This window comes from Chlorocebus sabaeus, chromosome 1, assembly GCF_047675955.1.
Source record: "Chlorocebus sabaeus isolate Y175 chromosome 1, mChlSab1.0.hap1, whole genome shotgun sequence".
Classification (NCBI taxonomy): Eukaryota; Metazoa; Chordata; class Mammalia; order Primates; family Cercopithecidae; genus Chlorocebus; species Chlorocebus sabaeus.
The window spans coordinates 118,558,394-118,630,482 of NC_132904.1; the positions used below are offsets into that span (position 1 = coordinate 118,558,394).

The 72,089-nt window shown below is 39.3% G+C and overlaps 1 long non-coding RNA gene across 1 annotated transcript; it reads left to right on the forward strand.

Annotated features, from left to right (window-relative positions):
- The first annotated feature begins 17,506 nt into the window (after positions 1–17,506).
- On the forward strand, positions 17,507–40,992 carry LOC140711508 (uncharacterized). Its single transcript, XR_012092777.1, has 3 exons — positions 17,507–18,007; positions 26,636–26,753; positions 40,641–40,992. It is a non-coding gene; the product is annotated as an uncharacterized lncRNA (long non-coding RNA).
- Positions 40,993–72,089: the final 31,097 nt, after the last annotated feature.

The following is a 72,089-nucleotide window of genomic DNA, read 5'->3' on the forward strand; positions in this document are numbered from 1 at the left end:
ATGAGCAATAAGACATCATCTGAAGGCATAAAACTCACTGGTAATAGCAAGTATACCAAAAAAAAACCCACAGAATATTATAACACTGTAACTGTGGTGTGTAAACTATTCTTATCTTAAGTAGAAAGACTAATCAATAAACCAATCAAAAATAATAATTACAGATCATCATGGCAGATGGGAGGCAGGATTAGATTGCAACCCCGACTTGGATGGACAGAGCAGAGTGCAGAGGCTCATGTGATGAATTTTAGCTCTAGAACAGCTGCAAGAACAAACCAGGAATCCCGAGAGAACCTACAGACCCTCTGAAGGAAGCAGACTGCTCCTGCAGGACCTGGGAGACACCTCAAATACTATGAGTGCCCAAACTGTGGAACTGGGAAACGGAGACCCTCCACTCCTGAACACACACCACCACTGAGGAAAATGAAGGTCTAGTTTGCAGAAGATGTTTCTGACCTTACCTGGGGCTGAGTCAATTTAGAGAGCCAAGCAAAATATAGGGGTAGAGGAAGCAGCAAGAAAGGCCCTGGGAGCTCACTGGGTCCCCAAGCAGGCCATTCCTGCCTGGCACTACAGGGACCCTTTGGGACAGTGGCCAGAGGCATGGGGGAAACCGCCACAGGAGGAACACAGTCTCCATCAAAATACCACCTTCATTCTTCACAGAATTAGAAAAAAAAATTATAAAATTCATAAGGAACCCAAAAAAAGCCCACATAGTCAAAGCAAGACTAAGCACAAAGAACAAATCTGGAGGCATCACACTACCTGATTTCAAACCATACTATAAGGCCATAGTCACCAATACAGCATGATACTGGTATAAAAATAGGCACATAGACTAATGGAACAGAATACAGAATCTGGAAATAAACCCAAATACTTACAGCCAACTGATCTTTGACAAAGCAAGCAAAAACATAAAGTGGGGAAAGGACATCCTTTTCAACAAATAGTACTAGGATAATTGGGTAGCCACATGTAGGAGAATGAAACTGTATTTTCATATCTCACCTTTTGCAAAAATCAACCCAAGATGGATTATGAGCTTAAATCTAAGACTTGAAACTATAAAAATTCTAGAAGATAATATTGGAAAAACCCTTCTAGACATTGGCTTAGGCAAGGATTTCATGACCAAGAACCCAAAAGAAAATGCAATAAAAACAAAGATAAATAATTGGGACTTAGTTAAACTAAAGAGCTTTTGCACAGCTAAAGGAACAGTCAGCAGAGTAAACTGACAACCCACAGAGTGGGAGAAAATGTTCACAATCTATACATCTGACGAAGGACTAATATCCAGAATCTACAATGAACTCAAAAAAAACAGTAAAAAAACAAAAAAACAAAAAAATCCCTTCAAAAAGTGGGCTAAGGACATGAATGTCTAGATAATTATCAAAAGAAAATATACAAATAGCCAAAAAATATATGAAAAATTATCAGCATCACTAATGATCAGGGAAATGCAAATCAAAACCACAATGTGATACCACCTTACTCCTGCAAGAATGGCCATAATCAAAACATCAAAAAACATTGGATGTTGACATGGATGCAGTGATCAGGCAACACTTCTACACTGCTGGCGGGAATGTAAACTAGTACAGCCACTATGGAAAACAGTGTGGAGATTCCTCAAAGAACTAAAAGTAGAACTACCATTTGATCCAGCAATCCCACTACCAGGTATCTACCCAGAGGAAAAGAAGTTATTATACAAAAAAGAACTTGTACACACGTGTTTATAGCAGCACAACTCATAATTGCAAAATCATGGAACCAACCCAAATGCCCATAAATCAATGGGTTAAGAAACCATAGTATATACATACATACAACATAATACTATTCCACCATAAAAAAGAATGAATTAACGGCATTTGTAGTTACCTGGATGAGAGTGGAGACTATTACTGTAAATGAAATAACTCAAGAATGGAAAACCAAACATCGTATGTTCTCACTGACATGTGGGAGCTAAGCTACAAGGACACAAAGACATGAGAATGACTCAATGAACTCTGGGGACTTGGGGGTAAGTGTGGTTAAAAGGTGAGGAATAAAAGACTACAAATAGGGTGCAGTGTTTACTGCTCAGGTGATGGATGCACCACAATCTCACAAATCACCACTAAAGAACTTACTCATGTAACCAAACACCACCTGTACCCCAATAACCTATGGAAAATATAAATGAAATAAATAAATAAAATAAAAAATAAAGATATATGAAAGCAACATCAAAGATTATCAAATAATAGTAACTACAACAACTTTTCAAAACATAGACAGTACGATAAGGTATAAATGAAAACAACAAAAAATTTAAAAGTTGGGGGAACAAAGTTAAGGCATAGAGTTTTTATTAACTTCCTTTTTGCTTATTTGTTTATGGAGAAAGTGTTAAGTTGTTATCAGCTTAAAATAATGAGTCATAATATAGTATTTACAAGCCTCATGGTAATCTCAAACCAAAACAATATAACAGATACACAAAAAAATTAAAAAGCAAGAAACTAAATCATATCACCAGAGAAAATTACTTTCAGTAAAAGAAAAAAAAGAAGTAAGAGAAGTCTACAAAACGACCAGAAAACAAATAACAAAATGGAAAAAGTAAGTCTTTACTTATGAATAATAATATTGAATGTAAACGGACCAAATTTTCCAATCAAGTCATAGAACAGCTGAATGGATTTAAAAACAAGACCCAATGATCGGTTGCCTATAAGAAACACACTTCACCTATAAAAACACTCATATGCTAAAAATAAATCAGTAAAGAAAAGGACATTTCATGCCAATGGAAGCCAATAAAGAGGAAGAGTAGTGACACTGACCTCAGACAAAATAGATTTTAAGACAAAAACTGGCCGGGCGCGGTGGCTCAAGCCTGTAATCCCAGCACTTTGGAAGGCCGAGACGGGCGGATCACGAGGTCAGCAGACCGAGACCATCCTGGCTAACATGGTGAAACCCCGTCTCTACTAAAAAAATACAAAAAAACTAGCCGGGCGCCGTGGCGGGCGCCTATAGTCCCAGCTACTCGGGAGGCTGAGGCAAGAGAATGGCGTAAACCCGGGAGGCGGAGCTTGCAGTGAGCTGAGATCCGGCCACTGCACTCCAGCCTGGGCGACAGAGCAAGACTCTGTCTCAAAAAAAAAAAAAAAAAGACAAAAACTAAAAAACACAAAGAAGGTCACTGTATAATGATAAAGGGGTCAATTCAGCAAGAGTTTATAACAATTATAAATACATATGCACCCAACACTGGAGCACCCAGATATATAAAACAAATATCATTAGACCTAAAGAAAAAGAGAGTGCAATACAATAATAGCTAGAGACTTCAACACTCCACTTTCAGCATTGGACAGCTCTTCCAGACAGAAAACTCAACAAAGAAACACTGGATTTAATCTACACTATAGACCAAATAGATCTATTAATAATATATATTTACAGAAAATTTCATCCAGTGACTGCTGAATACACATTCTTCTGCTCAGCACATGTATCATTCTCAAGGATAGATTATATGTGAGGTCATGAAACAAGTCTTAAAACATTTTTTAAAAATGGAAATAATATCAAGCATCTTTTCTGACCACAATGGAGTAAAACTAGAAATCAATAACAAGAGGAATTTTGTTGACTAAATAAATACATGGAAATTAAATAATATGCTCTTGAATGACCAGTGGGTCAACGAAGAAATTAAAAAAGGAAATTGAAAAATATTTTGAAACAGATGATAAATGAAACGAAACATATTAAAACCTATGGGATACAGCAAAAATGGAAACAAGACAGAAGTTTATAGTTATAAGTGCCTACATCAAAAAAGGAGCAAAACTAATGCTGCATCATAAAGAACTAAAAAAAAAAATAAAACCAAACCCAAAACTAGTAGAAGAAAATAAAAAACAAAGATCAGAACAGAAACAAATACAACTGAAATAAAGAAAACAATAAAAAAGATTAGTGAAGCAAAAAGTTGCTGTTTTGAAAAGTTATACAAAATTGACAAATAGCCAGACTAAGAAAAAAATAGAGAAAACCCAAATAAATAAAATTAGAAATAAAAAAGAGACATTACAACTGATACCACAGAAATTCAAAGAATCATTAGTGGCTACTATGAGCAACTATAAACCAATACATTGGAAAATCTGGAAGAAAAGGATGAATTCCTACACATATACAATCTAACAGGATTAACTATAAAAATAATCCAAACCTGAACAGACCAATAACAAGTAATGAGGTCAAAGTTGTAACAAAAAGTCTCGCAGTAAAGAGTAGCCTGGGACCCAATGCCTTCACTGCTTCACTGCCAAACATTTAAAGAAGCACTAATACCAACTCTACTCAAACTGCTCTGAAAAAGAAAGGAGGGAATACTTCCAAACTCATTCTATGAGGTCAGTATTAACCCTGATACCAAAACCAGACAAAGACACATCAAATAAAGAAAACTACAGGCCAATACTTCTGATAAATATTGATGCAAAAATCCTCAACAAAATACTAGCAAATTGAATTCAATAACACATTACAAAGACCATTCATCATGACCAAGTGAGATGTATCCCAGGGATGCAAGGATGGCTCAACATATTCAAGTTAATCAATTTGATATGTCATATTAACTGAATGAAGAACAAAAATCATGAGATCATTTCAATTGATGCTGAAAAAACATTTGATGAAATTCAACATCCCTTCATGATAAAAAGCCCTCAAAAAACTGGGTATAGAAGGAACACATTTCAACATAACAAAAGCCACATGAAACAGACCCACAGCTAATATTATACTGAATGGGGAAAAACTGAAAGCCTTTCCTCTAAGATCAGAAACATGACAAGGATGCCCACTTTCACCACTGTTTATTCAACATAGTACTGGAAGGCCTAGCTGGAGCAATCAAACAAGAGAAAGAAATAAAGGGCATCCAAATTGGAAAGGAAGAAATTAAATTATTCTTGTTTGTGGAGGACATGCTCTTACATTTGTAAAAACCTAAAGACTCCACCAAAAAACTATTTGAACTAATAAAAAAATTAGTAAAGTTGCAGGATACCAAGTCAACATACAAAAATGAATAGCATTTGTGTACACAAACAGTGAACAATCTGAATAACAAATTTAAAAAGTAATCCCATTCATAGTTGCCACAAGTAAAATTAAATATCTATGAATTAACTTAACCAAACAAGTGAAAAATCTCTACAATCAAAACTATTAAACACTGATAAAAGAAATGGAAGAGGGCACCAAAACATGGAAAGATATTCTATGTTCATGGATTGGAAGAATCAATATTATTAAAATACTCATACTGCCCAAAAAAATCTACAGATTCAATAAAATCCCTATCAAAATACCAATGACACTCTTCACAGAAATAGAAAAAACAATCCTAAAATTTCTATGGAACTACAAAAGACCCAGAATAGCCAAAGATATCCTAAGCCAAAAAAAATTAAAAAAAAAAAAAAAAGAAGCAAGGAGGAATCACTTTACTTGAGTTCAAATTCTACTACAGAGCTATAGTAATTAAAACAGCATTGTACTGGCATAAAAACAAACACATAGACCAACGAAACAGAATAGACAACCCAGAAACAAATCCACACACCTACAGTGAACTCATTTACAAAAAAGGTGCCAAGAGCATACACTGAAGGAAGGACAGTCTCTTCAATAAATAATGCTGGGAAAACTGGATATCTACATGTGAAAGAATGAAACCAGATCCTTATCTCTCACTATATACAAAATGCAAATCAAAATGGATTTAAGACCTAAATCTAAGATCTTAAACTATGAAACTACTGAAAGAAAATATTGAGGAATCTCTCCAGGACATTGGACTGAGCAAAGATTTCTTGAGTAACACCCACCAGCATAGGCAACCAAATCAAAAATGGACAAATGGGATCAAGTTAAAAACCTTCTTCACAGCAAAGGAAACAATCAGCAAAGTGAAGAGACAACCCACAGAATGGGAGAAAATAGTTGCAAACTACCCGTCTGACAAGGGATTAATAACCAGAATACCTAAGGAGCTGAAACAACTCTATTTTTTAAAAATCTAATAATCCAGTTTTTAAATGGGCAAGAGATTTATTTATTTATTTATTTATTTTTGTGACAAGGTCTCCCTCTGACACCCAGGCCGGAGTGCTATGGTGCAATCATGACTCAGTGCAACCTTCACCTCCTGGGCTCAGCTGGTTCTCCCACATCAGCCTCCCCAGTAACTGGAACTTCAGGAGCTACACACTCAGCTAATTTTTGTATGTTTTGTAGAGACGAGTTTCTGCCATGTTGCCCAGACTGATCTCAAACTACTGGGCTCAACTGATCCACCTGCCTCAGCCCCACAAAGTGCTGGTATTACAAGCATGAGCCACCATGCCCAGCCTGGGCAAGAGGTTTGAAAAAACATTTCTCCAAAGAAGACATACAAATGACAAATAGGCATATGAAAAGGTGCTCAACATCACTGATGACCAGAGAAATGTAAATCAAAACTACAGTGAGATATCATCTCACCCCAATGAAAATGGTTTTTATGCAAAAGACAGGTTAATAACAAATGCTGGCAAGGATGTAGAGAGAAGGGAACCCCGTGTACACTGTCACTGGGAAAGTAAACTACTACAACCATATGGAGAACAGTTTGGAGCTTCCTCAAAAACCTAAAAAACTAAAAATAGAGTTACCATATTATCCAGCAATCCCACTGCTGGGTATATACCCAAAAGAAAAGAAATCAGTATATCAAAGAGATCTCTGCACTCCTATGTTTATTGCAGAAGCACTGTTCCCAAGAGCCAAGATTTGGAAGCAACTTAAGCGTTCATTAACAGATGAGTGGATTTTTTAAAAGCATGGTACTTATACACAATGGAGTAGTATTCAGCCATGAAAAGAATGAGATTCTATCATTTGCCACAACACAGATGGAAATGGAGGTCATTATGTTAAGTGAAATAAACCAGGCACAGAAAGACAAATATGGCATGTTCTCCCTTATTTCTGGTATCTAAAAATTAAAACAATTAAACTCACGGAGATAGAGAGTAGAAGGATGGTCACCAGAGGCTTGGAAGGGGAGTAGGGGTTTGGGGGGCAGGGGTAGTGGAGATGGTTAATGGGTACAAAAAACATAGAAAGTGGTCGGGTGCGGTGTCTCACAACTGTAATTCCAGAACGTTGGGAGGCCGAGGCAGGTGTATCCCCTGAGGTCAGAAGTTTGAGACCGGCCTGGCCAACAAGGCAAAACCACATCTTCACTAAAAATACAAAAATTAGCCTGGCGTGGTGGTGGGTGCCTGTAATCCCAACTACTTGGGAGGCTGAGGCAGGAGAATTACTTGAACCTGGGAGGCGGAGGTTGCAGTGAGCTGGGATCATGCCACCGCACTCCAGCTGGGCAACAGAGCAAGACTCCATCTCGGGGAAAAAAAAAAAAACCATAGAAAGAATGAATAAGACCAAGTATTTGCTAGCACAACAGGGTGACTATAGTCAATAACAATTTGATTGTACATTTAAAAATAACTAAAAGAGCATAATTGGATTGTTTCTAACATAAAGAATAAATGCTTGAGGGGATGGATACCCCATTTTCCATTATGTGATTATTATGCCTGTATATAATGGATGCTTGTATCAAAAAAAATCTCTTGCACCCCATAAATATATACACCTACTATATACCCACAAAAGTTTAAAATTTGAAAGACCTTTGAGCTATTCTTGACTCTTCTTCCTCTCATACCTCATGTTAAAAATATTATTAATTTATGTCAGTCACCTTCAAAATACATTTAGAGTTTGAACTGTTCTCAGCATCCCCATTTCTCTGGTTCGAGTTAACATAATTTCTGATTTGGATTGTAAAACTAGCCTCCTAAATGATCCTCCTGTTTCTGCCTTTGACACCCGGCAGTCATTTCTCAACATAACCACCAGAATGACGCTATTAAAATCTTAGAATGTATTTCTCGGTCAGGTGTGGTGGCTCACGGCTGTAATTCCAGCACTTGGGGAGGCCTAGTGGGGGTGGATTACCTGAAGTCAGGAGTTCGAGACCAGCCTGACCAACATGGTGAAACCCTAAAATACAAAAAATACAAAAAATTAGCCAGGCATGGCAGACACCTGTAACTCCAGCTACTCGGGAGTCTGAGGCAGGAGAATCGCTTGAACCAGGGAGGCAGAGGTTGCAGTGAGCTGAGATTGCGCCACTGCACTCCAGCCTGGGCAACAAGAGCAAAACTCCGTATCAAAAAAAAAAGAAAAAAAGAATGTATTTCTCCTCTGCTCAGTACACTGTAATTCAATCTGCTCCACAGAAAAGCCAAAGTCCTTACTGTGACCTACAAGGCCCCAGGTTCTCCCCTCTCTTTACCTTTCTTATCTCACTTCCTCCTAGTCCCCACCCCTCAGTCTTTGCATTTCTCTCGTCCTGACCTCCTTACTGTCTCCCAAAGACCCCACATCTTCACCTGGCTCAGGCCTCTGCACTTGCTGTCTCCTCTGCTCAAAGCATCCTTATCCCTGATGGCCATATGATGAGTTCCCTTACTTTCTTCATATCGTTATTCTGAAATCACCTTCTCAGGGAGGCTTTCCAGGTCATTCTACCAAAAATAGTAGTTCCCCTCCCAGCATTTCATATCTCTCATGCCTGCTTGATTCCTTCTCCTTACCACCTACATGTAACATTCTGTATATTTTAATCATCAATCTTATTTATTTTCTGTCTCTCTAACTAGAATATGAACTCCCTAAGTGTGGACTTTTGTCTGTTTGTTCATTGATATATTCCAAGCAACTAGAAAAGCACGTAATGGATAGTAGGTGTCCAATAAATACACACTTGGTGAAGGAATTCCTCTACAATCTTCTCTCCCTAGAATATTATTCCTCCTGTTCTCCATCTGCAAAATATGTTCACCCATTCAGATGCAAATAAATATTACTTTCTCTCTGTAGCTTCTTGTTTTTCTTTATTTTCTCTGCTTTCTCTTCTTTCTCTCTGTACTTACTTCTTCTATAGAGTTTGTTGCTTCCCACTCTATGCTCCAAGATCACATTACATTTAACCTCTGCTGTTGCTTATAATATTGCTTTGTGACTTACGGTATCGAATTTTCCATAAGATGATGAGTTACTGCAATGCAAAATCATCATATTATTATTTTTTATCATCCCTGGTGCCTGGCCCATCATAAAATTCAATAAAAGTGTTGAATGAATCACCAAACACATCCCGTCTTCTTTCAGCTCCCTCCTTCCCCTTTTCATCACCCCTTACCACTACCCAAAAATGACAGCTAACTCTTCCACTCCAAAATTATCCATGAGCCTCCTGCTGACCAGATTTTATTGGCAGTGTCTGTTTCCTGGTCCCAGATTCTGCCTCCATACTCCCCTCCTCCTGGTCAGACAATTATTCCCTCAGGCATTTGCTAAGAAAGATAATATAGCCAATTAATTTGTGCCAAGATTCCAGTAAAAGTTAATGGATTGATGATTGAATATTAAATTTTAAGTTACTACATATTTTTCAATTCAGGCAACTAAGTAACATCATGCTGTGGGAAGAAAATTTAGGGGTAGGAAATCCAAGCAGAAAGTACTGTTTAGTGGTTGCCTAATTGCTGTGATATAGAAGGTTTTGACCTCAGGGTGAATTAATTTATCAGATTACTTCCTGAGACTAGAAAGAGGATTTCTTAAGAAGAGAATCAAGGAGAAGGGCATGGACATACTGGATGCCTGAGAAAAGGTAGCTCCACTAAAGGTATGAAATGGGCGTCAGGGTGACACCATCACCAAAGACAGTTTTGGGGAAAGACTTGGTTCCCTTCCAGCCACTCCATATTGCCCTTCACAAGGATCAGCCCTAGGTAAAAGCATAATCCATGATCCCGGTAATCCAATACAGAAAAGTCTAAGTGAATAGAAGAGGCCACACAATATGAATCATGTGAAAATGCTTTGGAGACTAGAATACACCATTCTTCAACATTCACTGAGCCCAGAGAAGTAAAAGCAAGTCCAAGCACATATTGCATATTGAACAGTAGCTCTGTGAAAGAATTAAGTACCAGGACTACAAAGATGAGGAAAACAAATCTCTAATCTGGAAGGAACTTAAAATCTAATAAGGGAAAAATCAATGCCAACAAGTAGGACAAGTACTAGATAATAGAATTATGAACACATCACAGTATAGAGGCAGCATCCAGCTCTGGTTAGGTAGTGCTGGCTAAATGGGACGGTGTCATACTGTAGTATTTGAGGTGGGTCTTAAAGGATGAATAGTTTTCTGGACGAATGGGAATTGGCAGAAAGAAGGGCATATAAAAAGGATAGGGTCACAAAGCAGCCTGAGTTGGGGAAAACTATTAGTAACGGGATATGGCTAAATCATAGGGTTGGAGAGGATGTGTGATGATAGATGAGATTCACAGATAGTAAGAGATCAGGTTATGAAGGATCTCAAATGCCATGCTAGAAAGTTTAGATTTTGTCTTTTTAGGCAATGATAAGCCATTTTAGAATTTTAAGCAAGGGACTAACATGTTCAGAATTTTATTTTTGAAAGAGGATTCTAGATGTAATACAGAGAATGGATTGGAAGATGAGGAAGACTGAACTCAGAAGGACCAATTTGTTGACAGGTATGTTATGCAAATAAAGGTGAAAGTCTAAGTTAGGCAACAGTAGTAAAGATGGATAGAAATAAACAGATACAAGATATGTATAGGAAATAGAAAAAGCCTTCATGACCAACTGGCTATGATGGGGAGGAGTCATGGATGGCATAGTCAACTGTTTTGATGCTCTAGTGGATTTGCTGATATGGATAATACAGAATTCTTTTTACTGACCAAGTTATTGTGGGACTGTTATAAATCTGTGCTGGGTTTTATTAAGTTTGATGTTGCATGAGACCAAGGGAGAAGTTTCAAGGCAAATGGAATACGGACAGTCAAGCAGGAGGCAGATCTATTTGGAAGGTGTGACCTTCAGAACCACATTAGCGTATAAAGTTATGTGGAAACCATGGGTAGAGATAAATTGTCCTAAGAGAGTATGTTAAGAGACAACCAGATACGCTATGCCCAAATGTGAAGACGGGTTGAAAAAGGAAACCTACACAAGAGACCAAGAGTATTGGGAGACAGAAAAGGAGAATAGAGTGACCATAAAGATAAAGGAAGAGAGTTGCAATGAAGGAATGTCAAACACATAAAGAGACTAAGAAGATTTTCAAAGCCTGAACATGTTCATTGAATTTAACAATATAGAGATCACTGTGACCTTGCTAAGAATACATTTAATGAAGTGATAGGGCTAAGTGAGTCAAGTGAGGCACCCAAGGAGGAAAATTTAAGGTGGCATTCACTCTCAAAGTTGTGCAAAGTGGGGGTCAGCACCTGAGAGTGAAGGCAGCCTTAAATCTGGCACCCAAGGTGCCTCACTGGCCTCACCCTAGTCCCATGCAGGCTGACGAGTAAATGAGAGGGGAAGAAATAAAGTTAACAAGTGTACTTTGACTGCACTGACTCAGGCCTTTCACTCCTTTTTCCTGTAAATCAGCCTGAAAGAGTAGGCTTAAGCTACCATATTTTGTCTTTTTTTTTTTTTTAATTATTATACTTTAAGTTCTAGGATACATGTGCACAACATGCAGGTTTGTTAGATAGGTATTCATGTGGCATGTTGGTTTGCTGCACCCATCAACTCGTCATTTACATTAGGTATTTCTCCTAGTGCTATCCCTTCCTCAGCCCCTCACCACCCGACAGGCCCTGATGTATGATGATCCCTGCCCTGTGTCCATGTGTTCTCATTGTTCAGCTCCCACCTACAAGTGAGAACATGCAGTGTTTGGTTTTCTGTCCTTGTGATAGTTTGCTGAGAATGATGGTTTCCAGCTTCATCCATGTCCCTGCAAAGGACATGAGCTCATCCTTTTTTATGGCTGCACAGTATTCCATGGTGTCTATGTGCCACATTTTCTTAATCCAGTCTATCATCGATGGATATTTGGGTTAGTTCCAAGTCTTTGCTATTGTGAACAGTGCCACAATATATGTGTGCATATGTCTTTATACTAACAAAATTTATAATCCTTTGGGTATATACCCAGTAATGAGATTGCTGGGTCAAATCGTATTTCTAGTTCTAGATCCTTGAGGAATCACCACACTGTCTTTCACAATAGTTGAACTAATTTACATTCCCACCAACAGTGTAAAAGCATTCCTATCTCACCACATCCTCTCCAGCATCTGTTATTTCCTGACTTTTTAATGATCGTCATTCTAACTGGGCATGAGATGGTATCTCATTGTGGTTTTGATTTGCATTTCTCTGATGACCAGTGATGATGAGCATTGTTTCATATGTCTGTTGGCTACATAAATGTCTTCTTTTGAGAAGTGTCTGTTCATATCCTTTGCCCACTTTTTGATGGGGTTGTTTTTTTCTTGTAATTTGTTTAAGTTCTTTGTAGATTCCGGAAATTAGCCCTTTGTCAGATGGGTAGATTGCAAAGATTTTCTCCCATTCTATAGGTTGCCTGTTCACTCTGATGATAGTTTCTTCTGCTGTGCAGAAGCTCTCAAGTTCAATTAGATCTCATTTTTCTATTTTGGCTTTTGTTGCCATTGTTTTTGGTGTTTTAGTCATGAAGTCTTTGTCCATACCTATGTCATGAATGGTATTCCCTAGGTTTTCTTCTAGGGTTTTTATGGTGTTAGGTCTTACATTCAAGTCTTTAATCCATCTTGAGTTAATTTTTGTATACAGTATAAGGAAGGTATCTAGTTTCAGCTTTCTGCATATGGCTAGCCAGTTTTCCCAGCACCATTTATTAAATAGGGAATTATTTCCCCATTGCTGGTTTTTGTCAGATTTGTCAAAGATCAGATGGTTGCAGATGTGTGGTGTTATTTCTGAGGCCTCTGTTCTGTTCCATTGGTCTATATATCTGTTTTGGTATCAGTACCACGCTGTTCTGGTTACTGTAGCCTTGCAGTATAGTTTGAAGTCAGGTAGCGTGATGCCTCCAACTTTGTTCCTTTTGCTTAGGATTATCTTGGCTATGCAGGGTCTTTTTTGGTTCCATATGAATTTTAAGCCACCATATTTTGTCTTATATGTATGTTAACTTAGGCCACATTTGACTGACCCAGGTATGTACATGTGACCCAAGGACAGTTCATTTTAAACTCTCAGTATGCAGGCAATCCTATTTTCTCTCCTGAGATTTTGAGCAAGAGAATACCATAAGAAATAATACTTGGCAGTAGAAAAAAACTGAAGAAAACTTATCTTTTAAAGGCTGGAATAGCCATAATGGGCCACACATATGCCAAAGTTATGCAAAGACTGAGCTCTGAAATAGCGAATCCTTTGCTAGAAAGAAGATGGAATCCAGGCCAGGCATGGTAGCTCACTCCTGTAATCCCAGCACTTTGGGAGACTGAGGCAGGCAGATCACTTGAGGTCAAGAGTTCGAGACCAGCCTGGCCAACATGATAAAACTTCATCTCTACAAAAAATACAAAAATTAGCCTCACATGGTGGTGGGGACTTATAATCCCAGCTACTTTAAAGGCTGAGGCAAGAGAATCGCTTGAACCCAGGAGGTAGAAGTTGCAGTGAGCCGAGATCGTACCATTGCACTCCAGCCTGGGTGATGGAGTGAGACTCCACCTCAAAAAAGGAAAAAAAAAAAAAAAAAAAAAAAAAAAGGAATCCAGTAGGAGAGAGAAGTGAGGCAGTACAAGAGGCATAAGGAATCACCAGTTTCTACAACCCTGTCAGCTCCAGAGAGCTTTTTGTGTCCTCTTGAAATGCTTTCACATTAAGCTTTTTTTCACTCAAGTTACTTTGAGTTGAATGTTTCTTCCTTGCCACTGGAAGAGCCTAAGTAAAGTTATTTTTAAAGGAAACTAGTTAGAGCAACAAGCAAAAATAGACAAGTGGGATTCCATAAAACTAAAAAGCTTATGCATAGCATAGAAAATGATCAACCACATGAAAAGGCAACCTATGGAATGAGAGAAAATATTGATGAATCCTACATTTGATAAGGGGTCAGTGTCCAAAATATATAAGAAACTCAATTCAATAACAAAAAAACACACAACTTGATTTTAAAATGGACAAAAGACCTGAAATGGCATTTCTCTGAAGAAGACATACAAATAGCCAAGAATATGAAAAAATACTCAACATCAACAACCATTAGGGAAATGTAAATCAAAACCACAGTGGGATATCACCACACATCGGTTAGGGTGGCTATTATCAAAAAGACAAGACATAACAAGCGTTGGTGAGGATGTGGAGAAAAGGAAACCCTTAGGCACTCTTGGTGGGAATGTAAACTAGCACAGACATTATGGAAAACATATGGAAGAAGCAAAGTCAGCAAGTGTGTGTTTAATTTCTCAAAGAATTACAAATACAGTTACTATATGATCTCGCAATTCTAATTCTGAGTACACATTCGAAGAAAATAAAATCAGTTTGTTGAAGAGATATCTCAGCCTTATGTTCATTGGAGCAATACTTACAATAGCCAAGATGAGGATGCAACCTGTGTCCATCAACAGATAAATAGATAAAGAAAATGTGGTATATACACACACTGTATGCTATTCAGCTTTTAAAAGAGAAGGAAATGTTGTCACTTGTGAACCTGGAGGACACTCTGCTAAGTGAAATAAGCCAGGCCCACAAAGACAAATACTCCATGATCTCACTTACAAATGGAATCTAAAAAAGTTGAACTAACAGAAGCAAAGAGTAGAATAGTGATTGTGGAGATGCTATCAAAGAATACAAAATTTCAGTCAGACAGGAGGAATAAGCTCAGGAGATCCACTGTACTCTGTGATGACTAGAGTTAATAACAATGTATTGTATACTTGAAAATTGCTAAGATGGTAGAGTTTACATGATCTCACCACAAAAAAATAAGATAAGTATATCAGGTAATGTGTATGTCAATTAGCTTGATGTTGCCATTTCAAATTGTAGATGTATATCAAAGCTTCATGCTGTATACCATAAATATATGCAATTTTGTCAATTGAAATAATAATAATAATTTCTAAAATAAAACACACTTTTTAAAAAGGGAGCTTACCTGTGAAATAGAAGAAAAAGCTCAGATATTAGAACAAGACCCATTTGAGCTATATATAATGGAATGAAAGGAGAAAATGTTAATGAGCTACTTTGACTAACTCGACCAGCTTATTTGTCTTATTGATTTGTTTCTAAAGAGCTCTGGACTTGCAAGACAAGAGGTGTAATGCTTGCCTAACAGTTGTTTGTTCAGTAAGTCTTAGTTTTCTTCCCTAAAATGTGGAAATGTAAACATTTATCTACTTATAGGATGGATGGTTATATTGAAAAACAAGTTATCACACTGAAAAGTGAAAATGTGAGATGTTAATAATTGTGAGTCATTTCAGTTATAAGAGTAATGATTTATATTTACTGAACAGTGCTGCGCCCACCCCATCTCACCCACCTGCCTCTCCCACTTCTTTCTCTCTCTTTCATGAGTGCTTGAAGCTCTTTGCTTACTCTGCCATTGCTATCTTTCACTTTGGTTGAGTTTTACTAATGTCGATAACTGAATAATGAACAAACTTCACCTGGAAAAGCTCTAACATGTTTGTTCACCTTCAAAAAGTATTCCAGCTATAACAGAGCACTTTAGAAACAGAAAATGTTCTGTGGTAGTGGCCATAGTAGTGACAATAGTAAGTGCTGGTGGTGTAGTAATAGTTGATTACACTATAGGAAATTATATTTATTAATCTGAAATTGAGTTTAGCTTTTATATCTTTGTACCTTACAGAGAGTCCTATGTTGACCCTTTGGCCATATATTTTAGGCAAGAATTTTTTCATATCATTATACCAAATTTAGTATAATTTGAGATCATCAAAAAAATCTAATTCATTAGCAGACAGATGAGAATAACACTGTTATAACACAGTCTCAAGAACGCATAGACCCCAATTCCATGTCCATGGAGGCCAAGAGCTAATTCAGAGGAGATTTAGGATGCTGTGAAAACTTTTATAGCAGTAGCAGCATTTTGGGATGCTATTAGAACATGGGTACATTTTGTTACTTCATGTGGAAACATATTGCTTTATTCAAAGATCAAGAGCAATTTTTGGAGCCATCCTCTTGGTCAACACAGGAAGTCAGTTGGCTGGTTCAGAAAAGATTACTAGGTGATGCAATCTGTGAGGCTAGTCCCATTCAAACCAGGGAACAGTAATAGGAGTAACAGCAGAACGGCTAAGAAGACAGCCACCATGGGCCCCTCACTGACTGGGCAGGTAGGTTCTCTATGCATTCTCAGGTCTCCTGACTGCCCGGGGACGGGGAGAGGAAAGCGCTAACATACAGTCCGCAATCCAATGCTCTAGAAGTGCCTCAGCAGTGCCCAGGACTCTATTCTGTGTCGCTCTTAGAGAAATCTTCACCCTTGGGCTGCTGAGCAACTCACGCTGGCTGAGGCTGAGGTGGAGAACAGAAGGGTAAGAGTGCGCCTTTCAGCTCTGAATTTACCTGTCAAGCAAGGTGAACATCTCTAAAGAAGGCAGAGGAAGTGAGAGGTTCATAGGGGTTATTATACTATTCTCCCTACTTTGGTGAATGAAATTTTTCATGAGAAATGCTAAAATAGAAAAGGCAACTTCTTCACTATAAAAACTAAGGGTTTTGGAGAAAGACTTCTCTAAATTTTTTCCATCATTTTCCTGGACAATGCTTTTTGTTTCACAGTTGGAAATAGGATTGGACATACAAATACAAATTAGAATTGGGCAGCAAATAAAATTCACTTTCAGATGGAAACTACTGAAAGTAGATCCTTTCCCAAGAGGGAGTAGCAGGGAACCAAGCACCTAAAAGGAGAGAGCGAAGCACCGAGGAAGGGACATGGGAGAGTAGAAACTGGGATCCTCAGAGACACATTTTATTGACCTCTCACTGTGGCCATCTCTCTGCCTCAAAGGTGTTCATTGGAGGGGTCAACCTTGTGCTTCCTAAGGTCCCCTCTTCTATGAGCTCCCCATCCTACCCCAACACTGACACAATTACCCTGGGCTTCACAGACAAAGTCCCTCTCTGGCTTTTGACCCCTGCCCCCTTAATAATATTAGACTATAAAGTTGCTTAGCATGAGGAGTTGCCATGACGACAGCACCCATATCCCTGTACAAGTGCCAGCACTGAGACCCGGGGGCTCGGGCACATGGCAAAAGGACAGCTTGAGAGAAACAATGGAGGGAGCCGACTGCAGATTCTTTTCATGCCTAATTACCCATGAGCACATGGCACAATGGCTTATTTAATTCTGCCTTGGCTCAGAGTAGAGACAGGTTCTCATTCCAGTTGGAAAGGATTCCAGCTCTGGCCCATTGCAGGGAGGGGCAAAAGGAAAGGGAAAGTAAGTTATTGAAATGCATAGACTTTGTCTTCTTAATTATTTTGCATTTGGCCATCATTCCTTGTCTCAGAAGCTAATTATTCCAAGTCACGAGAATTGTTCCACCTCGGAGTTAGCTGCGAGAGAAATGCTGACAACCGGTGCTGAGAACAACTGTTTCCCATGCCTAGCTAGGCAATAGAAGATCATTCCTTCTCAGAACTAACTCAGCCAGTCAGAGGGTGGAATGATTTATTAAATCCTCAGGATGTGTAAGGTAATCTACCTGTCTTTCTTCTTTCTTTCTTAGAATAGAATTCAGGCCTCACTCCCCTGGAATTTTGCAGACTGTGGAGAAACAGTCTTGCCAGAACCACGCTGTAAGGTGATCCCAGGCAAAAGAGACAGAATGGACATACGGGCAAAGAAGATTCTCTGCTCTGTGCAGACTCAAGGCCATGTGACTTTCTCCACACAGTGAGCCCACAGGTAACTAAAAGTGCTTCTGAGTCCTCAAAGATGGTGGGAGAGCAAAGGAGACCATTGCCTCATAAGCATTAGGAGGGTGAGTGCTTTCAGAGATGTAATGCCGTTTTTGTGAGTTCTCTGTCATGGCAGCCAAATAGATGTGGTAAGAAATACGTGGAGAATATTATAACTTTTTATTGATTGCCAAAATTGCATCCAAGTCAACCCAGATAACATTGCTTTAATTATCTGTCTGGATTCCTACTTCAGGTCCCGACCCCTTCTACTTTCTTCCCAATGTGATATGCTATTTATCACCTGACTCAAATAATGACAGGTAGGAGGTCAAAGGCTTTCCAACTTTCTTTCCTGACTCAGCAAAACCCAGTGGGTCCACCTGTATACCCTCTGAATATTTCTGCCTTAGCAGTGAAAGTACTGGAATATAAGATTTTGGAAGCCATAATTCTGGGAGGGTCCAGAACATACTCTTCATTAAGGCAAAAAGAAATGCACAGTTACAGGGGTCACTTGCATCTCTGAGGAGTTCAGTGGTGACTGTCTTCTGTAGAACAGGACTGACAGGAGATGTAACCATGAAATTGAACCTCTTGATATTAAGTGGAGTTTCAAGTGGGGTCCAGACTAAAATAAGGTTCTGCTGCAGGTTCAGGCTGCAGTTCAAACTGTCTGGCCACTCAGGCCTAGATCCAATGGTATAGAAGTGTTGGAGGTGGATAAAGAAGATATGTAGAATTGCAAACCCTACTTGGAGACCCAAGGCACAGATCTATGATTGTGGAGGAAAACCATGCCTTCTGCAGCAGAAAATTACTCTCATATGAAAAGAAGCTCATAAGTAACTGAATGAGAGTAGGATACCAAGTGACTATGTGACCAGGGCTGCTCATCAAGTTGGAGATTGCCTGGTCAACTGATTCATAAGATCGGGTGTCAAGGAAGTAATACCTGTATAATAGAAATCATGCATCAGGCCTACAGAACTCCAGAAGGTACAAGTAAATGATATGAGCAATGGCCAGACTTCTACATCCCCTTGCTCTGTTTCTCTCTCAACTCACATCTATAAAGAGTAAAAAAATAGTTCAAGTCCAATTAAAAGACTGGGACTACACTATATTGGGTGCTAGTAAAAAATGAACTGCTGACACATTACAGCATCGCTCAGGAGTGACATTAAGGGATCTTAGTGAAGGAAAATTCTCCCAGAGGTCAGAGCTTTAAGCACTACTCTGGGCTATTCACTTTCTATGGAAGAAAATTTGAAATGTGTGTGTATGTATATATAACTCCTGAGAAGTGGCAACTTACTTGACTCAAGAAAACAAGACTGGAATGTTTGTGTATTCGTTTCCTGTGGCCGCTGTTAAAAACTACCAAAAGCTTGGTGACTTAAATCAGCAGAAAAGTATTGTCTCACAGTCTAGAGTCCAGAAGTTGGAGATCGGTATCACTGGGTTGAAACAAGTTGTCTGCACATCTTACAGCTTCTGCTTGGCGGCTGGCATTTGTTGGTCTTGTGGCCACATCACTCCAGTCTCTGTCTCCATCTTCATATCACCTGCTCCTCAGTGTGTGTGGAATCTCCCACTGCCTCCTCCTTCTAAGGACCCTTGTGATTTTATTTAAGGCCCTCCTGGATAATTCAGGATAATCTCCCTATTTCAAGATCCTTAACTTAGTCACATCTGCAAAGACTACTTTTTCATATAAGGTAGTATTTACAGGTTCCAGGGATAAGGATCTGATATCTTTGGGGTCTGGGGTGCATTACCAACCTACCATGATCTGGGACAGGTAGGTTTTAGGAAGACATTTGTTGGGGGCAGCCTACCATGGTCTGGGACAGGTAAATTTTAGGAAGACATTTGTAGTTGAACCTATGGAAATAGAAGCACAAGGTACAAGGATCTTTGTGTCTTGTGTTGCTGCCCACCAAGATGTATTCACCTCAGAAAAGGTTCTCAGTCCCCAAGGAGGTGGCATAATCTTCTGCGGACATCAACCAGCCTCTTTTCATGGTTTAATACTGTCTTGGGCCATTGAGTGAGTGGCTATGATGGCAAAGATGGAGAATTGCATGGCTGCAACACCCTGGGCTCCCCCTCACCAAGGCTCTTGATACTGCTCAATCTGCCAGCATCAGAGACTAATTATAATCACTTGACATGGTTCCATTCCTCTCAGGCAGAGCATCTTAATCCTTGGTGAGTAAACAGGTTTTATATTTGCTGTTTATAAAAACTTCCAAATACTGGCCAAGCACACTTCAGGAGGCTGAGGTTGGCAAATTGCTTGCTTCCAGCACTTTGGAAGGCCAAGGTCGGGGGATTGTTTGAGCCCAGGAGTTCAAGATCAGCCTGGGTAGCATGGCAAAGCCCCATCTCTACAAAAAAAATAATAATAATACAAAAATTAGCTAGGCATAGTGGTACATACATGTATTCCCAGCTATTCAGGAGACTGAGGTGGGAGAATTGCTTGAGCCTGGGGAGGTTGAGGCTGCAGTGAGCTGTGATTCTGCAACTGCACTCCAGGCTGGGCAACAGGGCAAGACCCTGTCTCAAATATATATATCAAAAAATAAACAACCAAACACTATGGAAAACACTTTTATATAATTCAATGAAATCATCATGGAAATAATTAGAAAAATTATCAGAGCTTAGACACTGTAGCAATGTCAAATTACTTTAAAAATGTTCCTAAACATTTACAATTTATACACTTACAATTTATATGCATATCACAGATTGGTAACAGTGTGCAGATCAGCCCAGATCCATGGATTATGTTTTGAATGTACTGCCCTAGAAAATTATCCAGCACCTATTGGCAGATCAGATACATCAGATCCTTTCCAGCCTGAAAGGGGCAGTGATTCCTCTTTATCCAAGGCTATATCTATTCCGAAAATGGATTCTCTTCCCCTACTCCTGACCATGTGGCTTTCACCAGCACCACGGTCTAAGTGCCTCATCAATGGACATGGTATGACACTCAACATTGCCTCAAGCCAAGGGAAATATTTTACAGCCAAAGAGGTACAACCATGGACATATAACCATGGGACTTGTGGGTGTTGCCATATACCCCTCACCCAGAGGCAGTCAGCCAAATACAAAGATGAAACTGCCTGTGTCTCTAAAAACTGGAACTCATGAATCTTGAAAGAAAAGGGTAGCAGTAAGATTGAAACCTCTCTATGTCACTCCCAGTGACCTACTTGCAGAATTTGTGCTTCTCCTTCCTACATCATTAGACTCCGACAGATTAGAGGTCTTGACTCCTGGGAGGGAATGTTTCCACCAGGAGTTTTACTGTATTGAAGACAGAGACAACCAGCTAAGCCACACTTTACTCCTCATGCCAGTGGACAAATGTCAAAGAGAAGAATTACTGTATTCCTAGTGATAATTGAACCTGATGACTGAAAAGTTAGGAATGGCTACCCTACAATAAGGGCAGGAAGTCTAAGGAATTCCCAGAATCCAGAGGTCCACTGAGACTTCTCTCTGTGCTTCCATGCCCAATTATAAGAGCAAATGAGCAGCTGGATGCAATGGCTCATGCCTGTAATCCCAGCAGTTTGGGAGGCAGAGGCAGGAAGATCACCTGAGGTCAGGAGTTGGAGACTAGCCTGGCCAACATGATGAAACCCCGTCTCTACTAAAAATACAAAAATTAGCCAGGAGTGGTGGCACGTGCTCCCAGCTACCCGGCAGGCTGAGGCAGGAGAATCACTTGAACCTGGGAATCAGATGTTGCAGTGAGCTGAGATCACACCATCATTGCACTCCAGCTTGGGTGACAAGAATGAAACTCTGTCTCAAAAAAAAGAAAAAGGAGAGCAAATGAGCAATGTAGCAACCATAACTCAAAAGGCAAGGCAATTTAGGATGCATACCCCTCAGGAGTAGAACTCTAGATTTCCCCACTACAGAGAAAACTCAGTGGCTAAAGTGTTGGCTGATGGGAAGAAAAATCTAAAATGAATGGAGGAGAAGGGAGATGATGATTATTAAGGATGGCTTTGGGACCAGACACAGCTTGTTTCCATATCCTTCTTGCTGTCAGTCCTCTCCCAAATTCCTGCTAGCCACTCTCCTGAAGGGGTCTTTGTCATTGGTTGCGCTTGTCCCTCCCCTATCAGAACATGAGTGAGGACATTTGGCTTTCACAAAAATTGAGGAACTAAATTGTAATGGTGAGCCAGATATAATAGGAGGCCCCAAACAGATTTTAATGGTGCAAGGGTTACACTACTAGTCACTTATTTTGCACCATCTCAGATCCTCTCAGCCTCTTCAGTTTTGAATACTTCTAACCACTTGTTCCACCCTAGTTCCCACTGCAACAACAAATACTCTGAGTTTCAGTTCACTTAATTGTAAGCAGCAGATACCTTGGCAACATATCCTCATATTGACTCACCATCTTAACCTGCCTCACCACTCCTTCTTCCTTGACATTGTATACCTTAATCAAGTGGTAGTTCAGAAACTTTTGCCTTAGCCTCTATTTAGCCAAGGGCACTCTGCCAGTGACTGCAGAGTTCATTATCACTACCCTTCCTCCTAGGTGGGTCACCAATTATTTACACTACTAATAATGGTGTATATTTTTTCTGTTAAAGCTGAACATCTTTCTTTACCTTTGTTTATCAAACAGTTAAAGAATTTCTGGACATGCTGAAATGCTGGAGTCAGGTAGAAAGAGTTTAAGAAAACAGACCAATCACAAAGGTCAAGAGGTTGGCATGGGGGAAAGTGAAAGGAAGAAACTCTATCATCGGAAGAATGCCATCAATATGAAAATCTTCCCAGTGACACTGAATTGAAATATTCTGCAGAAGATGCAATATTGCATAGGAAAGGCAACATCCCATCTTCCATTAAAAAAGTAAGAAGGATTAAGGGGAATTAGCAATGTTGAGGAAATTGTGCACCTTGAAAAAGATTATCTCTAATGAATCTGTTCCTACTAAAGTTGGTGACAAATTTCCTCAATATTGAGTTCTTTCAATGGAAAACTACCTCATAGAGAATTGCTACAAGCATGAGATACTGCAAGTGATAGATCCTACAACGTGGAATTGCCTGAGTCAAAATTAAGTAGTCAGTATATTTTTATATAAGAGGATTAATGTATTTTGTTGTTGTTTTCTCACTTTTCAACTCTACTTTCAAATAATATCAATATAATCTATTTCTGATTTTTAAAATTTGCCTTAAGAGAAAGAAATAAAGGGTATTCACATAAGAAGAGAAGAAGTCAAATTGTCTCTGTTTGCAGATGATGTAATCCTAAGAAAACCCCATCATCTCAGCCCAAAAGCTTCTTAAGCTGATAAGCAACTTCACCAAAGTCTCAGGATACAAAATCAACGTGCAAAAATTGCTAGCATTCCTATACACCAAAAACAGGCAAGCAGAGAGTCAAATTATGAATAAATTCCCATTTATAATTGCTACGAAGAGAATAAAATACTTAGAAATACAGCTAAAATGGGACGTGAAGGACCTCTTCAAGGAGAACTACAAACCATTGCTCCAAGAAATCAAAGTACACAAACAAATGGAAAACATTCCATGCTCGTGGATAGGAAGAATCAATATTGTGAAAATGGCCATACTGCCCAAAGTAATTTATAGGTTCAATGCTACTTTCATTAAACTACCATTGACATTCTTCACAGAATTTTTAAAAACATATTTTTAAATTCATATGGAACCAAAAAGTGCCCAAACAGCCGAAACAATCCTAACCAAAAAGAACAAAGCTGGAGTCATCATGCTACCCGACTTCAAACTATACTACAAGGTTACAGTAACCAAAACAGCATGGTACTCATACCAAAACAGATATATAGACCAATGGAACAGAGCAGAGACCTCAGAAATAACACCACACATCTACAACCATCTGATCTTTGACAAACCTGACAGAAACAAGCAATGGGGAAAGGATTCTCTATTTAATAAATGGTGCTGGGAAAACTGGCTAGCCATATATGGAAAACGGAAACTGGACCCCTTCCTTACACCTTATACAAAAGTTAACTCAAGATGGATTAAAGACTTAAATGTAAAACCTAAAACCATAAAAACCCTAGAAGACTTAAATGTAAAACCTAAAACCATAAAAATCCTAAGCAATACCATTCAGGACATAGGTATCGGCAAAGACTTCATGACAAAAACACCAAAAGCAAATGTAATAAGAGCAAAAATTGACAAATGGGATCTAATTAAACTAAAGAGCTTCTGCACAGCAATAGAAACTATCATAGGAGAGAACAGATAACCTACAGAATGAGAGAAAATTTTTGCAAACTATCCACCTGATAAAGGTCTAATATCCAGAGTCCATAAGAAACTTAAACAAATTCACAAGAAAAAAAAAAACCAGCCCTATTAAAAAGTAGGGCTGTAAATGTTCATGTCCAACATTTCTCTAAAGAAGACATTCACGTGGCCAACAATCATACGGAAAAAAAACCTCATCATCACTGGTCATTAGAGAAATGCAAATCAAAACCACAATGAGATACCATCTCACACTAGTCAGAATGGTGATTATTAAAATGTCAAGTAACAACAGATGCTGGCAAGGTTGTGGAGAAAAAGGAACGCTGTTCTTCCACTTTCACTGTTGGTGGGAGTGTAAGTTATTTCAACCACAGTGGAAGACAGTGTGGCAACTCCTCAAAGACCTAGAACCAAAAATACCCTTTGATCCAGCAATCCCATTACCCGGTATATAACCTAAGGAATATAAATCATTTTATTATAAAGCTATATGCACACGTATGTTCATTGCAGGACTATTCACAATAACAAAGACATGGAATGAACCCCAATTTGAAAATGTGATACATATACACCACGGAATACTAGCAACCATAAGAAAGAACAAGATCATGTCCTTTGCAGGGACATGGATGAAGCTGTAGTTGTTTTTCTCAGCAAACTAACTCAGGAACAGAAAACCAAACATGGCATGTTCTCACTTGTAAGTGGGAGCCAAACAATGAGATCACATGGACACACAGCGGGGAATAACACACACTGGTGCCTGTCATGGGGCAGAGAGAAGGAGAGCATCAGGAAGAATAGCTAATGGATGCTGGGCTTAATACCTACGTGATGGGTTGATCTGTTCAGTAAACCACCATGGCACATGTTTACCTACGTAACAAACCTGCACATTCTGCAGATGTACCCCGGAACTTAAAGTTGAAAAAAATAAAAAGGTAAACTTTTTTTTAAAGTTTTTGCTTTTAGTTTTAAAATAGCAATCCATGTTATGCAGCAAAGCTGCTGACTTCATGTGTGCCCTTTTGCGTCTTGAGGATTAATTAAACAATGCTTCCTCCAAAGCTGCTGTTTTAGGAGGCTTGCCACTGCTTATGTGGTGCCATGTTAGAGACAAGCATCGGTCCAAACTAGCTGGATTTGAAATCAGAAAGGAACAGCACGGCAAAGATACAGCTTTATTAAGAGAATTTCTTTCTGCCTGTGGCCCCTGCTCTAAGATCACGGGAGGCCAGAGCATCGTGTACTCTGCAGAATTACAAAAGCTACTGCTTCACACTTAAGTTAGTGTAAAGAAGGGAAAAATATAGGAAGGCCTTGTGACATAAGTTGGAGAAAGAATTGAAGGAAACTTGATTCCTGAGATTTCCTTCAAAAACTTCTGCCTTAGGCTTTATAAATCAAATATAATTGCTACCCCACTCCCTTTGTAAAATGCAACTCGCTGGGGAGCAGTGCAGCAGCAGGGGTTATATTTTCTCTGTCCCCAATACCAGTTTATTATTTCATGCTGCAGTGAGGCACAGAGGCCAGGCGGGGAAACACTGGACAATGGTTACATCTCTTAGACCTATTGCTGAGGGAGAGAAATCACAGAGGAGAGCTCCAAGTTCAAAGATTGCAATTAAAAAATAGCATTTGTTACTATCTAATATAAAACTTCAAAAAATAAAACAAAGAAACTATTTGTTTTTTGCTTTTTGAGACAGACTCCTGCTGTGTTGCCCAGGCTAGAGTGCAGTGGCATGATCTCGGCTCACTGCAACCTCCGCCTCCTGGGCTCAAGCAATTCTCAGGTTTCAGTCTCCTGAGTAGCTGGGATTACAGGTGCCCACCACCTGGCCCAGCTAATTTTTGTATTTTTAGTAGAGACAAGGTTTCACCGTGTTGGCCAGGCTAGTCTTGAACTCCTGGCCTCAAGTGATCCGCCAGCCTCAGCCTTCCAAAGTGCTGGGATTACAGGCACAAGTCACCATGCCCAGCCAAGAGGCAGTTTTTTTAATTGTGTGTTTTGACAGAGAAAATTCAAATCAGGCAATCAAATGTTCTTTTAATTTTTAAATTTATTTTCTACAGCCCACACTTTCTACCCTTAAAATCAGTATTTTTTACCTTTTATATAAGACGACTGATTTATTTTGCTTTCATTTTCCCACTTCCCACCCTTGCTTCCAAATATTGTCAATATAATCTAGATTAAAAAGCTGTCTTCTTGCTATCAATTTGTTCTTACTATATATTTTCTAATTGTTTATATTAGATTTCATTTTATAATAGCACTTATATAATAAATTTGTGTTTACTGGTTTAGGTGCTCACTCTGTCTCCCAAACTGGAGTGCAATGGAACAATCTCGACTCACTGCAACCTCTGCCTCCCAGGTTCAAGCGATTCTCCTGCCTCAGTCTCCTGAGTAGCTGGGACTACAGGTGCGTGCCACAACACCTGGCTAATTTTTCACCATGTTGGTCAGGGGTTTCACCATGTTGGTCAGGCTGGTTTTGAACTCCTGACCTCATAATCCACCCGCCTCGGCATCCCAAAGTGCTGGGATTACAGATGTGAGCCACCGCGCCTGGCACCAACATTCTTATGACTGTTTGTTGATAGACATAAGCACTCAAGTTTTGGGGAAATATATTCACTAATTAATCATAGAGTATGTGTGTTTAGCTTTATTAGATACTGCCAAACAGTTTTTTTGAAGTAGTTGTGCCAATTTACTAACGAGTCATGTAGTAGAGTTCCATTTGCTTTGCGTCCTCATCAGCATTTAGTACTGTTAGTCTTTTCACTTTTAGCCATTTTACGGAGATGTAATGGTGTCTCCTTGTGGTTTTAATTTTAATTTCTCAATAAGGACTGAGGCAGAGGACATTTTCATCTGCTTAGCATTTGGATATTTTTTTGAGTGAAGTGCCTATGGAGGCTTTGCCTTGAAGAAATAAGGCCATTCAAGCTAAAGGAACAGAAATGTCCAAGTCACCACCAAAGTGAGAAATGTGGTTTTCTCTGCATTCATTTATCTTGAGGCTCACTGACCCTTTTGGTCTTTGGTTTAAGTAATTTTTCATCAAATTTGAACAGTTTTGGCCATTATTACTTCAAATATTTTTTCTGCCTCAATATTTCTCTACTAATCTGATATAGTTACAGGTGTACATTACAGTTGCACAAGTGAGCAACGTTAAAGAAATGATAATGAGGCAATTGTGACTATTGCATAGACTGTATGAGGAGCTGTGGTCGGAGATAAGGGTGTACACACAAGCTTGGGCCATATCACAAAATATTCAATGCCTAGATCTCTTACTTCCATGTCCCTATTTTACTCAACCAATTTTTATTCAATACTATTGATTAATTATTTTCTATGTGTAAGGCACTGTCTTAGTCCATTTGTGTTGTTATAACAGAATACCTAAAAGTGGAGAATTTATTAATAAAAGAGGTTTATTTAACTCATGGTTCTGCAAGCTGGGAAATTTAAGAGCATGGCCCTGGCTTCTAGTGAGGGCTTTTATGCTGCATCATAACGTGGTAGAGAAGGTCAAAGGGAAAGCAGACACCTGTGAAGAGACAAAACTCAAAGAACATGCTGGTTTCAAAACAACTCACTCTTGAGGGAGTTAGTCCATTCCTGTGGGAATTAATTTAGTTCACTAATTTAGAACAAGAACTTACTACGGCAAGAATGGAACCAAGCCATTCATGAGGGATCCACTCCCATGTCTCAGACACCTCCCACCAGGCCCCACCTCCCAATGCCACTACGTTGGACATCAAGTTTTAACATGACATTTGATAATGGGATAAACAAACCATTTCCAAACCATAACAGACACTATTATAGAATATTTAGGAAAGGCAAAACTAAAAAGGACTTGGCTGTCCAGCAGGTTAAAATCCAGATGGGATGGTTTGAGATATGACATTGAACAGAGAAATGATTCTGTAGATAAAGCTGTATCTTCAATGGGACTAGAGTCTTTTGCAGAAGGAAACTGACTCCTCTTCGGTCCCATGAGGACGGATCACGAACAAAAGCAAGTAAACACATACAAATAGTTAGGATTAAAATTCAGAAATGATATTAGGTTTTTTTTGCATGCCTCATACTCTGCATGTCTCATACTCTGCTAATTCCTTTGCTTCCTCTGAATTAAATACAATTGCCAGTAGAAACTAGTAGAAATTTTAGTCTGCCACAACATCCTGACCTAGCAAAAGTTAGGGGCACTCTTACATCAATCTCCAATCTGATGAAGAAAATTGTTTACTTGAATCATAGAAACACATATTTTGCTGGAACACAGTGAAAATGCAGTAGTAACAAAAATATCTAAACTCTAGCCTTTATTCTCTGAAAAGTTTACACAGATCTTTTACTCATGACGTTATTACATTAAAGTTTGTGTAATTAGACAGTCTCGAAGCATAAGCAATTTCAGTGTGACGTGTGTATTTTAGGGGAGAGGGACAGGAGAAGGACTTTTGGTGGAATTTATCAATTACTACTTCAAAAAAGTAAACTTGGCAAATCCATACCTTCTTGGCATTAAACAGATACCGTCTTCATAGCGGTAAATGGTCTCCATGACTCAGCCTGCAGTTGCAAGGCAGATGAGAGGCCTCTAAACCTGTGAGAGAGCCCACAGGGTTATTTAAGTCAACTCCCTGCCCCAGTCAGCTATCTATCTACTCCCCACAATAAATGGCTGGTGAGTTCCACTTTAAATATCTCTCAGATAAAGACCTATGCTCTTTCCCAGTAGATTTCTTCAGTCTTTTCTTGTTCCAAACATACTTTCTGTATCAAGATATTACCACGTCTTCTGCCCTCCACACATGGCAAATACTTGTTCAATGTCATCTTTTTAGTAACAGAGGCCACATTATCTCACAAAGTATATTTATTAAAAGGCTGGATTCTGCAATAAAAAATGTTTGCTTGGAAACCTTCTTTGATTTCCAAGCAAATCTCAGTTATTGCAGGCTTTTTACAGTCATTTCTCTCACCTTCAATCAAGCAGGAAAATTTGCCCTACACCCTCTATTCTTCTTCTCTTTCCATTCAAATCTCCTAGTCTCGAATGACATTATGCCTGGTATTTAGGTGAATGCTACAGCCTCCGGGCTGTTTTTCCTGTTTCCAACCTCTGCCCAGATAGATCCTGCATGTATATACCCCCTTTATCTTCTTAAAATACTGTTTTTTTCCTCAATATGCTTCCAAAACGGAAGAAAGGAAACATAAGAAACAAGAGAATATTCTCATGACTGAGGGACAGGCAAATATTTTTAGACAAAAATCAAAAAGAAAAAAACGATAAATAAATTGACCTATATTAAAATCAAGAACTTCTGTCCCTCAAAAGAAGCATTAAAAGAATGAAGGACCAGGCCTAGTGGCTTACGCCTGTAATCCCAGCACTTTGGGAGGCCGAGGCAGGCGGATCACAAGGTTGGGAGATCAAGACCATCCTGACTAACATGGTGAAACCCCGTCTCTACTAAAAATACAAAAAATTAGCCTGGCATGTGGTGGGTGCCTGTAGTCCCAGCTACTCGGGAGGCTGAGGCAGGAGAATGGTGTGAACTTGGGTGGCGGAGCTTGCAGTGAGCCAAGATTGTGCCACTGCACTCCAGCCTGGGCGACAGAGCAAGACTCCATCTCAAAATAAAATAAAATAATGAAAAGGCAATCATAGACTGGCTTATGTATATAATACACATAAATGACAGAATAATAATCAGAATATATAGCAAATTCCTCAAACAATAAATAATTTATTCAGTAGAAAATAGGCGTTTTATGAAGGAAAATGTCCAAATGAACAGTAAATCTGTGAAAACATATTTAACTTCATTATTCATTAAGAAAATAAACATTAAAACCACAATAAATTGCTATTGCACATGTCACCAGAAAGGCTAAATATAAAAGACAATACCAAGTGATGGTGTAAAAGTGGAGTAACTGGAACTCTGAAACTCACTGATGGGCATGTAAATTAGTGCAGCCATTTAGGGAAAACTATTTGCCAATATCAACTAACCTCGCTCATACACATAACCTATACCCAGACTTCTATCCCTAGGTATGCATCTAAAGAGACTTGTATACATATTCGATGAAGTACATATACAAGAATATCCATTCATTTAACTTTATTTGTGATATCCAAATCCAGAAAGCAACCCGTATGTCTATGAAAAGTAGAGTGAACAAATATATTGTGCTGTAATCATATCATGAAATACTAATCAGCAACAAATGTGACCGAAGTATTACTATGTGCTGAATCTCCGAACATGAATGAATCTCAGAAAAATACTGAATGAAAGTAGCCAGGAACACAAAGAATACATTCTGTAAAATTTAATTTATGTAAAAGACTAAACCAGACAAAATGAATCTATAATGCACGGATTCAAGATAAGTGATTTCCCTTACAGGAGATATTGACTGGTCAGGGTTAGAAGAATAGCTTTTGGGGTTCTGGTAATGTTCTGTTTCTTCATCTTGGTGCTGGATGCATGGTGAAAATTACTTGGTGAAAATTCATCAGGTTCTACACTTAGGATTTGTGCCTCTTCCCATATATAACTTATACTTTAGTTAAAAAGTTAAAAACAATATATGCATTTTCCTCCTATTAATAATTTGCGTGGCTTTCCAGGATCTACCAAACCAAGGTTCATTTTCTCACACACACACACACACACACACACATACACACACACATACCCTCCTTCACATCTTTATACATACAGTTTCCCCTTATTGAAATATTCATTATTCTCCATATGCTGGTTTGGTAAACCATATCTCTTTGACATGTACTAATTTGCTCAGGACAGTCCTACTTTGAAGCTGTTGCCCTGGAGTAATTACCAAAAGTAACTAGAATAATTCTAAATATTTAGAACATGTCCCTTACCTTTAGAGTTGTCTTTACCATACTTAATTCAAAAACAAACTTTTAGTGACTCTGTTTTTCCAGCATTCAGCATAGTTTTTGTAGAAACAACATTTCATGTATCATGTAATTAAGTTGTATCTACTTAGCAAGTAAAACTGGCAGAAACAGGAACGAACATTAGTGACTTTGGGGAACTCAACTGATGGAGAGGCAAGCTGGTGTACAGACTGCACTGCATTAGGTTTGCATCTATAGCACCCACTTATGTTTTACAGAGAGAATGGGGCACCTTATTTCATCTGTCTAGTCAGTTAATTGGAGGTTGGATGAGAGAGTTTCTACTATATATCCATTTGTTAAGAAAACTACCAAATACATCAGGTATAAAAGCAAAGATACCAAATCATCAATGAGTGAAATATTTTTTTTTTTAATTTGACCTCGAGTCAGACTCTTAGCGTCCTTCAAACTAAGTATGGATTTAGTCAAGACATCAAAAAAGCTTCAGGTTAAACTACATAAATCTCTTTTGGAATCTAAAAGCCAGCACTTGTATTCAGAAGCATTTTTCATCCTTATACAGCCAAATATTTGGCCCGAAACCATCAAGGAAAGAATAGCACTAGGACATAGCTCATCCTGAGGGTACTCAGAGTTTCCCTATCACCTGCAGGTTAATGTTGGCATGACCACAGAAACCTGCCAGATGATCATTAGCCAGTTCCTTGATGGGGGTGTAGGTGAAAGGAAGAAAACCTAACGGGATTAGAAAAACAAAAAAGTAGGCTGGAGCCAAAGATGTCATTAGACTAGGGAGGCTAGAGATGGGAAAATATTGCAAGAAAGGACATTCTTAATTCATGTCATCTTCAGAAAATCCATTCATCTTGATGCTAAATTCCTTGGCAAGGTCTAAATGTGAAATTTAAAGAAGCTCTTTCCATTAAATTGCCACTTAGCATTATACATTTGGAGGGAAAAAAGTCTCAGAGATGGAAGTTCTGTCATCTAGCTGGCCGACTACTCAGCAGAGTGAATAGAGGGGCTCCATTTCTCTGAATCTAGCACTGCTCACTGTGTCCTAGTCAAGTCAACCAGGAACAGCCTGACCCAGAATGTCTAGCAAGAAGGGAATTAGATCAAAGTGCTCTTCCATCCTGGATGCCTTTAAATAATATTATGAGATTAAAGGTTTTACAAAAAATGTAATTCAATTAACTGGTTCCTCTTACTGTTTTCTTAAAGCAACAATGATTGAATAGATTTGTAGGCCCAAGGGCAGAAGGGCATCATTTAACCCGATTTGGAGAATTTAACCCTATTTTGGAGAATTCTTTTTACGAGATTACTTTATGTTGGCAAAATCCATCATAATCACCTTTTGGCTGTTCCAGAAAGTCTCAGAGCCTGGTCAACACATTCGCTCATCACAAGTGAAAGAAAAGCAGAAGCAACAAAGATAGACATGTGGTCACAAGAGAATAAGAGCAGCAAAAATAATGTGATCAGTAGCAGATAAGCTACTCATAAGCTTCCTCATAAGCTGTTTCTCTCAGAATAAAACAATCATTACTACCCCCACCCAAATCACCCAACACTTAGAGCTCCCATGATCACTAGCTCAGCTGCCCATCTGCTAGGACCTGCCAAGCTGGCAGAGGAATCTGGGGCTGGACCCTCAGTAAATGGTCATCACTTTCCCTTCATCTTGCGTCACGAGGACATTCCTGTCACAGTCTTCAGGCTATGGGCAGTAAGTTCCACACTTATTTCATATTCCAGTCATTTTCAAACTAAATAAAACAAAACCTAAAGGACTTTTATACAAATATATATATAAAAAGGTAAAAGGCGTGTCTTCGTTCATTTTGTGTAGCTATACAGAAATGCTGGAGGTTGGGTAATTTATTTAAAAACGGGGTTCATTTGGCATACGATTCTGATGGCTGGAAAGTTTAAGATAGGCATCTGGTGAAGGCCTCAGGCTGCTTTCATTCATGGCATAGGACAAAGGGGAGCCAGCCTGTGCAGAAATAACATGGCAAGAGGGGGAGCAAGAGGGGGAGCAAGAGAGAGAGTAGGGAAGTGCCAGGCTCGTTTTAACAAGCAGTTCTCAGGAGAACTAATAGAGCAACAACTCACTCACCCCCAAGGGAAGGCATTAACCTATGCTTGAGGGCTCCACCCCCATGACCCAAACACCTTCTATTAGACCCAATCTCCAACACTGGGGATCAAATTTCGACATAAGGTTTCAAGAAAACAAACATCCAAACCATTGCAAGGGGTCTTCTCTGGTTGAAGCAGAAGAGAGGCAAAAAATATCCACATTCCCTGTGTCTTCCTCCCCTGCCATCCGCTGGGGACACTGTGTAAGGAAACCTGGCTTCTTAGAACAGAATGAAAAGACAGCTGACAACAAACTGCCTGGCAGATGTGCTAAAAGGAATAAAAGAAACCAAAAATATTTTACCCCAAAATATACTTCTTTAACACATTTTGAGATGGCCATTCAGAGGGCCTGCAAACAGTAATAGCCTTGAAAAGCTGCCTTTTGTGGAGGAGATTTGCATCTGTAGAGAAAATCCACATTGGTGAAATAAATAGCCAGGCTTTCTCTGCCCCTTGTCCCCCATCTGGATCTAGAAAGAGTTATCTCATGGGAGAGAGAGACTGACAGCCTGACACCACCTTCGGAGGTCTGACAGAAACCTATTCTTTCTGAGAACTGTTACCTGTGAGGCTTCATCTACATAACAAGACCACCTTTGCTAGCCTTGCCTTTCCTCTTCTCTCTGTCCCAAAACCTGGTTCGCCATGTTCTATGCCTCTACTTTTTCTGTCACCTCAAGATGGTATAAAAGAATCAACTATCTGGGCCTTTCTTTGAGATTTTATATTCTGTATGACTTCCATGCACATGTGTGCATGTTAATACATTTTGTATGCCTTTTCTATTAATCTGCCTTTTGTCCATGTATTCTCAATGAACTTTCAAAGGGCGAAGGGGAAGGTTTTCCTTGGCCCCTACAGTTTTTGGTACTGGGAACAGGATAACCAGAACTGTCCTGCTCTTCTGAAAGCTGAAGTCAATGTTACCCAGAACCTGACAAGCCAGCAGAAGGGCACGAATTTCTTACAGTGAGATTCCTGGGTGTCTGTGAAATCCAGTGAAGCAGATGCTAAAAATTACTGTTCTTTCTTTTCTCTTTTCCAAATGTATTTTTTTCCTTTGTCTCTATCTTTCTATGATATTTGTCATAAAGAGTCCCTCTCATTGTACGTCCTTGAGAGCTTGACTGGTAACCAAGTAACTCTCTCGTTCTCTGATCTCCATGGGGTCCCATGTGGTGGCCAGCCTGAAAGGACTGGGAACCTGAAATGTTAAGCAGCAGACTCTGTGTTCTAAGTGTGCCAAGCTTTTAGGGGAATTTGACTTAAAGAGTTTCTTCTATAAGGGGCTTTTGTTGCCTTAACTCTTGTTGCCTGGTTAGAACTAGGACAGTCCACTTCCAGGAGGGCCTACCCAGTGTCACAGATTAACAGGTCTGTGACTGGTGGACCCTCACAAATTTGTGAGATACTGGAGACACTATAGGCATAAACAGCAGCCATAAACTGTCTATAACAAGAGCCTTTTGCTATCTTAGCTTATTTCTGGGACTAAATTTGCGAGACGGGTATCATTGGGGAAGTGCAAGTTTTGCATCCATTTTTAAAATGCCACTTATGACCATGGTATTGTAGACCTGGAAAATAACCCATGGGACTTTCCATGGAAAAGGCTTACTGGCTTGAGTCACTGATGGAATAAATAAATTGGCTAGATTTAAAAGAGAACTCTTAAGAGAGCTCTTGTCCTAAATAGCTATCTTATCAGTACCTATGAAAGAAATAAAAAAGAAATATAGCCTTAAAAAGTTCCTTGGCATGATTTGAAAAAAGCAGAAATCAAATTTAAAACTAAGTTAAAATCCTTCATACGTTCAAAATGCCTGCTTTGGATCCCCCACAGGATCTTCAAGGAAAGCTCTCCAGTCTGCAGTCTAGTGGCAAGGATTCCACACATTCACTGCTGAGGCCTGAGTTTAATTTCCAGTTAGAGAGTCAGTCCCTTCGGGATATAAATCCTTTAGCTCATGAGGAAAAAAAAAAAAAAGAAAGAAAGAAAGAAACATCTATAAGAATTAGTTTGAATTATTTGTTTTGAATTTGTATTTGTGTGACTCAACGTTTTAAGATATTCATTTGTTAGTGATCCTTTTCCCTTCTGCGGGCAGCTATTGTTTTCCTGTTCATCTCCAAGTCTCTTTTTCCTTCTAGCTTTCTTTGGAGTGGCTCTGGGTCTTGTGGGCACTGGCTTTTTGCTCCTATTCGGAGATGGCTAGTGCATCCATGGTGAAACTATAAAAAGCATGCTGGTTTTGGTTCTGAGTCACTTGATAGTGACCTTTGATTAAAAAACAAAAGAGAGAGAGAGAAGTTCAAAAGCCAGGAACATTGGCTACTTGTCCTGACTAAAATCTGGTAACGAAAGATTAAATACATATATTTTAAGAGCGCTATGGTCAAAAGTCAGCTTAATTAAAAGCTGATATTCAGACTGATTAAAAAAAAACTCCTCTGTTCTCTTTTGGATCCTATTTCTCTCATGTGTATTTTTTTCAGTCAAGTGAAAACCCTTTTTAATTTTATGTTTGGCCCTTCTGTTAGCTTCCTTTCTTGTTGACAAGATTTTTGCTTTAAAGAAAAATATAAAATTGTATTGGCCTTTGTGAGAAGCTTAAGATCTTCCCAAACTGACTCCCCTTGGACTAATTTGCCCATTTGCTTTTGCCCTTCCTTTTGTCACCTTTGTCAGCCCCAACTTCCTCCATTTGATAGTCAGTAGATTTAAAAAGTACAGAAAGGAAACATGACGGGTTTAGTTGTTGCATAAAGAGATCTGAAAGAGGCTTGTAGAGACTCTAAGTTCCTATAAGGAATACAGCCAAAGCACCACTGACCTTTTGGGGTCCCTGTCTTCCTCATGGAGCCCCAAGAGTCATGAGTCAGCACTATTTTTTAATGAGTTCTGCCCTGAACTCAGTAATCCAGTTAAAAACAGAAACTAAGTTAAAAAGCCACCTATCCAACTAAATCAGTTTCCAAAGTACAACTTTCTGGCATTTAGCTGGCTATTTTTTAAACTCTTTGTAAAAGGAATTTGTATCTATAAACAAAATCTCCATTTGTAAGGGCATCTTCCTCTACATAAACCACTAGAAACTGTTACAATGGGAAAGCTATTTACTTAAAAGCTTACATAGAAAACCTTACCTTTATTTAAAGTCCTTTTCCTAACTATCTTGACTTAACTGGGCCTCTACCCATACCATTCTTTGTCTTGGTAAATAATGATGTTTATATCTAAGTTTTGCACCTTTGAGATATAAATTTTCTTCTTGTTTCACCTCAGAGTTATCCTTTCGGGAGTGTGAATTTAGAGTCGCCTAGTTAACAATTGCTTAGGGCAATTAAACAGATAATTAGAGGTGTAATGATCTGAATGGGGAAAAACAAAAACTAACTAGAAGCTGGCAAATGCAAAAACTTAATGAAAGCTTTAAGATCTGCTTCTGTTCGTAGATCTATATGTATATGTGATAGTTCATGTGATCTGAAATAATCTTAGGTAAATAAAGCTAGTTTTAAGATGGTTGGTAAAATAAAATAGAAATGTTTCCACAATTGTTGGTATTAAATATAATTCAGGCATTTTTGCCTGGGTCTACTGGTCGAATAGGTTTATGCTGTCTCGGATACATGTTTTAAGTTCATGAAACTACTTCTGTAATATTTCATATACATGTCTGGTTTATCTGTAAGCTAAAGCTGTAAACTCTGACTGCTAGGCTTTCCCAAATCCTTGCACACATCTTGCTATAAGCCTATTTTTTTATTTTGAGCCTCTGAATTCTGCGGTCTGAACAGGTGGCCATGGCAGTGACTGGGGACATGAGTGTCCAGAGTGCCTTGACAATTAGCTGCAAGGAAAAGCCAAGCTCAATCTGGCCTCATCCTCCCTGGTCCAGCTATGCCTCTTGGCAATGCTGGGAAGGGGCGAATCCTCCAGGCATTATCATCACAGTTCTGTTCTCCATCCTGGGCTGTATATCTGGTATGGGAATTCAGGACCCAGACAGACCCTGCACTTCATAGCCATCCCGGGTGCCATGTGGCCACTGGGGAAAGGAATTAGGATAGGTATCTGTGTCATAATTTCAAATTTATTTTTAGAATTTAAAATCTTGGTCATGTTATATTAAATTATGTAACAGATTATCATAAAAATGTCTGAGTCATTTCCAAGTAAAACACTGAAACATTAATTACTAAACAAAAGTTAAGTTTATACACTTTGATATCTTGTTTTTTACGATATAGAAAAGCTAAATATATTTAGACTTGTCAATAAACAACAAATTGAGAAAACATATCTTTCTAAGATATTATGAAATAGTTTTTAACTACAAATTCTCATATAAAACAGTTCAAAGGCACAAACTTCCTAGATTTTCACTAGAAATTATGGTAAATAAGTGTTAAAATTTATATTAACATATGTAATTAAGACCACTAATGTGAGAATAATAATTCTATATGCAAATTGCACCAAAAAGAGGGGGACAAGATATGTTTTTGGTGAGAAAGTTATTAAAAAGGGCAAGAGAATGTGGTTTTATTGTTAAAGAAAAATGATTTTGCCTAGTTTAGAAGTAATTTAAAGGTTGTTTCAAACTGAAGGAATAAAAAATGATATGGACAAAACTCAACAGATATAAAAAGAGAATAGAAAAATATAAGACGTTATAAAAGATTCATGGAAATCTTGTGTGGTCAAAGCTTTTTGAGATTGGATAAATTTGTTTATAAGGTTTTATTAAAATTAGGTTTAATGTGAATACATAAACACATGTGTAAAATTTGGTTTTCTCTTTTGAAAAAGATGTTTGTGTGGTATTAATAGGAAGCAAAAACTGTAGCAGTAAAGAAATGATGTTCAACCTTCTTTATCTTGTATATACATATTATTAACAGGTATTCCAAAAGTATATGATTCCTAAAATGTTGATATGCCTTGGTATATTTTATGTCATAACTATGACTCTTTGGTTAAATTTTTGTAGAAAATAACCAAATTTCCTTATCAATTGTGTCTTTAATCATGGCCATTTTAAGTCTTGTCATCCACAGTTAATTGTTTTATTTTGACGCTTTTTTTTCTAAAAGCTTGTTGCAAATCTCAGTATTGTGCCTTCAAGGACGTTTATGGAAAAGACTGCAGTAAGTACTCTTTTGAGACGGAGTTTCACTCTGTCACCCAGGCTGGAGTGTAGTGGCATGATCACAGCTCACTGCAACCTCTGCCTCCTGGGTTTAAGTGATTCTTCTGCATCAGCCTCCTGAGTAGCTGAGATTACAGGCACCCACCACCATGCCTGGCTAATTTTTGTATTTTTAGTAGTGACTGGGTTTCACTATGTTGCCCAGGCTGGTCTCAAACTCCTGACCTCAAGTGATCCGCCCGCCTTGGCCTCCCAAAGTGCTGGGATTGCAGGTGTGAGCTACCACGCCTGACCAACAAGTACTCTTAAATGCAGATTTCTGACAACTTTGAAATCATATAATTGAACTGGGTAACAATTTCAAAAACTCCAAGGGAAAAAAAATGGACTTATAAAATTTCTAACATAACATCAACCAGAATAAGAATGAATTACATGGGATGAAACTTATGGAAAACTAAAATGACCTTTTTGCCTTTTTTTGTTTAAAACATTACTGATTCTTTTTATATTTTGTTTTCCAGAGTCAAGAAAACTTTTTTTCTTTCAAAGTTCTCTATAGCTTGTAGCAATTGGGTAAAAAGTATCTGTGAGCAAAACTTATTTACTTTTCTCTCTACCTGATCCTTCCAGAATTTGAAAACTATTCATGAGCATTCTTTTTGTATGGCAACATAAGTGTCTGTATAAATTCAGTAAGAATCTGTTTTCTTTTGTAACAGGACACAATTGGAGACATTGGTTATTTTACCACGTCTCTGACTGGAATGTAATATTCTCAAACATGACCAGATTGCTTTGAGGAACTGAGGTTGACTTTATAAGACCAATAGACTTGGGAAAACACAAGCCTGGTATCTTGTTTATGTGGGTCTCTAACAAGGTTCCTTGTGGCAAGTAAAGAATGTCACTTTCTGACAGGCCCAGGAACCTTGGGATATTTAGGGAACTTCAAAGAAGAGGAACTCATCCTGTTTGTACAGGTATTACAGAACCTTTGACTTGGCTCCTAAGCATCAACAGGTTTTCAAAAGTCAAATCACAAATTCTTTATCACAAGGTTCCAGCAAAGCCAGCTTCAAAAGATCCTGTATGGCACATCACTATTCTTGATGCACTTTATGCAAACAATCAGGCCAAAAATAATAATGAGACAAACATTTATTAGGCTAATAAAGGTCTTACTATTACTTATTCTTGGTAGAAATGGGGGACTGAAAAGAGAAAAAAATATGTTCTGGAAGAAAACCTATAATACACCCAGTATCAGATAACAACGCCTCATTTGTTCGTTTGTTTGTTTGTTTGAGGTTGTATTATTTACCTACTATCCAAACAAAATTCTAAGACATTAGTTCCTTCAAATATCTGGTTGTGACCCTTCAGACTGATGATCCCCATTTTTCTCCCACCCTTGTCACTTTAATTGACAGAAATTAAAACTGTGCTTTTTCAAAAGGCCTACCTAGTAAAGCTAGATTACTTGATATAAACTTTGAAAGAAATCACTACAGCAATTTATTTGTAAATGGCTTTTGTGCCTGCTGATCTATGAACTATCCAGACAATTCATTGGAACATCTGATTCAAACTGCAATCCAGAAAAATCTGCCAGTCTTCCACTGACTGCCTACTCCAACTGAAGATGCTTCTAGAAGAACTAGCTTATAGACGACTCCAGACATTAACTTTTGTTTTCCTTCTGTTTCCATAGACATGCCTCTTATTAAAGATCTGTTTTCCTGCATCACATATAGAGACCTAGATTTGAAAATGTAGGAGCTCAGAAAATGACACCCCAAAATAAAGGCCCCAAAACCTGCTCTCTCTGACCTTCTCCCACCCTTCTGTCTCCGGCCTCTCCTTCTTTCCCAAGGTTAGCCATAGAAACCAGAATCCTTTTTCCCTGAGGTGGTTCATAGAAACCAGAATACCTTTTCCCCAAAGCCAACCATAAAATGTAAAAATATTACTCTAACTCCCCCAACCCTCCACAACACACACCTTTCTGTGTAAAAACTGACCGAAAAGATATTACCTGACCCATCTTGTTTGCTTGTAGGTCCCAAGACCTCCATTCCAGAGAGGTCCCTGCCCGATACTCAGAAGGAAGGAATGCTGCACAGAAAGGCCAAGAAGAATCTAACCAGACAGGCCTTGCTGCATTTCCCCACTCAGTCTATTACCATTATATTACACCTTTTTTGTTCAATCATATTTCTACGTGGCTGTCCCTACATTGTTAACCCTAAGCATAAAAATGGACAACTTTCCCTGCATCTTTGGGTCTTCATTCAGAAAGCTCCTGTGTCACCTAAAACTATGACGCAATAAATTTATATGCCTTTTCTTCTATTAACCTGCCATTAGTCAGTGATTTTTCAGCGATCCTTCAGAGAGCAAAGGGGGAGTTTTTTCCTTGGCCCTTACAAGAGCCCATCTGCAATGCCATCATAGGGAACACAACTGTTTAACTGAACGGACCTATTCTCATGACTAAGAGACTGATTCAAGAAGATGTGGGATGCTTGTTCCCATAGGGATTTCTTTTCCCCTTTTGCCAACTTCATATCTCACGATCTCTAACCCAAATCTCCCCAAACCTACCAACTTGGGCTTTAATATGTGACACTCTAAAAATTAAAGTTTCAAATGGAAGACTAAAGGAAAACAAAAATATTCACCCCAAAATACTTCCTTGACATATTTTGAGATGGCTATTTAGAGGGCCTGCAGACAGAATAGCCCTGAAAAGCTGCCTTTTGTGGAGATTTGCATCTCTAGAGAACCTATCCAACGTTGAAATCAGCAGGCAGGCTTTCTGTGCTCACCCCTTGTCTAGATCCAGGAAGGACTGGCTCACGAGATAAAGTTACTGAAAGTCTCACACCTTTGGTGGTTTGACAGTAACTTATTCTTTTTGAGAGCTGCTACTTGTGAGTTATCATCTACAATAACAAGCCCATCTTTGCCAGCCTTGCCTTTTCTCTTCTCTCTCTCCCAGTACCTGTCTTGCCATGCTCCATGCATCTATTCTTTCTGTAACCTCAAGATGGTATAGAAGTGTTAAAAGAAAAACCTTAGCCAAATTAAATTTAACAGAGTTTAACTGAGCAAAGAATGATTCATGAATCAGGCAGCCTCCTGAGGCAGAATAGACTTGGAGACTCCAGCACAACCACATAGTGGAAGAAGATTTGTGGACAGAAAAAGGAAAGTGATGGGGCGGGCATGGTGGCTCGTGCCTGTAATCCCAGCACTTTGGGAGGCCAAGGCCAGTGGATCACTTGAGGCCAGGAGTTCAAGCCAGCTTGGTCAACATGGTGAAACCCAATCTCTACTAAAAGTAGAAAAACTAGCCGGGTGTGGTGGTGCATGTCGATAATCCCAGCTACTTGGGAAGCTGAGGCACGAGAATCTCTTGAACCTGGGAAGCAGAGGTTGTGGTGAGCAGAGGCTGTGGTGAGCCAAGATTGCTCCACTGCACTCCAGCTTAGGTGACAGAGCAAAACCCTGTCTCAAAAAAAAAAAAAAAAAAAAAAAAAAAGGGGAAGCGATGTACAGAAAAATACAAGTGAGATACAGAAACAGCGGAGTTGGTTACAGCCTGGCATCTGCCTTATTTAAACGTGGTTTGAAGAGTTGGCCTCCTTTGATTGGCCAAACCTCTGCGATTGGCACAAGAGTAGGCTACAGTCTGTTTACAACTCAAATTAGGTTACAGTTCATGACATACAGAGAAATCTTTAGGTCAAACTTCGAATATGTAAGAAGGCAGCTTTGGACTAAACTTGATTTAACGAAAGAATCAACCATCTGGTCCTTTCTTTGACTTTTCATATTTTGTGTGACTCGAGTGCACGTGTGTGCCTCTTAATACATTTTGTATGCATTTTTTTTTCTATTAATCTGCCTTTTGTCAGTTTATTTTCAGTGAACCTGCAGAGGGCAAAGGGAAAGTTTTTCCTTGCCCTCTATAGAAGAGTATCACAGGGCCTTCTTCCTAGCTCCCAGAGCACAAACATTTCTTTAACTGGCTCTCGGTAGACAATTTAGGTCCACAGACAATTTCAACTGTATTAGCACAAGAGGAGCAACTGTTTGAAATGTACAAAAATCCTATTACCTCTTCCCTGAAGCACACCCTTCATAACACCTATGCTCAAGGCACTGCTCTTGGTGTCAGAAGAGAAAGGAATCAAATTCTAGAACTTTAAAATTACAAATGAGTACAACATGGAAAACAAGTATGCTGTCCTCGGGGCCAAAACAAATATGCCTATAAAAATCTAGATGGAAACTTTCTGATGGATAGTCTGGGTTTCTTGAAAAGCAGAGACCACAGCTCTCAATGTGAGCTTTGGTCTTGTTCAAATTATGCTGTTTCCCATTATAATTAGAGGCAAACAGATTACTTTCCTCCTCATTTATCCTTTTTAAAAAATGAGTATTCTGGCCAGGTGCAGTGGCTCACACCTGTAATCCCAGCACTTTGGGAGGCTGGGGCAGGTAGATCACTTGAGGACAGGAGTTCAAGACCAACCTGGCCAACACGGTGAAACCCATGTCTACTAAAAAATACAAAAATTACCTGGGCATGGTGGCGCATGCCTGTAGTCCCAGCTGCTAGGGAGGCTGAGGCATGAGAATCGCTTGAACCTGGGAGGTGGAGGTTGCAATGAGCCAAGGTCGCACCATGGCACTCTGGCCTGGGCGACAGAGCAAGACTCTGTCTCAAAAAAAAAAAAAGAGTATTTTGTTGAAAAACAGGAACAAAAACCCTAATATCATTAATTGCTAACAACACTTGTAGGCAAATACAAAGAAATGCACCCACTGAAATATACTTTCACACATACAGAGCACTCATCACACAACCCCTTTGTACATTGAAACACTGTATACACAAATTCTTAGCTATCGCAGTCACTGATTAATCTATGCCAGATATTCTCCAAGCTTATATAGTAATTACAACTGGATCTCTTAATTTGAGACTGGACTTCCTCAATGGTCTCTGTTTTTTGAGGATTTCAACAACTTCACCAGGCATAAAAACCCTGGCAATATCTCTTCCATTATAGATTTGATTCCTGTAAAAGGAAGTAATTTGATAGCCAGGACTGGCTCTCTCTCTTGCTCTTTCTCTCTTTATCTCTTTCCCTGCAGTGCTCAGCATACTATCTACACTTCTACCTTCTTTCTTTGAAAGAAGAAATTGCTTTTCTTCACCATTCAATTGCAAAAAAAAGAGAGACCATAAACCCATAGTTTGTATCCATATCAACGGTATGACACAAGTCCATATTTTGCAATCAGAAAAGCTTAATTTCCTTTACAATAAAGACTCATTTCTTCTTACCTAACCATCTAAGACTTCCAGTGGCTAAGTGCTGGTGAATCTAAAAACAATGGCATCCCTAGCAACCCTCTCCAACACAAGACATTTTAAAACTTCCTTCTTTTATAGGTATATTATCAGCCTGGGTGACAGAGCAAAACCCTATCTCAAAAAAAAAAAAAGATATTCATTTTGAGCTTCAAATCCCATTTAATGCAATCATTATAAATACATTTATGTCAAACCTGATGAAATCTGAAAATAAAATACAATTAAACAGAGCATAGTGGAAATTTATATCACAGTGTGAGATAATTTGACCCTAAGTACTTGCACTTGAGGTCAAAGTCATTCGGGCATCTGTTCCTAGTATTCCGATAGTTTCCTGAAATTGACAGCCATTGGAGAGTACAGTAACATGCTGTCTGTTAACTATCTACAGCATTACCTCATCTAAAAACATTCAACATAACCATGCCCAGACTTGAAAGATCTGACTGCCTGAACTATTTCACAGCTCCTCCTTGGAAACTAATAAGTGACCTAAAGTCAAATTTTACACCAAACAGGTTTTTCTTTTCGTTCTTTGTGTTCAGTTGTTTTTCGTTGGTCTGTTTTTCCTATTTGAAAATTAAGGAAATTGAACCAAAGACCCACAACTTCTCTTCTAGCAAGACCAGAGTACTAGGTTTGAATCTTGACTCTGCCGCTTGGGACGTGAGTGGCGTAGGCAAGTTAGTTGAGCCACCATGGTTCAATTTTTTCATTTGTAACATTCTCATCCCAGGGTGGTTGGAAACATTAGGAAAAACATGCACAACAGGCTTATTGCTGTGCCAATTCTTTGCTACTCCCATGGAGACCTGGAGGATAACTCCCTCCCCCTGAATATGGTCTGGCCTTAATGATTTGCCTGAACGATAGACCTCTGAGGCCAGGTCATAAGAATCCTTTTAGATTCAACCTGGGCTTCTGAAAACCTAAGCTACCATGTAAGAAGTTCAACAGCTTTGAAATCACCATGCTGGAAGGACCAGGTAGAGATACCTTAAAATGACATAGAGAAGAAGATATTCCTGTCTTACCCTGAGCTATTTCAGCCTCCAGATATGTATGTCATCCCAGGGGAAACATTTAAACACCACGGGGAGCAGAGACTAGACCTAGAGGATCCCACCAAATTCTGCCCAAATTGTAGATTCATAAGCAAAATAAATGATTGTCATTATTTCAAGTCACTGAATTTTGGGATGGTTTGTTATATAACAAGAGATAACAAGAGCACCCACATAAGATCCTCAAGGGAGAGGCAGCTACTAATTCATCTTTATATTCCCCAGGAGTGTCAAATCCAGACAGGTGTCTGTTTACTCTTCATTGCCAAAGAAATGTTGTGCCTGTCAGTAGACAGTGGCTGAAAGCTCAATTTTGCACTTACCCAAGGTGTTGCCGAGCTGAATGAAGCCTTCCTAATGTTCCATTGATTGACCTCCCATTTGAAGCGATGCCCTTCTTATCTTTAGCTAGAATTCTACAAGCTCCCTGAAGAGCCACAGGGACACAAATAGTCCCACTGAAAAAAACCTCATGGAAACTTCTGGCAGGATTAAAACATCAAGAGAACACACAAGAAGAGCACTCACCTTAATGGAATTTGCCTACGCAAGAATGACGCACTTGGGAACTAAAAAATGAACCCTTATACTCAATGAGTTTTGCAGCATACATATTATTTCTTGCCAAATCGCTAGTAGACTGAAGCACAGCAAATTCCATTTAGTTGCCTTGATAAAATACAGATAGGCTAACAGCACCAATGATCTTGGGACTACAGGCAGAGGTCCCAGGGCTACAAGAGATCTTGGGGCTACAGGCTAACCCAGCATCACTTGGGCTGTCTAAGAGAGTTTACTCTTCCCTAAGAGCTCTGACGGGACACTAGGTACTTTGAATGGATATACAGTTTGTGGTTTTCTTTAACTTTTAAAACAATTTTTCCCAAGAACTCACTAAAAATGCTCTCTGAGGACTGAAGAGGAGAGAAAACTTTTAGAGAAAATGATGGCATCTTTCTGTATGAGATATTTACCAAAGAAAAACATAAGGCAAGGATACTTTGTGTGAACACTATGTCTTCCATACAGTCACATTTCCCAGACTTTTTTTTTTTTTTTTTTTTTTTTGATGAAATTCAGGCTTCCAATTATGAACAGTGGCATATCAGCAAATCAGTCTTTAAGAGATGGAAGAAAAAAGTGACACCGAAATTCATCTCCTCCTCCATTTGGAATCATCATAAATGATGTTCCCAGTGAGAATATACTGGATTTTTTAAAAAATAATAATTAGGTTAAATGCTTTCAAACTAGATTTTATGTAATGTATCCTAAAATCCTTTATAGAATGTAACCTTAAAGATCCTTTTTTTTTTTTTAACCTGAGCTGTTCTTTGAAGGAACTCCACAGAGTAAGCCCCATTTGCAAAATCGGTGAAATGCAGAGATGCTCTTTTTGGATGGCAGTTTGCAGTAACCCTTGAAATACCTGGCAGTACAAGAAACAACAGATCTATGTCCACAATCTCATTTTACAAATTAGGAAACTAAGGCCTAGAGAAGTTTCATGTAAGCCCAAAGCCACACAGCTAAGTCCGTGGCATTGCCAAAACTAGAACCCAGGACTCCTTAATCCCAGGTGAGGTTCTGCAGGCTCACTCCTGGTAAGTTCAGACTGGCCACATAGCCTATGGACATTGGCAAATGGCATAGTATGAGATCAGTGCATCACTTTCAGGGCAGTCAGGCAACTGCCATAATCCTGAGGCTGGCACCCCATACACACAGCAGGCCACCCTCGACCAGCCAGCCGAGACTTACCTAAAGGGAAATGTGCAGTATCACCAGTCAATAACCATCACCCAGAGACAAGGCTGTCTTAACATGAGACAGAGAAAATGGACACCTTCTAGCTTTAAAAGGCCTGTTTCATACTTCTCTCCCGATTCTTATTCCCTGGAGTCTAGACTCCATCATACTGGGTTCCCTGCTTGAGAATAAACTTTTCCACTAAGCACTTAATATTTGGCCTTGTAGTATGTTATTTCTCTTTAACACTACCCTACACAATGCCATATGGATAAGAATGCACAGCCTAGCTGAACTGAAGCAAGCACTGATAAGATACTCAGTGGATTCAGGCAGAGTAGGTCCCAATTTTCTTGAAGAAAAATGTTAAATTATTTAGAAAATTGCCTCTAATTTCACTTCAGATTTTCTGTACATATATGCCACTAATGTATTCGTAGTCATAATACACAGTCAGAAATGAAAACTCAGATTTCTTGAGTTGGAAACTAAGGAAATTTAAACAAAAAATAAAACAGATATGGACCACACCACCCAAACCTCATCTTCCTCTTTCTTCCTGGGTTTGATTAATGACTTTCTGGTGCCAGTTGACTAGAACATTAAAGCTTACCAGTCCAAACATTTGAGTAATTCTGGAGTTTGCAGCTAAATTTCTCAGAGCAAGCCAAGCATCCACCCACCATGCTCCAGACATGACTTCAGAACATTATTTTTTTCCATTCCCAGTCTTTAAAACAACCTGATGCTGATTATAGTAGCTTCCACCCACCATTTAAATGACTGGGTAGTATTACAGAAGATTTATCAAATCAGAAACATATTTAGTAATTTAAGGCTTGCTTGAGACTATAAAATAGAAGGAAATGTAAAGACTAATGTATTTGGGTAGATATAATTTTTATGAACAGGAAATTTTAAAAAGAAGCTTGAAATGAGGTTTAACTGAACAGAACCCACTCCCACCCCCTACTGCTACCCTGATCTTTACCTTACATTACTACTTAGTTTAACAATGTGATTAAAAAGATGGACTCTAAAATTGAACCATTTGAGTTCAAATTCTGGCTCTACCCTTTAATACTTACATAACCTTGGATAAATTAAACCTCTCCATATTGCATAGGATGGAGATGAGGATTAAGATGAGTTAATAACAGTGTCTGGCTCAGAGTAAAATCAAAATAACTATTAGCTATTAACTATTTTTTTCATAGGTTTGTTGTATCTTAGGGTGGTTATGAGGATTAAATGGCATTATTATGTAAATCACAGTACATGATACAAAGGCTTAACAGATGTTTCTTCTTCCTCTTCTGATTATAATTATTATTATTAAATAATAGAAAATTACAACTGAAAGGAATTTTAAAAACCAGATCAAAACTCTCATTTTAAATATGAGAAAACTAAAGCTGAGAGAAGGGAACAAATTGTCCATGGTTACTCAATCAGTATATCACGAAGCTAGGATTTCATTCATTCATCCATTCATTCATTCATTCATATATTCAACAAGTACTACTGAACAGTAACCAGCCAAGTCAGTCAGCCCAGTTTTAGTTACAGGGTATAGTCAGGAATACAATGGACAAAACGTGTGGGATTTGAATATTGGTCTTAGCCCAGTGCACTTTCCACTATGGTGCTTGTAGTATGAAGCTGAAATAGACCAAGAATTGACTGGATATCAACAAAAAAAATGCCTTTAACTAGCTTTATCTTCTTGGATAAACAACTTTAGCTCTACATGCCTTGATTGCTTCAAAGGTAAAATGAGAAGGATATTTTAAGGGCCCTCTCAGATATGTTATACAATTGTTCTACCTGGGCTTTTGTCTCTTAATCGCTTATCTAATTGTTGATCCACTAGAACACACATTGTACTCACCAAAGATCTCATCTCCAAGAGAGAATGAATTTAATACCTGTTAACAATCTAACAGATAGGGACAAGCTGAGTTTCTATTTCTATACTTAGGTAAGTTCAGATGGTAAGAAAATATAATAATCCCTCCTGTTTATGAAGCAAACAAGACGACTTCCTATGTTCTGAGATGCTTCACTAATTGTAAACCACTTGACTCATGCGGTGAAGCTGCTTCAAGGAGAGGTCTGTAAACCCAGTTAATTAATTGGAAGGATGCTGATGAGAGCACACACCTTATAGTGTTCAAGAGAAACAGTAAATACTGAGTAACACAACTTTTCAGACACTTCTGTTTTAAAACTATTTGATACTTCTCTGAGAAAAAGACAATACTACTTTCAGACAAGTCTGGAATCTTAAAACCCGATGTATTAGTATTTGACCTCTTGTAGAACTTCCAGATAAAACTTTTAGGAGTCCTCTTTACTTGTGATATTTTAGAGATAACTGTAAACCAAAGAAAAACAGTTTCACTGTAATTTTCAAATTTCTATGGTTAATAGGATGGATGCATTATTTTACTTAGGTATGATAATCATTTGTGGTAAACAGTTTTCAAATATGGCATTTAAAGACCCCCACTGGTATTCATACCATGTGTAATCCCCTCCCCTTACGTGTAGGAAAGCGCTAATGACATATGTCTACTAAATAGAATACATCAAAAATGATAGAATGTGCTTTCTTGGTCAGATTACAAGAGACAGTGACTTCTGTCTTGCTAGACTCTGTCAACTTCTCAGTCTCCATCCTTTAATGAAACAACCTGCCATGTAGAAGAAACTCACATGGCAAGAAACTGAGGGTGGTCTCTCAACAACATCCAGTGAGGAACTGAGACCCTCAATCCGACAGCCCATGAGAAACTGAATCCTATCAAGAGACATGTGACTTTGGAAGCTGAGCTTCCCAAGTTAATCCTGGAGGTGACTACAGCCCGGCAAACATCTTGATAGCAGCCTGGAGAGGCCTTAAAGTAGAAGACCAGGTAAGATGTGCCTGGATTCTTAACCCACAGAAACTTATTATAGACAGTAATACTTGTGTGTAATTTTAAACCAATAAGTTTTAGGGGAATTAAAAATGCCAGAATAGATACCAAATACATCATCCTAGACAACTCCCTCTCTCTCTCTCTAGTTGCACACATTTTAAAAAAATCAGTCAATCCTAGTCATCTATAGGTAGTAAGACTCTTCATATATGGGATCAGCACTGACTATTTTTTAAGATCAAGATTAGATGAGATCAAGGCAATAACAATATACTGGTAGTTTTACATCCTTCTAACGAAATTAATCTAAACTGATTGTGTTTTTTTTTTTCTTTTCCTTTTCTTTCTTTTTTTTTTTTTTAAGAGATAGGGCAGCAGGTGGGGGAGTCTCGCTTTGTTGTTCAGGCTGAAATGCAGCGGCATGATCATACCTCATGCAGACTTGACCTCCTGGGCTCAATTGATCCTCCCACCTTAGCCTCATGAGTAGCTGGGACTACAGGGGTCTGCCACCACACCTGGCTAATATTTTTATTTTTTACAGAGACAGGAATTGCCCAGCCTGGTCTCAAACTTCTAGTCTCAAACAATCCCCCTGCCTCAGCCTCCTGAGTAGCTGGGATTACAGGTGCGAGCCACTGCTTCAGGCTAAAACTGATTTCTCTATAACCCTGGTCTCATATCCAGAGTGAGCCCCAGACACTAGCTTTTCTGGGCTTTTCTCTTACTGCTGACTTTGTGTAATTCCTGAAACAAGAATTATTTACTTGTTATTTGGCTTCCAAAATAGCTGAAGATTTGCATTACATGCTGGCCACTTGGCTATGCCTAATCTTTGCCTAACCCCTCTCTTGGAGAACTAGAGCTGGCATCTCCACTTCTAGCTACTATGTGAAAACCTGAGCCAATCATGTGTCCATCTATAATCAGAAGACTGATGCCTATCTAATATTGAGGATAGAAAAGAGAATCGGATAGAGATATATATATATATATATATATATATATATATATATATTTTTTTTTTTTTTTTTTACCCCGGAAGGGATTTTAGTAATTATTTTGACCTTCTAAAAGACCACCAAAAAATCTACAGAAAAAGCAAATCTAAGTTTACTGGAACTACTGTAGTAAGAGAGACAAGATGTGTCTCAGACGGAGTAATTCAGGGAACATACTTATGGGGTTAAAGGGTCTGGGTTGCATGGTTTTAAAGTAGGTCTTACAAGGCATGAAACTGGTTGAAATTGGGCAAAGTTTATGACACAGTAGCTTTGCACTGGTGGGCACGATAAGTCAATGACCTTAAAACGAGCCTTGATAAGCATCTTGTAATTTTTTTTTTTTAGGTGAAAGTCACATAATGTAGAATTTACCATTTTAAAGTAAATGACTCGGCCAGGCACGGTGGCTCACGCCTGTAATTCCAGCACTTTGGGAGGCCGAGGCAGGTGGATCACAAGGTTAGGAGTTCAAGACCAGCCTGGCCAAAATGGGGAAACCCCGTCTCTACTAAGTATATAAAAATTAGCCGGGTGTGATGGCGGGCACCTGCAATCCCAGCTACTCGGGAGGCTAAGGCAAGAGAATCACCTGAACCCGGGAGGTGGAGGTTGTGGTGAGCTGATATCATGCCACTGCACTCCAGCCTGGGTGACTGAGTGAGACTCCATCTCAAACAAACAAAAAATTTTTTAAAAATAAAGTAAACGACTCAGTGGAAACTAGTACATTCACAATGTTGAACAACCACCACCTCTGTCCAATTCCAAAACTAATAGGAAAAGCCTTACCCACAGCAGCTACTTCTCATTCCCATATCCTCTGGGGTTTACCTATGGGTTTTATGTACTCTGGATATTTCCTATGAATGGAATCATGCAATATGTGACCCTTTGTGTTCGATGCAACCTATTAGTTTTGATAAATAAACCCTTTTAGTTGGTCAATGGTCTTATATCCCAGAGGCAAGTATTACCTAGCTAAGTTATTTCTCTCCTGGTCCCACTATTGTTTAGCACAAAAATGGGAAGATATGCTCAATCACAGAATTATTTAGCACAGGAACAGGAAAGTATATTCATTTTATTTCTAATTTCCCCATATTTGTCATTCTTCATGTTTATGGAATGATGAACTCAGATCTGCATAGGTGTTAGATGGAGTTTCGCTGGTAGTTAGTCCAACTCTCAGCATTTCTTTTGTTGTTGTTGTTTGGGAATCTAATGTCTTGGATCATTTGACCAGTGTACAGTAGCATTTAAGACTCTAGAAACCAAACATCTGAGCACTGCAAGGAGAACAAATACTAAGAGAAGGCACTATGATCTGAACGCCTCTCCAAAACTCACATTGAAATTTAATTGCTTTTATGATAGTATAAGAGTTGGGACCATTCAGAGGTGTTTAGGCCATGAGGGCAAAGCCCTTACAAATGAATTAATGTTGTTATTGTGGGAGTGGGTTTGCCATCATGAGAGTGGATTGTTATAAAACCAACTTGGCCCTCTTCTCTTGTGCTCTCTTGCCCTTCTACCTTTCACCACGGGATGCCATAGCAAGAAGGTCCTCACCAGATATAGCCCCTTCGTCTTGGACTTGCAAGCCTCCAGAATTGTGAGCAAAATCAAAGTTTTTTCTTTATAAAGTATCCAGTCTCAGGTATTCTAGCAGGAAACAGACTAATAGAAAATACTGAGAAGTGGATATTGTTAAGTGGGGCTGTTGCTATAACAACTGAAAATGTGGAAGCAGCTTTGGAACTGGTCAATGAATAGAGGTTGAAGGAATTTGGAGGAGCAGGTTAGAAAAAGTCTAAACTGAGCATTCAGGGCAATCCTGGTGAGGTCTCAGAAGAACAGAATAGCTCTAGGAAAAATCTGAATCTAGCTGGAGATTACTTAAGTAATTCTGATCAGAACATTCATAGAAACATGGCCACTAACAGCCATTCTGATGCGGACCTAAACACAAGCAAGAAACATCTCATTGGAAACTGGAGTAAAGGCCACCCTTGTAATAAATCGTCAAAGAACTTGGTTGAATTGTGTTCATGCACTCCCATGTGCTTATGGGAGGCAAAATTCAAGAACAATGAATGAGGGTATCTGGCAGAAGAAATTTCTAAGTAAAATACCTAGGGAACTGAGTAGCTACTTTAGCCACATGCAGTAAGATGCAAGGTGAAACAAATGTCTTAAAGACGAAATTTATAATTAAAAGAGAACCAGAACAAAAAGATTTTGAGCCAGGCACAGTGGCTCACACCTGTGATCCCAGCATTTTGGGAGGCTGAGGTGGGAGAATCACTTGAGCCCAGGAGTTTGCGACCAGCCTTGGCAACAGAGTGAGGCCCCATCTTTATAAAAAATAAGGCCGGGCGTGGTGACTCACGCCCATAATCCCAGCACTTTGGGAGGCCAAGGCGGGTGGATCACGAGGTCAGGAGGTAGAGACCATCCTGGCTAACACGGTGAAACCCCGTCTCTACTAAAAATACAAAAAAAAAAATTAGCCGGGCGTGGTGGCGGGCGCCTGTAGTCCCAGCTGCTTGGGAGTCTGAGGCAGGAGAATGGCGTGAACCCGGGAGGCGGAGCTTGCAGTGAGCCGAGATCGCGCCACTGCACTCCAGCCTGGGTAATACAGCAAGACTCTGCCTCAAAATAAATAAATAAATAAACAAACAAATAAATACTAAAAAAATAAAAAGAATTAGCCGAGCGTGGTGGTGCACATCTATAATCTCAGCTACTCAGGGGCTGAAGAGGGAGTACTGAGTGCAGGAGGTTGAGGCTGCAGTGAGCTGTGATCACACTACTGCACTCAAAACTGGGCAACAGAGCAAGACCTGTTCTCAAAAGAAGAAAAAAAAGAAAAAAAAAAAGACTTTGAGAATTTTTTTAGCCTGTTTATGAAAAGAAAGAAAAGGCATGTTTAGGAGAGCAAATGGTCACTTGTGGCCAAGTGACAATTTGTTAAAGAGGTTGGTCCAGATTAGAAGGAATTGAAGACAATGGAAGAATAACCCTGAAGGCATTTCAGAGATCTTCAAAGCTGCTTCTCCCATTACAGGCCCAGACCTCTGGGAGGGCAGAATGGTTTCAAGGGATGGGCCCAGGGTTTGCTGCTCAGGGTCACCTCAGGTCTCTGCTCTCTGCATTTCAGCACGGTGCTCCTCAACCACCCAGCCCTGGCTCAGGCAGGCCCACGAGTTGCTCAATCCACTGTTCCAAAGCCATAAGCTGTAAACTTTGGCAGCATCCACATGGCACTAATCCTGCAGGCACAGAGAATGCAAGAGCTGTGAGGGTATGGCTTCCTCTATCTAGACTTCAAAGGTTGTCATAGACAGCCTGGGGGTCCAGGCAGAGACTTGCTACATCAGCAAATCCACAGCAGCGAATCCCTACTAGGTCAATGCTGAATGGAAACGGGGTCAAAGCCACTGCACAGTCCCCACTGGAGCAATGTCCAGTGGAGCCATGGGAGTAGGGCCACTTCCAAGACCCCATAACTGTAGACTACTAGCTTGCAAGATCAGCCGGGGTGAGCTGCAAGCACAAGACTCCAACTTGTGAGAGCTGCTGGGTGGAGTGAGCTCGGCAATGTCACAGCGTGGGCTGCCTGAGACTTCGGGGGCCCAACTCCTGATCTGGTGCATCCTGGAGGTGGGACATGGAGTCAAAGGAGATTATTTTGGAGTTTTAAGACTTAATGTTGTTTTTCCTGTTGAGGTTTGGACTCGTGACAAGTTACCCCTTTCTTCTTGCCTATTTTTCCCTTTTGGAATGGGAATCTCTGTCCTAAGCCTGTCCCACCATTGCGTTTTGGAAGCATGTAATTCAGTTTGATTTCACAAGCTCATAGAGGGAGAGAAATTTGCCTTGGTTTGAATCCCACCTTGAGTCTCATCTATATCTGACTTAGATGAGACTTTGGGCTTTGAACTTTTGAGTTGACTTGGAACAAATTAAGATTTTGGGACTATTGGGATAAAATGAATATATTTATAAATGAGAAAGACACAGGTTTGGGGGGTCTAGGGGTGGAATGCTATTGCTTGAATGTTCCCTTCAAAACTCATGTTGAAATTTATAATTGTGATGGTGTTAAGAGGTAATTAGGCCATGAAGGCTCCTCCCTCATGTATGAATTAATGTTGTTGTTGTGAGAGTGGGCTCATTATCATGAGAGTAGGTTGTTATAAGGAGAGTTCAGCCTTCCCTTATATCTCATGCTCTCTTGCCCATCTGCCTTCCACCATGGGATGACATAGCAAGAATACTTGCACCAGATGCAGACCCTTGATCTTGGACTTCTAAGTCTCAAGAAGCATGAGCCAAGTGAATTTATTTACTTTGTAAATTATCCAATCTCAAGTATTCCGTTATAGCAGCAGAAATCGACTATGACAGAAGAAATTATACAATTAGTGTTTATAGTACACTTTCAAGCTAGAATCCTAGCATGCACAAATGAAATCAAGAAAATAGCTCCCAACCCCAATCCAAAGACACTAAAGAACCAGATATGCAGGGATTAGCCTATTTACATAATTTCATGATTGTGTGTGTGTGTCCCAGGTCTTGTTAGTAATATTAAAGACTCTAGAGAAGTCTGAGGAGACATGAGTACAATAATCCCCCTAGCACACATTTCACCTCGAAGAGCCAGTGTTATATAGATCATGAACCACTGTATGTCAAATTTCATGAGCCTTTAGGGCAAGAAGTCCTATGGTCCTGTTGATATTTTCTAGCTCTCCTATCCTTTTCTGAACCATAGCATGTATGATTCTCCCACCTTGTGAGTCACCTGTAAAACATGAAATAAAGGGGCTTACAGACAAAAGAAGGCAGTTGAGAGTTCCACTTGAGCTGTTAAAGACTTTGAATGATAAATGAGGCCCAGTTTTTCTCCTCCTTGAATTAAATTATTTAAAGATCTTTTTTTCTAAGAAGAGAAAGTTATGCTTCAAGATAGACTCTGGATGATATCAGGGGCTATCCTGAATGCAAATATCAGTTTAGGAAGAAAACAATCTATGTCCAATTTGTAGGTAGTCACCAATACACTTTTACACTACAAATTTAATAACAGACCTTAGGGGTCATCCAATGCCCTGTTTTCAAATAAAATACTCCAGTGAGGTTATCAAATAGTACAGGAATTTGCAATGTAGAGATGATCAGGTTAGGGCAGAGCAAAAGAATGTAGGGATGAGGGAATGCAGTGACCTTTATTTGTAAGGTCTGAAAAAAAGGGAAACGGTCTCCAAATATACACTATCGTTGCCTAAATCTTTCCATGCTCTATTTCTTAAAAAGCTTGGTTATAAAGGCAAGCTCTTTTTCTAACACCCTTTCTTTCATAAGGTGAAGGAGTCAGTCTTTGTGCTACTTAGTGGTCGTACATGAAACCCAAAGATAAATTTTGTTTAAACTGTATCTCAACAGTTTAATTGCTTTGATTTGGTGATTTTACCTTAGAAATGGAAAGTCAAGAAGAGGTATCAAAGGCAACAAAATAGAAATATGTCAGGATATTCAAAGACAAAAAAATAGTTATAAAGAAATGTTTTTAACTCACAAGAAAAAGTAACAATGATTACTAAAAAACTTAATTTTTGTCAACAAAAAAGGGAACTTTCTGTCAAAGCAATTCAAAATATTCCAAAAGTTTCAGGATTTAATAGAATCTTTTTTGTGACTTATAAAACCTCTGTTATCTAGACGCAGAATAATTTGGTCATTTTTTCTAAAGAAAGCCCAAATCCTCGTTTTGCACTTTGTATATATATTATTATTGCTATGAACTGGATGTTCATGTTCCCCTGAGATGTACATGTTTAAGCCCTAATTCCCAGGGTAATGGTATTCGGAGGTCTTTGGGACATAATTAAGTCATGAGAGCAGAATTCTCATGATTGGATTAGTGCCTTTATAAGAAGAGACATAAGAGGGATGATCTCTTTTTGATACATGGGAATACAGAGAGAAGAGGGCCCTCACCAGACACTGAATTAGGACTCCAGGACTATAATGTCCCTCTGTCTATGATATTTTGCTATAGCAGCCCAAACAGACAGAGACAGTCATCCACACAACTTGCAGTAGAGGATTCATGAGCCTTTCCTTTCTTTTTATTTTTGGAATAAATCTATTAGCATGGAGTCAATTTTGTATATAATTTTCTTTTTTAAATCATTGTTTCCTTCAAACTCACGCTAGCATTACCAACTTGAGCAAACAAATTTTGCCTTCCTCAGACCTTTTACATTTAGGGTTTGCCTTAAAATTACATTTTTTTAATTTTCAATATTCTGAATTAATCTTAATATACCTTTATATGTATGTATTTAGACTTATGCAAATACTTAACTGTGAAAATAGATTATTTAATTAAACTTTTTAACTTTCTTAGCATATCAAATAAAACAATGCATGTATGTATGTAAGGGTGTGTGAACATATATATAATTGAATTTATCATACTAATAAACTGTAACAATTTTCTTAAAAAGAAAATAAACCACATTTATTATCTGGTATACATATTCATATTTCTCCAAAATTATTGTACCTATATTGTCTCAACAATTTATATTGTAAGCAGCTTTTGTTTTTCTAGACCTGAGACAGGAAACAAAAACAATCCAGTTAATTTTTTCCACAAGCATTTATATTATTTTAACAAATTTTAAAGTGAAAAAATAAGCATATATATTATATCACTTAAAGACATTTGCATACCCTGTTAAGCTAGAGTCATTTACATATATAAAATAAAGAGCAGGGGAAATTAAAACTATATTTAGTAACTAATATTTGCATATTTGTCTCACTTATAAATTGCCTATATATCCAAAGTTTATATATTAATTCAATTGAATATTAGTCTAAGGTTGGCTAAGGATCTGGAAATTACAATGTAAGCTAATATATTATGTCCATACAATTTGCAGCATTACGAGAATTCACAAGCTTAACCCTTTTTGAAAGATATGCATTCATACAAGTTCATATAGTTAAATATTATTCACTATTCTTTTACTTCTTAACCAATTTGTAGAAATAACTTACTGAACTCATATAATTTATGTAGAAATTTTTTAAGTTTAAGAAAATCTTAAATCATGAGAAACTAAACCCAGATCTTATCTTCAATAAAAATTGTGCTTACATCATATTTACATGTCGATAAAATCAGAAAGAAAAAATGTTTTTTGTATGCTCAAGGTCCATTTCTTTAATTATATTAAAAATCATCTATTTATCAGAAATATTACATAAATTATTTTAATACAAATTAACCTCAATTGTCATATATTAAAAAATGTGCACCTGTAAGCTCCCTCAAGACAAACGGAGTCTTTTTCATTCAGTTCAGGACCTGGTACTGTGAAAGAGTACCATCTTTAGAATGGGCTGCCTCCACTGTATTTCTAAACTTCCAGGCCACACTGCTTCTGTTTTTCTACATCCATAAGATTTATCAGTGAATAGAAAAGTATGCTTTTCCCTCTGTCTCTCTCTTTCTCTCACACACACACACACACACACACACGCACATGTGGAAACACCTCCCTCATCTGCACAAACAGACCTTCTCAAGCAGTCCTGATTCACTTTCTAAAGCCCTGATTCATGTGGGAACCAAGTGAAGAAAATTAAAGTATTTCACCCCAAAAATATATTTCTTTAACATATTTTGAGATGGCTGTTCAGAGGGCCTGCAAATAGGAGTAGCCCTGCAAAGTTGCCTTTTGTGAGGGAGATTTACACTTGTAGAGAAAATCTCCATTGATGCAGCCAGTCTTTCTCTGATGGTCTTCCCTTGCCTGATCTGAGAAAAGTTAACAGAGAGTCTAATACCTTTAAAGGTCTGAAAGAAACATTCACCATCTATTTTTCTCTGAGGGTTGCTACCTGTGAGACTTCATCTACGTAACAAGACCACCTTTGCTAGCCAGGCCTCCTCTTTTCCCCCTCCCATAACCTGTCTTGCCATGATCCAAGCCCCCGTTCTTTCTGTAATCTCAAGATGGTATCATATATAAGCTTCTCTACCCTACTGAAGTAATCACTCCATCGTTCTCCTCCATGTGCACGGTAATAAATGTGGATGCCTTTTCTCTTATTAATCTGCATGTTTTTGGTTGATTTTTCGGCGAACCTTCAGAAGGTGAAGGGAAAGTTTTCCCTTGGTGCCTACATGAGTAATAATGGATGCCTACCTGAAGACACCAGTCCAGAAATAGCACTGACACTTTGACTGTCCTTTCATAAATCAGTGTCATCTTGATCTGAGCCCTAACCTGATGGCAGAGCCACTGCTTCTGCAGTACAAGATTGCATTTCACTTGGGTTAAAAGGTCTATTTTTTTCTGTGCCAAAAATGTCCTGTCTTCTCACTAGTCCCTGCACCTGCCCCCACCCACAAAAGGTCAGAGAACCTTTTTTTAAATACCAGAAGTACCACCATGTCCAACCTTCCTATTCTTGTATTTCACAACAGCAAAGATTGAACCCTCCTTCCCCCACCAATAAATGATTGAAGGAAACATGGGCTGAGTGCCTGTTAATTCTCTTCAAGCATTTATGAAATGACCACCATGTTGTAATTGTCATCCTCTTAATATACATTGTCACATAGAGTGACTACATATAATTCAGTCTCATACTCTTCGAGACAGGCATTATTATTTCTACTTTTATAGTTAGGAAAATTGAAGTGTAAGGACTTTAAGTGACTTGCACAAATCAAAACACCACTAAGGGGTTAGAATCCAAATCTGATTGAAGCCAAGTTTGACATCACAAATAGTGCTCTTTTTGCTGCCTCTTCCCAAATGCCTGGATGTTTTCCAGTAAATGAATATCTTCAGTTGGCCAACCTGGGTCACACTCTGCCAGGTTTCCTTTCCAAAGAGAGCCAAGGGAGGAGGCTGCCATTAGCACATACACTATTCATGCCACTGCCCCCGAAGTAGAGTTTCCTGTATATTCTTATGGAACTTGAAAATATAAAATGCAATATTCCTGAGCATGTCATAGTGATTGAACTCATGGTCAAGTATACATTGGGGGTCAGCAATATATGCATCAATACAGGCAGGGATGTTTTTTATATTTACAAATGCTTGAAAAAAATAAAAGAATAATATTTTGTGACATGTAAACATTCCAAGAAATTCAACTAACTTCAGTGTCCATAGATAAAGTTTTATCAGAACATGTCCCCCTCTTTCATGTATGTATTGGCCATGACTGGTTTTGCACTGCGACATCAGAGATGAGCCGTTGCAACAGAGACTGTACAGCCTGCAAAGCCTGAAATACTTACTATCTGGCTCTTTCTAGAAAAATCTTGCTGATCCCTAGTGTAAATGATTAATCACAGAGCCATTTTCAGAACAAGATTTTTTTGTTTTGTTTGAGCAGGCTAGGGAAGGAAGAAAGGGAATGCCAGGATAAATGGATGTTTAAAAATAAGACGAGTGACATGGTGAGAGAAAAACAGAGAGTTGAAAAAGGAAAGACTTACCAGCTTCACAATATAGCTTAGGGTCCACCCATGGCATGGGAAAGAAAATGTCAACTATGCATTTTAATCAATCAATTCTAATATAAATAAAAGTGATAATAATTAGCATAATCATAGCATAATAAATAGCATTTCATATGAGCCAGGTACTGTGCTAAATGCTGTACATGCTTAATCTCAGGGTAATCCTTACCATAATCCTATGTCATAAATGCTACTATTCCTCCACTTTTCATGTGAAATTAAGGAATAATGGGGTCAGATGGGCGAGGTGGCCCATGCCAGTAATCTCAACACTTTGGGAGGCTGAGATGGGAAGATAGCTTCAGGCTAGGAGTTTGGGACCAGCCTTGGCAACACAGTGAGACCCATCTCTACAAAAAACTTTTAAAAATTAGCAAGGTATGGTGGTGCATGCCTGTAGCTCCACATACTCAGGAGGCTGAAGCGGGAGGATCACTTGAGCCCAAGAGTTCAAGGTTGAAGTGAGCCATGATTGTGCCCCTATACTCCAGCCTGGGTGACAGAGCAAGCCCCTATCGAAAGAAAGAAAGAGAGAAAGAGAGAAAGAGAGAGAGAGAGAGAGAGAGAGAGAGAGAGAGAGAGAAAGAGAGAGAGAGAGAGAGAGAGAGAGAGAGAAAGAAAGAAAGAAAGAAAGAAAGAAAGAAAGAAAGAAAGAGAGAAAGAGAGAGAGAGAGGAATAGAGAGGTTGAGTAATTTGCCCAAGGATGCAGGGTCTGAACTGAGAACTTACTGTACAAAAGAAGAGGTCATAGAAAAATTCTCACAAATGACTCTGATGCTTTTTTTTTTTTTTTTTTTTTTTTTGAGACGGAGTCTCACTCTGTCGCCCAGGCTGGAGTGCAGTGGCGCGATCTCGGCTCACTGCAAGCTCCACCTCCCGGGCCCACGCCATTCTCCCGCCTCAGCCTCCGAGTAGCTGGGACTACAGGCGCCCGCCACCACGCCCGGCTAGTTTTTTTGTATTTTTAGTAGAGACGGGGTTTCACCGTGTTAGCCAGGATGGTCTCGATCTCCTGACCTCGTGATCCACCCGCCTCGGCCTCCCAAAGTGCTGGGATTACAGGCTTGAGCCACCGCGCCCGGTGACTCTGATGCTTTTAAAAGCGCTCACCTTTGCCAAACAGGTCACTATTGCGAGCAAGAGTTAACTCGCTCTTCTTTTGCAATGGCCCTAGAGCTAAAGGCTTGTTCTTTGATTTCAATGATAAATGTCTCCAGTCTTTGAAGATATGTTCGATTTTAAAAGTTATGTGAGGTTAAGTCTGGTAAGTGGTCAGGCTGAGTGGCAATGGTTTGAGTAATTAAAAGCAAGGGGTTCCCTTTGCTATGAGTGATGGCTTTCTTAGTGATAATATTTGCCTAATTGGACAGATAATTCCAAGAAAGATATTATTGAAGAATAAAAGACTCAGTTCTTGTCTTTGTAGAGCTTCTAATCAAACTAACTCTTTAAGTCAGTATGACTGTCAGTCACTGAAAATTCTAACCTTAACTTTCTATTTATTTACTTACTGAGACAGAGTCTCACTCTGTGGCCCATGATGGAGTGCAGCGGCGTGATCTCGGCTCACTGCAACCTCTACCTCCCAGGTTCAAGTGATTTTCCTGCCTCAGCCTCCTAAGTAGCTGGGATTACAGGCATGTGCCACCATGACCAGCTAATTTTTGTATTTTTAGTAGAGACAGGGTTTCCACATGTTGGCCTGGCTGGTCTCGAACTCCTGACCTCAGGTGATCTACCTGCCTCAACCTCCCAAAGTGCCACCGCACCCAGCCTTTATTTTTTTGTAAATAGTCAAATGGAAGTATAGAGCCATCTATTCATGCTATCTCAAAAGATTATAAATTTTTGAGTCAAAAAGGAAATTTCCATTATTGTTGGCATTGTTGGCTGTGTGATCTTGAGCAATTTCCCTGAGTCTCTGTTTTCTTGTCTGTTAAGTTAGGATACTTCATAACTTTCTCAAGAGGGACGCTGAGAGGGAATTAAAACTAATGCCTTCAAGCATTCATTGTGTAAAGGGAATCAATTTCTCTTCTCTCATATAGAATGGTATTAGTTATGCACCATCCTTGGGGTAATTGACAAAACAAGTCATCAAACCATTTCCTATGTTCTGTGGCTCAGAAAAAAACCAGGTACTACATGTGAAAGACTGCATGAGGATTCAATAGGATAATAAATAGTGTTTATTGTAGGTGTAAAATAGCATTTACTACTATAGGTTTAATAAATAGCATTTATTATAGGTGTTATTTATTATAAGTATAATAAATAGCATCATGTATGGCACATGGAAGGTACTCAGTAATATTAGTATTTTTCCTTTTCTACAGCAGGTTGGAAATTGGGCTGAGGTTTTCACTGAAGATGATAGCAGTGCCCTTCCACAGTGTGACTCTCAAGGCCAACTTCCTGGCGCCCATCTGGCCAGAATGACAATTTTTCCTATAAGGAGGCACTTTTGAAGAAGGAAAGGAAAGGGATGTTGATTGGCGTTCTGTGAGGCATCCCATGAACTAAGAAATGAATGGGGATCATGCTGGTGGCTTTAATGAATCTGGCAGCCCCGCAGTCACTCCTTCTCCCCTGTATTTATCTGTTTGCCTATTCCACATCTTGACTGAAAGCTCCTTGAGGGCAGGGGCTAAGGACCAGTCTTTAATTGTACCTTTATGTCTGTAGTGACTAGCAAATATTAATATCTATGAGGCATTAATGACTTCATGGTTTCCGAGGAAAGCCAGAAGGTATGAAACTGGGACTGTGGAGCAACCTCCTGCTTTTCATGGAACTTCCAGCCTATGAGGCACTTCAGGGAAAAGAAGTTCTTCCTGGAACCCAGGAAGCTGAGTTCCTCACGTCTCTGAGCTCAGAGCATCTATCTCATGTCTAAGATCCCTTCCACAAGGGCAGAAGAGGGTGACAGGAAGCCTGCATACTCACCCCCACCAGTTCACACGCAAGCTATGACCTCCAGAAGGGACAGGACACCTTTAGAATACTTTCTACCATTTCACAAGACTCTGGGCAGGAAGTTCTCTAATCTCAGGTCCCCACGTGACTTCACAGTCCATTTTTCTCTTCTCACATCTCATCTGGTCAAGCTTGACTAAAATTATCTTATGAACCACCCAAGTAAACCCTTGCCTTTGTCTCTTCAAATGGTGTCGATGGTATGTCAATGTACACACACACCAAACTGATATAGTATCGCTAGCAGCGTTTCTTTAAAGAGGAGATCTTTTGGAAGGCAGGACACTCTACAATAAGAGCCTTTTGCTGTGCAAGGTTCAGAGCTGTTGCTGTGGCAACTCCCACAACCTCGCTGAGTATCCAAATAAATAGTTTGTTCTTTTTTTTTCTCCCTGTGGAAGAAGGGGGAGGGGGACGATCGATGAGACTTGCTATCGGCATCCATTTGGAGTTCTGGAGTCAGTGCAAAAATTGAGGTTTCCTAAAACGACAAAGAAATAACGGCTTTGGGAAAAGCCCACACCCGTCAAAGGCTGCAGATGAAAAATGGAAGGGAACTGTGTGCGGGAAACTTAGCAGGCGCCGTCGCTTTGAAAAGAAGCTCCCGGCAGCAAACACCCAGGCAGAAAGAAAGAAAGCTACGGGGTTCCGACCCCACATTCCGGTGGAGAGCTCGGGCCTCTCTGCGGGGGGACACCCAGCCTCCCCCGGCCTGCCCCCCACCCCACTCTCCCTCCTCCGCTCCCACCACCGCCGCGTCTAAACAGCCCAGGATCTCCGGTTAAACAAAGAGAGTGGTATGCCCTAAAAAAAAAAAAACCAACTTTTATTTTCGTGTAATAGGTGATATGTGGAAAATTAATTACAGGAAATAGCACAGCAAAAGGCAGCAGCAGCACTCGTCTTTAAATGGATATGGTCCCCCACTTCTCCGCCCCCCTCCTGGCTCTTCCTCAGCCGGGCGCAGACAGACACCGCCCCTATCCTCCCCCCAAACTCTTTTATTATCAGTTGAATCACGTCTCGTGCCAAGCAAAAGGTCATTTCAGGTCATCTTGGAGATGAAAGGACGGGTAATGTATGTGAAGGTGCGGGAATTGGCAAACCCCCCAAAAATATACATATACATATACATATACATACACGTATACGTATACATATACATACACATACAGAGAGAGAGAGGTGGGCAGCGGGGGGGCGCGCGGTAGTGGGGATGTGAGAAGCGCCAGCATTCTAACAAGAACAGAGTGATGCCAGAAAGACGCAGGAAATGTTTCAAAGCATGACATACACTATCCAATCTGTAGCTAATTCCTTATAAAAATAAGAATGTGGCTTATAATTGTGAGATGCCTGGAGGGTAATTAAAGTTTCTAATTGTTCTCATCCAGAATCTCATTTTTGACCGTTCATCAGAGAGCGAGAGATGCCGCCCATGGCGAAAGTGCACGTTCTGGAAACGTGCTGCATCTGCGGGGCTTTGGGGAACGTGCTCTGCTGGGGCAGAGAGGCGGGACATATCAGACTGAGAGCCTCCAACAGAAGGGGGTTGGGGGCAGAGGGTTGGCCTGGTCTAGTCACCCTCTTGAGGGGGATTTAACCACCAGGGTAGTGGGCAGTATATTTAGGGTGTTTCGGTAGCAAGCACAGATCTCTTTGTTTGGAGATAAGAAGAGAAAAAAACGAAACAAAAAAAACTACCTCGCATAGAGTTGTTGTTAATGTTTTCCCTACACAGTTTACTGGGTAGGGATGGCATGGTTTTTTATTTCTCTACTAAAAGACACGCCACTACCTCCTTTGAGTTTGTAATTCAATGCCATTTCAGTAAAGACAATTGGCTCTCGCTCTCTCTGAATTCTTGCCAAGTGCATTTTCCCTTTTCTTTTCCTTCCCACTGCTGTATTTGAATGTCCTGTATTTGTCTCACCAATTTTTTTTCCTAAGAAGCAAGGTCTTTTTTTTTTTTTTTTTTTTTCCAATAACGCAGATGCCAACAGCAATCTATCAAGTGAGTGGGAGGTTTGGGTGATAAATCGTTTGCTCCTAGATACGAGAAGTTTCTTACATGGCAACTCCCCCATGGCCTCCGCTGCCATGGTCTCCGCTCCACTCCCTCTTCTTACCAAACTCCATCTACCAGCCCCCATTCTTTCCACACCCACAGCATTTCAAACAGGGAGGCTTCTGAGGCAACCAGGTAAAGGTAAGCTGATTATTGACAGCTTCTGTAATAGTAAAGCCAATAAGATTTGGTGAGATTCATCTGTTACCCCACCCGTCCTGGAAAATAGCTTTTTACAATGGTTATCATCTCAATGTGTGGCACCTGCTAGAGAAACCGGCCTCCATATATGCCTATTCCCCAACTCACATCATTATAAAGGCATACTCACTGAAGTTATACTAGCTTCCTCATTACTAGAGTCATGTGTTTCTAAAGAAATAAGTCATTTCTGTTACTATTGTAGTTGCTAGCAGCAGAAAGCTCAACGTCCTGAGGGTTTGAAGGGAATGGACTCAGTTCTTGACAAAATGGTATTCGTATAGTTGGGGTGTAGGGAGGTGGTTATTGTGCAGAATGAAGGGAGGAAGGAATAGAGAGTAGTCCACAGGGTCGAGCAAGATACCTTGATTTAGCCGAAGTCAGCAGCTGCCTGATTAATAATTGAAGTGCTGTTAATACGTGGATGAGGATTGGCTGATGCTTACACCAGTCAGAGGACGTGGCACCCCCAAGTAACCAATAAGACTTCTCGGGCATTCATCCTTTTCCATTGGTTACATGCACCCTAATGAAAAACCCCAAGGCAAATCTGATGATGTCGGCTGGGGCATGCAACTGTCACATAGAGAAGATGGCAAGTTTCCTCTATTTATCATTTCTGTTGAGCAGTATTGTATTATACACACGAGCAAAGCAACAATATTCCATGTTCATATCTTGCTAGATCACCTAGAAGTTCCAACAAATTTAAAATACAGTCAGGCATTTCCCATGCCCTGCCGAGAAGGAAGGAAGAAAGGAATCTAGTAGTGATTAATCACTATGTATCACGTGATAGTCACTTTAAAACACTATCACTCAGTCCTCACATCAACTCTGTGGATAGAGTAATTATTTCATTCACTGACGAGGAAACTGGCAATCAAGGTGAGTTGAGTAACCGAATTAGAGATCACCACACATCTAACAAGGCAAAGGAAGAAAGCTCACATTTAGTGAGCACCCCTTGTTTCAGAGACTATGCTTAACTTATTACATATCTACTTTCAAATAACCCTATGCTATGCATAATATTTTCTCCATATTATAGATGAAAGTGAGATTCAGGAAACTTAAGCAACTTGTTCAAAGTCACAAAGCTGGTAAATGGAGGAGCCGGAATTTAGACTCAAACCAGTGCGATGCCCAAAGCTCATGCTGTTTCCCCTGCCACTGATGCCTCAAATATTAGCCTGGGATAGAAGAATGAACGTTTAGTTATCAGCCTTATTCCCAATAGAATAATACACAGTATGTCCTCAATCCCTATAAGCTTACCTCAGAAAACTTTACCTTGGCGTGTGTATAAAGACTGTCCATGATCGGGCATAATGACAAAGTCCCATTTCTCTAAAGGAAACCATTGCAGACATTTCATGGAGGATCACAAATAATAAGCCTCTAGGTCTGATCTTCAAGTCAGACCTCATGAGCGATGTTGATTTGCTTAATGTTTCAAAGGCAGCAAAAGTGAAAGACAGGAAATTCCCAGGGCTTATTCTCATTCTAGCTTTTTACTATTAAGTCTAAGATTATTTCTGAATGTAATCATCAAATCTATCATTTTCAACTGATTTGACCATTTTGGTGTGTGGCATTTATTCACTCAATAAATATTAATTGAGTGCTTACTAGGCACCAGGCAATGTGCTCTGTGTTAACCATCCACCGGTGTTTGTGCAATTGACAGAGTAATGCTGCCATTCATTGTTTAGGGAACATCAGAGAAGGAGGAGAAAAAGAAGGAAGAGAGGGAGGATGGAATGAAGTGGGTGGATTTGGCAGACTAAACTGAGTCTGAGGTGCCTGCAGAAGCACCTGCTGGTGCTTCCTGATAAGTAATTAGAATTATGGGTCTAGCTTTCCGGAGACAATCTGGACTAAAAATATAGACTCAGGATGGACTCACATATGGCAGATGGTAACTCAAGTCATGGCAGTAACTGAGATCATCTGGGGAAACAGGGCAAAATGAGAAAAGAACGGGACTTAGAATAGCAGAGACCAGAAGAACCTAATGTTTAAGGGATATTTGGGATCAAGTATGTTCCCCAATTTCGTATGTGGCAAAGTAGACCACCCTTTTCATTAATTCGCTAATTTATCCAACCAGCCCTTCCCATCACTTCCTATATGTTAAGTGCTCATAATGCAAGCATGAGTAACATATGATTCCTTGCCTTGGGTGGATATAATAGAGGAGAATTCAAATATATTTATATACAAAAAGCTGTCTATATTCTTTCCGAAGGAAAAAAAGAGATTGGTGAGACAGGCTTATAGTGGAAATCATTTTTTAAACTTAATTAATTTATTTATTTTTGAGACAGAGTTTTGCTCGTTGCCCAGGCTAGAGTACAATGGCATTACCTTGGCTCACTACAACCTCTGCCTCCAGGTTCGAGCAATTCTTCTCCCTCAGCCTCCCAAGTAGCTGGGATTACAGGCACCCACCACCACACCCAGCTAATTTTTGTATTTTTAGTAGAGATGAGGTTTCACCATGTTGGCCAGGCTGATCTGAAACTCTTGACCTCAGGCGATCCACCCACCTCAGCCTCCCAAAGTGCTGGGATTACAGGTGTAAGCCACCGTGCCCAGCTGACTTTTTTTTTAAATTTTTTACTTCCATAGATCATTGGGGAACAGGTGGTGTTTGGTTACATGATGAAGTTCTTTAGTGGTGATTTGTGAGATTTTTGGTGCACTCATCACCTGAGCAGTATACACTGCACCCAATTTGTAATCTTTTATCACTCATCCCCTTTATACCCTTTCCCCCTGAGTCCCCAAGGTCCATTGTATCATTCTTACGGCTTTGCATCCTCATAACTTAGCTACCACTTATGAGTGAGAATATATGATGTTTGGTTTTCCATTCCTGAGATACTTCACTAAGAATAATAGTCTCCAATGTCATCCAGGTTGCTGCAAACGCCGTAATTTATTCCTTTTATGACTGAGTAATATTCTATTATGAATGTGTGTGTGTGTACATATGTGTGTGTGTATATATACATATATATACACAAATATGATGTATATATATCAGTTTCTTTATCCACTTGTTGATTGATGAGCAGTTGGTCCCACATTTTTGCAATTGTGAATTATGCTACTCTAAACATGAGTGTGCAAATATCTTTTTCGTATAATGACTTCTTTTCCTTTGAGTCGATACCCAGTAGTGGGATTGCTGGATCAAATGGTAGCTCTACTTTTAGAACTTTAAGGAATCTTCACACTGTTTTCCATGACGGTTGAACTAGTTTACATTCCCACCAGCAGCGCAGAAGTGTTCACTCTCTGTTGCATCCCTGCCAACATCTATTATTTTTTGATTTTTTGATTATGGCCATACTTGCAGGAGTAAGGTAGTATCACATTGTGGTTTTGGTTTGCATTTCCCTGATCATTAGTGATGTTGAGCATTTTTTCACATGTGTATTGGCCATTTATATATCTTCTTTTGAGAATTATCTATTCATGTCCTTAGCCCACTTTGTGATGGGATTGTTTATTTCTTGCTAACTTCTTTGAGTTTGTTGTAGATTCTGGATATTAGTCCTTTGTCAGGTGTATAGATTGTGCAGATTTTCTCCCACTCTGTGGGTTGTCTTTTTACTCTGCTGACTATTCCTTTTGCTGTGCAAAATCTCCTTAGTTTAATTAAGCCCAGGCTATTTATCTTTGTTTCTTGTTTTGTTTTGTTTTGTTGAGATGAAGTCTCACTCTTGTCCCCCAGGCTGGAGTGCAATGGCACAATCTCAGCTCACTGCAACCTCCACCTCCCAGGTTCAAGCCATTCTCCTGCCTCAGCCTCCCGAGTACCTGGGATTACAGGCACCTGCCACCAGGCCTGGCTAATTTTTGTATTTTTAGTAGAGACGGGTTTTCACCATGTTGGCCAGGCTGGTCTTGAACTCATGACCTCAGGTGATCCGCCTGCCTCAGTCTCCCAAAGTGCTGGGATTACAGGTGTGAGCCACCATGCCCAGCCTTATCTTTGTTTTTATTGCATTTGCTTTTGGGTTCCTGGTCATGAAATCCTTGCCTAAGCCAATGGCTAGAAGGGTTTTTCTGATGTTACTTTCTAGAATTTTTATAGTCTCAGGTCTTAGATTTAAGTTCTTGATCCAGCTTGAGTTGATTTTTGTATAAGGTGAGAGATGAGGATCCAGTTTCATTCTCCTACATATGGCTTGCCAATTATCCCAGCACTATTTGTTGAATAGGGCATCCTTTCCCCACTTTATGTTTTTGTTTGCTTTGTTGAAGATCAGTTGGCTGTAAGTATTTGGGTTTATTTCTGGGTTCCCTATTCTGTTCCATTGGTCTATGTTCCTATTTTTATACCAGTACCATGCTGTTTTGGTGACTATGGCCTTATAGTATAGTTTAAAATCAGGTAATGTGATGCCTCCAGATTTGTTCTTTTTGTTCAGCCATGCTTGGGCTATGCAGGCTCTTTTTTGGTTCCATATGAATTTTAGAATTGTTTTTTCTAGTTCTGTGAAGAATGACAGTGGTATTTTGATGGTAATTGCCTTGAATTCGTAGATTGCTTTTGGCAGTATGGTTGAAAATAATATTTAAATTGGACCTCGGGTAATGAATAGGGTGGAAAATAAGAGAAATCTGACTCTGTATCTTTTACACAATGCAGATACTTAATAAACACTAACAATGGGATAGACCAAAAACATGCTAAGAAAAAACAGAATATAATGAAAGAGTAAACTTGGGAACCATGCAAATGAGGTGAGCATGAGGATCACCAGGGAAATGTATAAAAGAAAGAAGAATGGAAATAAATTTAAAAAAAAAAAAAAAAAAAGAAAAGAATAACTGTATTCCTAAAGGAAATGATTTTATTAACAAGGGAAAAGCACTGGAAAGAGCAGTTTGCGAAAGTTTCCTTAGAATCCCAGGGAGGATAAAACATCTAATTTTGGAAGTTGGAAACAGCATATTAGCCAAGGTTCTCTAATTTGGACTAATGAAAGCAAATTCAAAGTATAAGAAAAAAAGTGGAGCCGTGGTGTTTGTTACATGAATGATGTGGTATCTCACAGAATTCAAAAGAAGGGATAGAGTTGGATCTCAGGAAGAGATTGAAAGTATGAACTGGAAAACCGTTAGGAAGCCAAGTCTGACTCTACCTCTCTATCTCTCATCCTTGCCTCTCTGCATCAAACTTCTCCCTTTGCTAATAAACTTTCTCTGCTTCTCAGTTCACAAGTTAGAATGTGGGTGCAAAACAGCTTGGGAGTTTGGATGTTCCAATTCCTTTCCACACGGTTCTTACTACATGATTTCTGAAACCAGATTCCAAATTAAAAGACAAGAAAATGCAACAGGCTCACTGTGGGTCAGCTTTCCGCCTTTGGCGCAATAACATGGCTGGGAGACAGGGCACGTGATGGTAGAAATTAGACAAGCAGGGCAGAAAGAATGTAGATAGCTTTTTGTATGTAAATCTATTCTAATTCTCCTGTATGGCTTGTGGATTGGACATATACTCTCATATATCCAGCATATATCCAGAATATGCTCTGAAATTGTGACTTTGACCTGAAACCAAGCTTGTACATGTAACCTATCACAACAGGTATCATTTCTTTAAAAAATGGAAGAGTATAATCCTTTGGATATATACCCAGTAATGGGATCACTGGGTCAAATAGTATTTCTAGTTCTAGATCCTTGAGGAATCACCACACGGTCTTCCACAATGGTTGAACTAGTCTACACTCCCACCAACAGTGTAAAAGCATTCCTATTTCTCCACATCCTCTCCAGCATCTGTTGTTTCCTGACTTTTTAATGATTGCCATTTTAACTGGTATGAGATGGTATCTCATTATGGTTTTGATTTGCATTTCTCTGATGACCAGTGTTGATAAGCATTTTTTCTTGTGTCTGTTGGCTACATAAATGTCTTCTTTTGAGAAGTGTCTGTTCATATCCTTTGTCCACTTTTTGATGGGGTTGTTTGTTTTTTTCTTGTAAATTTGTTTAAGTTCTTTGTAGATTCGGGATAGTGGCACATATACACCATGGAATACTATGCAGCCATAAAAAGAATGAGTTCATGTCCTTTTCAGGGACATGGATGCAGCTGGAAACCATCATTCTGAGTAAACTATCACAAGGACAGAAAACCAAACACCACATGTTCTCATTTGTAGGTGGGAATTGAACAACAAGAACACTCGGACACAGGGCGGGGAACATGACACCCTGGGGCCTGCCATGGAGTAGGGGGCAGGGGGAGGGATAGCATTAGGAGAAATACCTAATGTAAATGACCAGTTAATGAGTGTAGTAAACCAGCATGGCACATGTATACCTATGTAACAAACCTGCACGCTGTGCACATATACCCTAGAACTTAAAGTATAATAATTTTTAAAAAAAGAGTGGAAGACTGAGAACTGGAAGACTGAGAACTAACTGAACCACAGGATTAAATCAGGTGAAAGTAGGAGAAAAAAGATTTGTATTGAGCTTGGCAAAATTGGCGCCTGAAGCCATGCTAAACACCTTATAATTTGTTTCGCTGAC